Source organism: Rosa chinensis, chromosome 2 (assembly GCF_002994745.2).
Source record: "Rosa chinensis cultivar Old Blush chromosome 2, RchiOBHm-V2, whole genome shotgun sequence".
Classification (NCBI taxonomy): domain Eukaryota; kingdom Viridiplantae; phylum Streptophyta; class Magnoliopsida; order Rosales; family Rosaceae; genus Rosa; species Rosa chinensis.
In genome coordinates this window covers 16,855,442-16,923,119 of record NC_037089.1, presented here as the reverse complement: position 1 = coordinate 16,923,119, position 67,678 = coordinate 16,855,442, and the positions used below count along the sequence as shown (strand labels likewise).

Here is a 67,678-nt window from a genome sequence, read left to right as displayed (position 1 = left end):
GCATTATTGACAAAAACCGTACTAATATCTAAGAATATTCATCACCCCACCTTTGACTTAGTCAATTATTTTCACCAATGTTGCAAAACGTCTTGGTGGCAAGAAATATGATCTTGTAGCTATTGCATCTGACATCTATAGAAATAAAAAAACTTTTGTTTTTCCACCATTTTCGTAAACTGTGCCTTAATTTTCTAAAAGAGAAAACCCAGTCGCTTCTCTCTCTCCCTCACCAAACCTCTGATCTTCTTCATCTTAAAACCCAGATATGCTTTCTAATTTCTTCAATGCAAAAGGGTGGCATCTCAGCATCTTTTATTTATGAAAGTAAAATCTCCTTTTCTTTTAGGTTTTATCCAAGTTTGGATCTTGGATCAAAAATCTTGATTCTTGAATTTCAATTTCTTATGTTTCTAAATCCTCTTATTGGCTTCTTTCTCAATAGTAGCAGCAGAAATGGTGCACTCTTTTCCTGTCTGGTTATAAACTTGTGTATATCTCTGTGTTCTTATTATCTAATTTCCATATCTCTCATGTGCGACGCAAAGAGAAGTGAAGATGAAGATCGTCTGCCTAGGCCACCCAAGGAGACTAATCACCCACCCAGGCCATGAAAACAAGACAGAGTCTAACAGAACTTACATATGAAAATCCAGGAAAAACTGGATAACCTATCTAAGTCACTCTAAACTCATTAAAATCTAAAGGGACGCTCGCTGAACAACAAGCCTAAACTAAGCAAGAGTAGTCTCGCTCTCTAAGGAAGAAATATTTATCTAGTCTAATCTATCAAGCACGCAATTGTGGTACAAATATCAACTAGAAATGTCTTAGAAAAGTCTATAGAAATTACCCCTACTTCAAAAGGCTCGAGTCCAGAATGTCTAAAATCCGAGATAACTTAAGAGTGCGCTAGTCCCTTCCCCTTAGGGTTGGAACCGGCACCATCCTCAGCCTCCTCAGTAGCCAACAACATTGGAAACAGGTTGCTCCTTAGGCTATTCTTAAAGGTCTGCAGCCCTTCTCCGAAGTTGAGCCCGCCACGAACAGTCCCAACCATCATTAACGGCCCATTAAAAGCAGCCCTAAGAACCTCCAACCCAGAAGTCCAAATCAGCCCGGTCAAAGTCAACCCTAGTCCAAAACTAGGGTTTGTCGCCTGGTTTTTCTGATTTTCCTCGCAGCTTGGCTCCGTCACCATAGTCACCATCGTTGCCAGACTAATCCCAGTCAACCTTTGCCCTGACCTGGCCACCGCCGACGTTGTCTTGGCCTTCCTACCGCCATCACAGATCAACCTGCAGCACCACAACCCAACTCGAGTGCGTCCCGGCCCGACTCCACCACCAGCGTCTCCATCTGCCCAGACTTGACCCCCGACGTGGTCAATCAAAGCGACATGATCCGCTAGCCAACGTCGAGAAACACCATCCTCAGTCGTAGTCTTCGAGAACCTTGACGGAGATCCCAGCGCCATTGTAGGAAGCAACCCGTCCGACGACTACGCTGTAGGGACGTGCCGCCGGACGAGTACACGAAACAAACGAGAGAAACCCTAGGCGACTTCAGCCCCGTCTGGTTTGGGGCTGGTTTTTGAAAGTACATCAAAAATGTAGGCAGCTCCCTTACAAAATTTTTAGTTGTTGAATTGATAGAGATAAAAAAAAATAAAAATAAAACTTGAAGATACATATTTAATTATTTAAGGGTATTTTGGTAAAATTAAAAAAAGTGAATTGGAGGTTTATAAAGTAGAAGAGATCAAAATATCAAATTTGGAGGTCAAACTGGAACCACCCTATAACTTATTACGAAAAATAAATATCTTATAAAGAAAAACAATTAAGGGCTAAATACTGGTTATTACCCTGTGATTTAGGTCCAAAATCAATTCAGTCCCTGGATTTCTAATTTCATAAAAAACACAAATGTATTTTCAATTTTGATCTAATAGGTTCAATTCATTAATATTCTGTCACGAGTTCAAGTTATAGTTGGATTATTTGTTGAAAAACTATTCATTTGATAGATTTCTAATAGTGGGACTCACTCCAAAATTGACTATGCAGGCCACCTCAACACCACATCATAAAACATAGGCCATATATGAGCAACGTCAACAAGTTAAATGACTCAATTGTCGGAAGACTAACAAATTGGACCTATTAGATCAAAATTGAAAGTGTAGGAGTGTTCTTGATGAAATTAGATGTTTAGGAACTGAATTGATTTTAGACCCAAATTACAGGGTAGTAGTCAGTATTTAGCCCAACAATTAACCTTCAAGGTACAAATTGACAATTACTCCACCTGCCTAGCTGCCTTGCCATTGTGGTACAAAAGCATTTTATTCCAGAGTTGAATGACCATTTGTCGTCCTGCAACAGAAGGAGGCTTGGCAGAGGACACCATTAGATCCTAAACCTGTTGAGAATATATATCACTACAAGAAAAGTAGTCTACCACAACATCACAATAACGACATGCTTTAAATGCTCGTTGTTACTTACAGTCTTCCACAATGGGTAAAAAATGTGCGTTGTAGAAAATCATTTATCACCATATGCGTCATTTACATGTTGTTATGTGTAAATGATCAATTAAGATATTAACAAGCAGGCATGCACGTCATTAATTTTTTTTTCAGAATTACAACGTGTGAGGAACGCTGTACAAACTATGAGATTTAAAAAAATAAAAAAAACAGCGGACAATTGGTGGGATCTATTTTCCAATTGTGGCGGACCTTGAGAAAAAATAAAGGAGGAAAATCTCTCAGCTCTCAACTGTAGCTCTCTGCATCTTAAGACTAGTGAAGATTTGAACTCCGAAGCTTTCAACTCTCAAAATGAAAATGGAAGCCCTCACCAGCCTAAGCCCTAAACCGCCTGAAACGATGAGCAGCGCCGGCATCGGATACCCCGCCAAAATGTCGCCGCCGTCGAGTCCGCCTCGGCTGTACTCCTCCAATCCCTAGCGTACCTCCCACCGCACTACGGACCTCGGGTTCTAGCTCCGACGATCCGTGCCAACCACCGCCTCGACGAGAAGGAGATGTTCGCCGTCATCAATAGCGTGACCAAAGCCGCAGACCGCGACGACGCCGTTAGTCACCTCAATTCCTCGTCTCCAGGTTGCAGGGGACCAAACGAAAGGTAGCGAATCATTATTCAATGAATTAGAGTGATCTGGAGTATTGAATTGTTGAAATTTGAGATAATTTGCTGATTGAATTGGGAAATGATTGTGATTTGTGTGCTGATTGATGTAATTGCTGAAGCTGGAATAGGGGAGCAAGACTGAGTACTTACAGGCGCAGAGGTGAGTGCTTTGTTCTGTTTCTCATGAAATCTTTCCTGCATTTGAAAACTGGGTGAGGTTTCTGGTGTTAGGAGTACAATTACGGCTTCTACTGTTCTATTGTGTATGGTACTGTTAGGATTACACTATATCAGCAGAACCTTAGATCACAACATTGAAGCTGAGATAGGGTTTATGGGAACAGTAGTGTTAGTGTGCAAACTAGCTTCACCTAATTTAGAATGAGTAGTTATTTAGTTTCTATATTAGCTTGTAAATGGAAAGCTTCAATGGGTTGGTTTTTAATGTTTAGAGTTGAAGATGATCAATTTAGGGAAGGCTGAAGTAAACAAGTCCTGGAAATGAGGATAATGGAAAGTTAGAAAGGTTGTTATTTAGAAACTGTGTAATGCTTCGTTCAATGTTTCTTTATGATTGATGCTTTAGAGTTGCTTACGGATTGAGATAATTTACTGGCATTGTTGAAGATAGTAGCATATTGTTTCGAAGATTGAGAGTTACTGATGAACTTGTTAACTTTTGACTGGTTGCTATTATAAATCTGTTTCTATCCTTCTAGGTGTGTAATTGAACTTCATTTAATTTTTATTTCACAGTCGGTTTTGTTGTTTCCTTATTCAAATATGAGCTTGATTGAATCAACAGTTTTGAATATGGAAGTGAGTGTTTCAGTTCACATAGAACTGGGGATATCTATGTTCTGTACTAATAATTGTTAATTTTTGGGCCATGCAAGTTAAATTGGATAATATGTCTGTGCATCAAATATGAAGGATTTTGTTTCTTCTTCTTTGGTTGTCCTCATTTTATTCAATAGCTTATTTGCTTGGAACATTAACTATACTGAATCCGGGAACTTGTCTTTTTGGTCCACCTGTTGATGACCAACCATCTTAACTTTGTTACTTGCATAATTGATTCATTGATAAAAACTCTCATTCAATTGACTAGTTAAATTAGATAGGTTTTGAATAATGCAGTCATGATTACAATGAAGATCATGATTGCAAGGATTGGTGTATTGGTACTGCAATACTATTTTGAATAACATCTACGTCTATCTACAAAAGCATTTGGCATCATTTTATTACTCCATGATGACCATAATTAAACAATACTAGCTTATGTCTACCAGCTTATGTCTTTGATTGCCACTTTGGTTCTCATTTCAGCATAGCTTATGACTTTGATAGCTATATTGAGCATAGTTTGAACTATTATATGACAGGGTAAGTTCTTTTGAGAATGTGTTTTAGCCTTGCTATCTCAAGAAGTTTAATTGCTAGTTGCGACTTCAATAGTTTAATTCTGATAATCTGTCAATACTCAATATAGGACGACCATTTTATGCTGCACATGTTGACATGACTTTGACATCTTGATTCTCTACTTGTAAATAGTTTCTACTATGCTCTGCATAGTTTCGAGTGTTGGAAGGTTTAATAGCTTAATGCCAACATTCTTATTTTGTTATGAGAAATCATCCAAATTCTATGCACTTGCTGTTTGCTATAGTTGTCAAGTCTAGCTCAGTCTCTTTGGTTATGCTTGCTTTTGGACATGAATGACATGATACCTCAAAATGAACTTTGAGGACCTCAGTATTATAGAGTAGGCTCTAGCAAGAGGTTGTAAAAGGTCTCTTCGTGTGGAAATGCCTGACCTGATTGCTATGTCATCATCATAGGAAACTTCTTTACTAATTTAACTTGGAAAGGCTTAACTGAAGTCTCGCACACTGTTGTATTGAGTTTGACAGGTTAGAATGTCACTCTATAAACTTTGTTATGCCTAGTTCTGTGGTGCATATTGGATATAATCAATATGTCTAACTTTTGAGTTTTTACAACGAAGAAAGAGAAATATTATTTGGTAGGATCATTACATTTGGGCGTATAACCTGTAGACTATTGACATTATTTTTTTTTGTTTATAAGATTCTTATTTGAAATTAGTTACTATTATTTTGCTAAACTTGCTTGTGGTTTGACACTGTTACATTCGACCTTACTGCATAGCTAGTTTGACAGGTTAGGGATTGGCCATTTACTTCTGAATTACCACCATTCATATTGTGTATGGTGTGCACTTACTATTTTCATGCTCTCTGTAAATGCAAACTTTCTGACAATGCATGGTCTTTTGATTGGTGATATTGAAGATGCTGTTTAGATCTTTTGAATTTTAATGTTTTTTTATTTAATGCTTTTGAGATGTAGTCTACAGCATGCTGTTTTGGTTCATTCTGATTCAGCCTCTTAATGATGGAAATGCTCCCGAGCAAACACAAGTGTGTCATTTTGCATAATGCTCCTTTATTTTTCTGCATGTTAGTTATATTGCTATTATTTCTTGACTTTTTGTGTAATTGTACTCTTCATTTCATCTAGTGTATGATATTGAGTGCTTTATTGATTTGCAGGTTCTCCTTGTACGACATAACTTTGACGTAATGCATATTGAGAAGAATATGTGTCATGGTATTCTTGGTACACTTTTGAAATTGAAGGGGAAGTCTAAAGATGGTCTCAAGTCTCGTAAAGATCTGGAAGCTATGCAGATCAGACAAGATTTACACCCAAAGTAAGAGGAAAAAAGTTTCTGCTTTTTTGTAATTGGAAAAAAGCTATACTTGGCATGTTTTGTAAGGAATTATGTATCAAAACTTTAATGAAATGTACAATTTTCTTTTGCATGGTTATAGTGTGTACTAATATTGGCATGTGAATGTGTTTAAGTTATAGTGAATGTTTATAGACCCAGCACATTGGGTGCAATATGCCGAAAGGTTAAAACAACGTATTCAATAATATGACAACATACTATGTATGTTGTTGAAAACTAAAAACAACATACCGAGAGTGTTGTTAAAACTTACAACACGCGCTTGAAACGTTGTCAAAGATTTATTACAACTTGCAAAGCCTATTGTTGAGTAATTACAACAACTTGCTTCGCCTCTTCTCGACAACATGCAAAGCATGTTGTTAAGAACTCTTAAACTTTTGATGACTCTGGCATCTACAACATGCGCGGAATGTTGTTGAAAGTGATTGACAACGTGAATTGCATGTTGTTAAACATGTTTTTTTCTTGTAGTGTATACATCCCAAATGGGAAAAATGGGACCTGGCCTATGAGTTTATAAGGGTTTGGGCCACTCCATCCATTGCCAATTGGTTTTGGATGTGAACCCCATATTACTTTATCATGGTATCAAAGCGGGTTACCCACGTGTTTGGTTTCAGTGATGGCCACACATGCTCACCATCACCCAATATAACTTGTCCGCGTGTATGGCTTAAAAATTCGCCACACGTGCGGGGGCGTGTTGAGAATATATATACATCTCACATGGGAAAAATGAGACATTGCCTATGAGTTTATAAGGGTTTGGGTCACTCTATCCATTGCAATTGATTTTGGATGTGAATCCCAGATTACTTTATCAAAACCAACGATGTATACGCATGAATATAGCATTTTGTTCTTATCATGGTGAATAGATATTTGAATTTAGACATTTCCAGATTCTCTAATGGTGTGGGAAAAGTATACAATATATCCTTTTCCTTTTCTTTTATATCTAGTACCTAGTTCGTTAATTTCACTTTTGTATTTTTTAGTGATTATACAAGTATAGAGCATATATTCAAAGTAGTGCAACTGTATTTTCTTTGTATAAAATTGCTCAAGTTGTTAATAGATAAAACCTAACTGCTAATAAGTAAATGAGTTATATCCCTTAAGAAAGTTGGTGTGATCGAGTTGACATTCGCCTCTTCTTTACTTCTTGGAACCCATGTACGTGTCATGTGCATTGTACTAAAATGTACTTAATGAAAGTCTCAAATGACCGAGGACATCCCAATTGACAATATCATGCACTACTACCCCTCACCCTCAAAACAAAGAACTTATTCCATTAGTAATCTCGTCTACAATGTTGAAATTCTTGTCAAGGGAATAAATAATTAGGTCATATATGTCTTTGGATTTTCATTGCCTCGATCTAGTCCTTCATTGAGATTTTTTTTTTTTTTTAGCTGAAGCAAATAAGGGCCTTTCCCTTACTTGAATTTATTAAAAAAGTAAAAAGAAAAAAAGGAACTTAGGAGGGGGACCAAATCAAACCTCCCTACAAAAGCAACGAAAAAGAAACAAGCTATCGTAACCGAAATTGGGGAATACCCAATTGGTCACTCTGACAATGCGATAAAATAAAAGATGGTGGAGCATCCCACCATAACATATTAGGAGAAGTCGTACCATAATTCGCCAAAGCATCAGCTACCTTATTACATTCACGAAAAATATGTGATACACGAAAAGTCATTTGAGAAATCTTGTACAAGCAATTGAGCCAGCTAATACGAAATTGACAGGGGACCAAAAACGGAGACTTGATAAAATCCAGAATAAGAGAAGAGTCAATTTCTAACCATATGTGCTTCCAATCACGAACTCAGACCAGCTCAATTGCCTTAATCACAACCATCACCTCTGCCACAATGGAACTAGGAATCTCAAGATTAGAAGCAAAAGCTCCAAGAAAACGTCCCATATGATCCCTAAACACAGCTCCATAACCTCCAACCCCCTCATCATGTTTCCAAGCTCCATCAGAATTAATCTTAATCCAACCAATCAATGGGGGATGCCAATTCACCTCTATCACTCTAGGGGCATGACGCAATCTGCATTGGGTCCCAAAGGCTTTCAAAATGCGAAGATCTTGGATAGAATTGTGCATGGCACCTGTTGCCAAACGACTAGTTGCTTGAATATGACAAGATATAAGTCTACAAATAGTAGCACCTGAAAACACCTTGCCTTCATGTCTCATTTTGTTTCTAGCATTCCATACAAACCACAATATTGAAGTGAAACAAATCAACCATAAGTCTTTGAGCTGGGAACTTCTCCCTACAGCCATACCCACTTGTAAACCCTCTAAAATTGAGGGAGGAATTCCACCCAACTCAAAGAGAGAAGTAAAATGACTCCATATTGCAGCCGTAAAAGAGCAATTAAGAAAAATGTGATCAAGAGATTTAGAATTTATACCACAAAGATCACAACGAGAGACCAAAGCTACTCCCCTTCGTTGTAAAAAATCATCAGAAATTACTTTACTTCTTAGAACCTTCCAAGCTAGCAGAGACATTTGAGGCAAGATAAATTTAGACCATAATGATTTACCCCAGGCTACTGAAGGAGAAGGCTGCTGCAAAAATATGTAAGCATGCTTTGCAGTTAGCTCACCAGAAGAGGAAGCGGTCCAAATGAGTTTGTCTTCTGCTAAAGGATCTGCGGTAATTGGAACTTGACTAATCCAACCACACAAGGCTGGAATACATAAGTGTAGAAGTTGAGGCAAATCCCATGAACCATTACTAATAAAACACGAAACCATATCTGGAAGATTGTCTTGTAATGCAACACGAACATCGAAGAAATCACAAATGGGTCTGCCCAAGAAGTTATCTCTCCAAAAAGAAATATTATCTCCTGAACCAATTAACCATCGAGCATTATCTTGAACAACAACCCAAAAATGACGAACACCAGGCCAGATAGAAGAAGAAGCATAAGAACGACGCCGAACAAACCGGTTCCTAATGAATGAACAACCTTTAGATTGAGAAGAAAAAACCTCCCAGCAGCGCTTTAATAATAAGGAACGATCCAAGAGCACAAGTTGCTTAAGCCCTAAACCACCCTTATCAACCGGAGTACAGCACAACCGCCATGCAACTAGAGGAATCCCACGCCGATCAATAGAACCAGACCATAGAAAATTACAACACCATACCTCAACTCGTCTAAGTAAAGACACAGGCCATTCATACACTTGAAAAGTGTAAATAAACATGCTGTAAATGACATATTTAATGAGTTGGAGTCTTCCGGCCATTGACAAAAAAGAACTCATCCAACTTGACAATTGTAACCTTATTTTATCCACAATCAGTTGAAAATATGATACGCGAGGCTTGCCATGAAAAATAGGGGCACCAAGTATATGAAAGGAGCAGAGCCCAAAGGAATACCCAAGAAGCTGGAAATAGAGTGACGGCGTCGCTGCATATGCTTACCAATAAAGAATTGTGACTTCTCTTTGTTGATTATTTGCCCAGAAGCATCACCATATTCCAAAAAAAACTTCATAAGTTTTGCTAAATTTCTCTGATTACCTCGGCAAAAAACAATTACATCTTCAGCAAATAATACATGAAACGGAGCCAAAGTACCTCGAGGAGAACTAATACGCTGTAGCCCACCTGAAGAAATAAGCCTTGAAATACCTTGACTGAGGACCTCTTTTGCCAAGCAAAAAAGCAAGGGAGAAAGAGGGTATCCTTGATGCACCCCTCTTCCACATGAAAAATAATCCACAGGTCTGTTGGGTTTCCAGCCCATGAGTCTTTCCTAAGACAATTGTCTTAGAGTATGAGAATTGTTTACCCAGTAGGTTTTGGATTCCTACTGATGAATGGAGTTCCAATGAGGAAGGAAAATCCTTATTGATGTAGGATTACCTGTAATCCTTGTTGATTACAGAGAAGGAGAAGGCATAATTGCCTACCACCAATAGGAATAGGTTTCCTAGATGGTGAAGAAAGCTGATATCCTTATGGCTATATAAGGAGGGGTTCTGCTCTTGGTTTTTCATTAGAAAGACAGAGAGCAAAGTGTATTCCATTCTCGGAGTTAGAGAGTGAGAGAGGGCAAAGAAGAGAGAGTCCTCGTTTCTTATTCTTTCTGGTTATACCCATTATAAATATAGTGGAAGGTTGTTTTTCTGCCAGGTGGATGTAGGCAAAAGTTTTGCTGAACCACCTTAAATTTGTGTTCTTATGCTCGTATCTTTGTGGTTGTTTCTCTTAGTGTGCTGTGTTTATTTGTGTTTTTCGACTTCACCTATTGACCGATTCTCAACCAGGTATTCCATTGATTAAGAGAGAAAGCTTTGCAGACAACAATAAAGCATGCACCCACTGAACAAAGGTTGGATGAAAACCAAAGGCGTGTAGAACATGCATGCAATAAAAAATCCCAAGACAGTGTATCGAAAGCTTTAGTAATATCAGCCTTAATTGCCACGTTACCTCCATAACATTTCGAGTCCAATAGATTAAAGCACTCGGAAGTCGTCAAAATACAATATGAAATATTCCTTCCAGCAACAAAAGCATGTTGTTGAGGAGAGATTATGCGGGAGGCAATTGAAGACAAGCGAACTGCAAGGATCTTTGGAATAATTTTGAAAACAAAATTAGTGAGAGCAATAGGTCGAAATTGTTTAATTGAGTCCGCATGATCAACTTTTGGAATTAAAATAATAAGCCTTGAGTTGTAGGATGTTGATAACTGACTAGTATTAAAGAAATGTTGCACCGCATTTATCACATCCGCACCAACAATCTCCCAAACAAAGAACTGACCACTAAAGCCATCGGGTCTTGGGGCGCTATTAAAATCCATAGATCTAACCACAGCCCAGATCTCCTCAGATAAAGGAACTGAAGTAAGAGCAAAATTTTCTTCCTCTGTAACCAATGATGGAATCACAGAAGACACCAAACCATTATCCTGATAATCTGCATGCTTAGCAAAGAGATCCATGTAATAGTCCAAAATGTGTGTCTTAATAGAGTGAAGGTCATTCAATACCTGATCACCATTCTTGAGCACAGTAATAGACGAGCGATTCGGTCGTGCCCTACACATAGCATGGAAAAACGAAGAATTGCAGTCTCACTCAGATAACCAATGCAACCTTGATTTTTTTCACGGAAAAAAATCTCTTGTGCCCGGAGTGAATCATTCAAATTAGCTTGTATCTCGTTCTCCTTTGCATACTTATCATCACTTCCACCAGAAGACACAATGACTTTTTGAACATCAGCTAAAGCCTCAAGATCATTTTTAACTCTGCAATGAACATCTCCAAAAACCTCCCAATTCCATTTTCTAAGAACTTTCAGTAGAATGCGTAACTTATGCCGAAGAACAGTTAGAGGGTAGCCAAAAGAGTGAGTTGAAGACCAACAACCCTTAACAAAGTTCATAAAATCATTATGTTCCAAACACATCTTCTGGAATTGAAAAAGACATGAGTGGATTATGATCAGAGTAGATTCATGGCAAAGTGCCACAATCAAATTGATACCAAGCATCCAACTAATCTAGATTAGCCAAACTCCTATCCAAACGTAACTCCACATTTTCCCGAAGACCTCTTCTACGCACCCATGTAAATTCAGCACCTTTAGTATCAACATGAACAAGTTCACACACATCTGACATTGCCTGAAACTCCTCACATGAGCGCATACAGAGATGAGCCCTTCCTTTCTTTTCATGAGCACTAAAAATAGCATTGAAATCACCAAAAACTAAGCACGAACTAGTTACAAAATTTCCCTTCACCATAGTGATATCCTCCCATAATTTGCACTGACCTGCCATTGTAGTACGAGCATAAACGACAGTAATAAAACAATTAACTGCATCAAACATTATTTGCAGAGAAACCTGTTGTTCCGAGACAGATAGCACTTGAACCCAAGGTATAAGAGAGACTCTACAAAAAAACCCATAAATTCGGCCTTAATGAACCTCGATCATTAGTGCAAACAATTGGCAAGCCTAGAGTATTCCAGAAAGACAGAGGAATAGACTCCAAAGAGACAAAAGGCTCCGCTATACATAAAATCTCTGGGCTGTTAGCCCTGACAAACTCTTTTAATGCATCTTGAGTGGGGTTATTAGCAATACCTCATAAATTCCAATACATAATTGTCATTGGGAAGCACCCTTAGAATGACTAATATAAGCCTGCTGGCTCTCTGTGTTTGTTGCCTTCCTCATAGACCTACAACGTGCCTTGGAAATTACCTCAGTAAACTCTTGAATCTCAGATACATGCCTGTTTCATCATACCAATTCTCAAGTGGAACAAAAGACTCAAGACTTGAGCCATTAGATTCAATATCGCTGCCAGAGAGCTCATTCCTATTATTCGAGTCATTATCAATAGCCTGCGCAACAAGAACTTGGTGATCTGAGACATCCTCAGCAACAAGAACGTTTTGAACTCGAGCTTCCTCAATAGCTTGCTCAACAATTGGATTAATAGCGTGCACAACAGCTTGACTAGTAGCTTTCTCAACATCTGGAGCACAAGTGTTTTCAATAATTAGAGCAGTAGGTCCCTCCATTACTACCTTATTTTGCACATCTACCTTGTCATGGACAACAACCTCCTCCACAACATTATTAGCCACACCATTAACAAGTGTTGGAGAAGGAGTTTTACGCACAAAGGAAGGGCCTTCCCTTGCATCTTCCTTGGCTGGAAGAGTATCATCAACAATCACTGCTTTTCCGGCATCCCTTCTAGACCCCTCTCCAATTTTCTTAGGGACATAAACTTGTTTTGTTCGTCATTTGTGTTTGAGAGACCGCTTCCGGGAATGGCCCCTACCTTGAACCTCCTCCGCTTCTGATTGATCATGACCTCAAGTGCGAACGAACCTATAGGAAGTTACCTTATGACCAACGTTACCATAGTGAGAACAAATATCAGGAAGACGCTCATACTCCACAAAAATGACATAGGCTTCACCACAAGCTCGTTTAATCACCAGCTCAGAAGGAGGGTCAGATGAAAGATCAATATCCACCAAAACCCTAGCATAGTGACCAAATCTTTGATGTAGTGTATTCTCATCAATCTTCACTGGAACGCCAATAGCACTGGTAATCTCAAAAAGTGTACCAGGCTCCCAAAATTCCAGACCAAGATCCCAAAACTTCACCAACCCCTGAGCATTGGTATTACGTTGAGTAGCAGGAGAAAAATTAGGTACCCAGCGCATAAGTCTCAACGTTCCAGGTTTCAAAGCAATGGAGCCCTTCGCCTAAATCATCAAAACACAATCATGTGAGGAAAAACTAAATGAATAATACCCTTTGCCCATTGGGATAATTCTCCAGTGACCAATCTCACCCCAAAGAAAACTCAGTTTTGTATGCAAGTCAGATGGAGAATAGGCTTAGGACCCAATTGCAGACAACCCAACAACATATGCTTGCATCTTGCCAAACCGGATTGATACCCATCTTCTGCTACTGTCACAGTGGTTTTACCACCCTCAACCATTGGGGGAGGAACAGAAGCCAGTGGAACAGAGGGTTGCGCAAGAACAGACGCATACGACGTGTGAAACCCAACCCTAGTTGTTTCTCTATTCAGAAAAGCCCAGTTACAGATGGGTTTCAGTCTTGACATATCGCTGATGCAAAAGAATAGTGTAGCCGATCCACGATCGTAGAGATCTAACGTAGAGAGACCCTAGATGAGGGAAACCATATTGATGGCAGACGCCTCCGCTCCTCAGGTGGTGTTGGTCTCTTCAGTGCCAGCCAAGCTGAGATAAAGCCAAGTGGAAATTGAGTTCACAGTTTTTTTTTTTTTTTAAATGAGTTCACAGTTTCTTTGGTTCTGGCAAATTAATCAACAGCGCAGAGATCTTGTCAGCAATTTTCTTCATTGAGATTGCTTCTTTTCTTCTTCATTTCTCTTATTGTTACACACACACACACACACACAGTCGTTCCAAAGAAGACGTCCGCACTTTCGCTAAAGTACGGACGTCGACGCTGCAGTTCGGTTCATGGCATGACGGAGAGGCGGGGCTTGCCTGACGGAGGCCAGGGGTCGGACGGACAGGTCTGCAGTCGATGGAGTCGCAGGCGATGTGGTTGCAGAGTTGCCCAGAAACCTGCAACCTCAACCTCTTCTTACCTCGATCTCTACCTAGAACCTGTCTACGATGCCTACGGCCTCCGTCCGGCCAGATTCGCACTGCTGTCGCGACCTGAAACGCTGCAGAAGATCGACGTCCACACTTTAGCAAAAGAGCGGACGCCCGCTTTGGAACGGGCCTATATATATATATACACATATATATTTATATAGTTTAGGGTCACCTTTTAGTCGCATATCCACATTTCGACCATTCAGTTTTTAGGTACTAATGTATAGATCATCTTTGCAAATTTTAGCCAAATTGATGATCGTTAAGGTATCTAAGTCGCTTAAACCAATGGACAAAATGAATCTGTCCAACCTGAACCATACTAACACTAAGGCAGTTAGCAATACCTTAACAATCATCAATTTGGCTGAAAATTTGCATAAATGATCTATACATTAGTACCTAAAAACCGAACGGTCGAGATGTGGATATGCGACCGAAAAATGACCCTAAACTCTAAATGCACACTTTAATTTCAAAGCGAAGCTTCGCTTTGATATATATATATATATATCACTACTACAAAGATAGCCTTTAATGACAGTTTTTTTATGGCATTTTGACAAAAACGTCATCAAAAAACATTTTAATGACGTTTTCAGGTTGAAACGTCATGAATAGTTTAATAGTAAAAGCTTTGTGACATTTTTGAAACGCCATAAAAAATTTTAAACAACATGACGTTTCAAAAACGCCATAAAAAAAATAAAAGATGGCGTTTGTTAAACGCCATAATCATAGACTAATCCATGACGTTTATAAACGTCATAGTAAGAAATAATAAACGGCGTCCGTTAGACGCCATAATTATAGGCTAATCCATGGCGTTTGTAAACGTCATACTTGAAAAAATTTAATTTTTTTTTAAATTGCCTGCCCACCCAGCCTATTTTCTTCTTTACACATTCCAATCAACTTTAATTAATTTTCTTCTCTGTTCTCTCTCCGTCCCTCCCTCCCTTGACCCTTTCCTTCTCGATCTGGAGCAAGAAGCAGAAACAACTCGAGTTTCATCCTCGGTCTCAATCCATCGTCTCTTGCTTCCTGAAGATGTTACGGCGAGGCCGATCCCCATATCAAGTCACTGTTCTCTTGCATCAAGCAGAAGAAGAAGAGGCTGACTAGCTCTCTGTCAAAATTTCACAGGTTAAATCTGAAATATCTCTTGGGTTTTATTCCTATTGAGTATCTTCTGTGATTGGGTCTATTTGATTGAAGATTTCTCACATTTTCTTCACATTGAAAATCCCTATGTGATTGGGTCTATTTGATATCTCATTTGGTATTTTCGAACTGTGATTCTATTAAGGATTTCGATGGGTTCCAGGTTCAGACAATAGGTTGTAGAGGTTTTGATTGAGTATAATTGGTTTTGGGTATACCATATTTTAAGGTAATTTTGTCCAGTGACTCCATTAGGATGATTAGGACTGGGAAGGATCAAGTTTAGTTACTGCACACCATGTGTTTGAAGTTATGCCTCAAAGACAGCACCCAAGCTGAACCAGTGGGCTATTCCATGATTTTCGAAAACACTATACTTCTTATTTTACTCTCAGTTTTTGATAGCTTAAAATAGACTCTTCAATGATCATTTTGAGCTTGGTTTCATGAAAAACGGAGTTACAATGAAATACTTATGCCATTTTGAAATTACTGCACTGTTTCAGGATTTCTGCAGAAATCAGTATTTTCTGCTACTTTGGATTCTTGTTTGACCACTCATTTGAACTGCGAATGACCTGAAATTTTGCAAAATAGTAGCTTTACATGTCTACTTCAAATCTGGAGAGTTTTGAATGAAATAACTGAAGAGTTCTTCATTGGTGAATTTTTCTTTCTTGCTAACAGTCTTCTGAAATTTTCTCAAATTTGCAGCAACCTTGTTACAAAACAATCTGTTTGACAGGCCTTCACACCTTTGTCAGTCCTTGAATTTTAGTATATTAAAATAGACTGAATATTAACATTTTTATCTGGATTTCTTGTTAACACTTAAGCAGGTTTGTAGAGAAAACAACAACCATGGGTCTAGAAGAATGTTATTCACATCGATATGTAAGTCTAATATCACGAAGATATGGCTTATTCTTTTTTCCCTTGTGGTTCATTTATGCTCTTTATTCTAGTTTTGTTGCTTGCTGCAGTTACTTTAAAGTCAGTGCAAGAGAACGATAACTATGCTGCAATGAGAGAAAAGCCCAAAGATTTTGCAAGTGAAAGCATAGCAAGAGCTTAAGTTGGTTTGGGTCAAACTGAGGTAAAACATCTTTACTGTTGACCACAATGAAGTTAGAATGACAATAACATTGTATACCATATTTCCAAGTTATATATGCAGTCTCGTATTTATTAAAATATTGATTTGCCCTATGTGAATTCAAATGATGTATTGGTTTTTACTAAAATATAACTTTTCAAATGTCAGATTTAAGTTGAAATTTGCTTTGAATGTGGTAGGCACATATGTGCGCCATGATTGAACTATTGTTGCCATTGCTGAAGAAAGCTGCCCCTGATACACCAGAGTAACAAGCCTCCACAAAGAAGGTTGAACATGGTATGTTTTATGAGTAAAGTTACTGTGGAAGTAGGTTGTATGAGTAAAATTACCACAAAGTGAAGACAGTCTTATATGTTCAGTTCTGATTTAAGTTGAAATTTGCTTTGAATGTGGTAGGCACATATGTGCGCCATGATTGAACTATTGTTGCCATTGCTAAAGAAAGCTGCCCCTGATACACCAGAGTAACAAGCCTCCACAAAGAAGGTTGAACATGGTATGTTTATGAGTAAAGTTACTGTGGAAGTAGGTTGTATGAGTAAAATTACCACAAAGTGAAGACAGTCTTATATGTTCAGTTCTGATTACTATTTTTTTTTCTTTCCTATTTCTATCTTAAAGTAGATGCAAAAGTATGGAACAACTGCAAGTTGGAGACCAGTGGAGTGGAGCGGGTCAGCCTAGTTTATCAACTTTTGGTCTTCTTTTTGGGTACTCTTATGATGTAGTGGAACTAAATGATGAAACAAATGTGATGATTTCTTAATGAAACTAGTAGTATTATGTCTCCATTGTGATATGTGTAAATAAAAAGATAATTGATTTCTGAATTTAACCAGAAATCAATTTTTTTTTTTTAAAATATGAAATAAATTTAATGGCGTTTGGAAAACGTCATTAAAGATCTTTCAATGACGTTTCACAAATGCCGTTAATCTTCTTCTATGACATTTCAAAAATGTCATGGAAATCTTTCCATGACGTCTAGAAAACGTCATTGAAACACTTTCTATGGCGTTTTTCAAACGTCATCGAAATGGTTTGGAAAAGATGGCACCAGTAGAGACGACATTCGTTATGGCGTTTGAAAAACGTCATTGAATCTTTTTCATGACGTTTTTCAAACGTCATAAAAAGTATTCTGTGTAGTAGTGTATATATATATATATATATATATATATATATATATATATATATATACAGGCCCATTCTAGGGCGAACATCTGCACTGCCCTAAAAGTGTAGACGTAAATGCTTATGCAGCAATCAGGCGCCGATGGGGGCGTGAATCTTGCCGGACGGAGGCCAAAGGCATCCCAGACCGCCTTTGGGCAGCAATCGAGGTTGAAAGTTTTGTGTAGCGACCTCACCTGAAACTTCAAGGTTCTGGGCAGCGACTACAAACTGGTAGCCGGCGAGTCCACCAACAAGAAGAAGGTCAAGATCGACCATGACCTCCGTTCGGCAAGTCCCGCCGCGCCGTTGCTGCCTGAACGGAGCCCTCCTCTCCTCTGATCCTCTCTCTCTCTCTCTCTATATATATATATATATATATATATATATATATATATAACTTATTTATCAAATTCTTTTACAGAAATTTATCTAATCAAATTGTATATTATTATCGAATTCTAATATATTAATAGAAATCTTTACCAATGGAATAACCTAAAGCACAGATTTAGTAGAGGCATTTCTTCAACTTCTGTGACCATGTAGGTTTAAGATGGTGTGGGTTCTTGTAATTCATCAACTTGTTTCGTGGGAGCTACAAAGATGAATTATGTCTTTTGATAACGTTTAAGATTTGTCCATAAGTTGGACTAAACTCTGTATTCCCAGCTTTGTATATCTGTGACTTATTTTGACATTGTTCCCATTGTGGATAGAGATTGCTTCGAAGCATTAATATAGTAATACGTCCGACTCTAAACTTAATATTTTATTTATTTATTAAAGGTTTCTTCTTTTCATCAAGCTGATGGAACCACATCGAAAGCTTCAAGGGGAGTCCAACAAAAGGACCTAAAGACGCGTTTAACTTTCGTATGTTTTGAAAATTTCATTACAAAGCTTACATTTTACAGCTGTCCCATGGCTCCCTGGATTAATTCAACTACTTAGAAATGGCATTAACCTAAACCTCAAGGCACGTCGGTCCATCCTCCATGACAGTTTCAATGGTCATGGTCTCTTCCCCTCTTCTATTTCATCTGTCTTCCATCTTTATACACCGATACTTTCACCAACAGAAATTAATATGAGATTTAAGTAATAGGAGGAGATCATATCAACTGCCCCTTCAAATGATCTATGTATTGGTTTGACTCTTGTATATGAAATTTCAGTGCCCTAGCTAGCTAGGTATATATGCCTTTCTGGTTTTCAACGGAAACCCTAGGATCGATGAGCCAGTTCGACAAGCGCATGCTTTGCTATAGTCCCTGAAAATGACTTCCATTGTTTAAATTATTGTGGTGCGTACAGTTTTCAACAGTCTTGTGCCCGCGCGAGTGCAAAATGTGTTCCTCAAGTCAAGCTATGAAAATTGTTGGAATATAAGACCAAATAGATGGTTTACGAATCCCTTAATCATAGGTTTCAATCCCATCCCTTAATTGACTGAATCAAAAGGTTTAAAACTAAGCATTCCCGGAAGTAAAATTTGAATGATGGATAACACTCAGAAGCTCGATATACCCGATTATAATTTTAAAAAAAATTGTTATTTATGCTTTACAAGAATACGGAATACTCTTCTACTCAAAAACCAAAAATAAAAAAGAATAAAAGAAACGGAGACTTTTGAGGTATGTGTAGGAAAGAGTTGGTACAAGCTGGTTTTGGATGGATGCCATTTTCGCATTTAAATTTCTATCTATTTTTTTCTTTTTAAAATTGTTTTGCTTCTAGGTTTTTTTATTTATTTATTTTTTTTATTTTTTTTTTAAAGGGGTTTGGAACCCAGCCTAACTGGGAGGCTCAGCTCCACGCCCGGTTCCATTTATTATATTAATATAAATTTAAATTTGTTTTGCTTCTGGGTTTTCTGGATAGTTAGGTTTTATATTGTTGACTCAAATCCAAAACTAGCCATACCAATAATGTGCATGTAAACGCGCCAAAAGCAAAAAATGTTGACAAAAAAAACAAGGTCTGAGCAGTACGCGCACATACACAAATACACAATGTCAATTCAATGGTTTTGACAATCAATTTAATCAGATGCTAACATGTGATCTATCTCTCTCTATAAAATTTCTATAATTAAAATGTCGCATATAATTGGGTTGATTTTAATCAAAATAGAAGATAATTCAGTATTAGTTTCTTACATAAGGTATCTGATTGGGTCCGTAATTTAGTGCAACGTTAATTTAATGTGAGGGGAGTGTTTGTACAGTTCACCCTATATTAGGGGAATCAAATTTGCTCACCACATTACTAAATGTGGCGATGTCATCATCCTATAAACTTGTCATGTCGTATAGGTTTTAACTATTTTTTTATTTATCAAAAGAGGTCAGCCCATTATATAGATTCAGCAAGCAGTAAAAAATGAAACACCCCTATGGGGTCGACAAAAAGAATTGTTTCTCAGAGTACCTTGAGACTCCTATTCTAAAACAAGAACAAGAACCCAATATACCCCCAGTACACCCACCTTTTAGAATGTCCACACACCATTATTTCAAACAAAGATCTAAGAACTCTGAAGCATAATAAAAAAACCCTCAGAGCTCCTGATCTTTGCGACCGAGATCAAAAATTAAAAAACATTTAGAGTAGAGGATGAAGTAACACCATCTACTCCATCTTCTTTCATCAGAGTCGCCCCAATTGAGAAGTTCCAATCAGCCTCAGCCCATGCAGCCCAATAACCAGCCCTCAGGAAGCCCAGTAATCACAATCGACTCCAAAAGCCCCAAGAGTCACATCCACTCCGAATACCACAGGCAAACCAAGCCCTAACAAAAGTTAGGGCCCAGCCCACCCACATACCGTCCAACCAAAACCAAGCCTAGTTGGTCCAACCAGCTAAGAGCACGTCACTGCCCCCACCACAGCCAACCATGTTGCCACCTCCGCCGTAGATTATCGCTGGAGAGACTGCACTGTTACAACCAACTCTATCACAGCCACCGATTTCTACCCTAGCAATCACTTTCGCAATAGACATTCTGCAGCCACTGGTGTCGGAACAAACACCGCGTCCATTGTTGATGCTACCACCTCCGCCGCCGGCCTTGGAGAGAAAATTACATAAGCAAGAACCGACAAATAAGACCAGCCATTCTCTTCTAGTGTAAACCCGATCCTCTACGTTCACCATAGCCTCCACCAATAGGGACTGAACACCACAGTTGTCGGTGAGATCCATCTCACCAGGACCTACGACATCCATCTCAGGAGGATATTCCTAAATCCCAATATAGCCTGTCCCAAAACCCCCGATCCGTCAATGATTTTGAAGCCAGACTCCACCCAGAAGCAGTTAATATACCAAGGCCTTTACGGGCGAAGATGCCGCATCCCAATCCACTGCCTCGGTTGAATAACCCCAGCCAATCCACCCCAACAGACTCAATAATCGCCGCCCACTCCACCGTCAGGCAGACACCGGCCAAAGAAAAAAGGAAGAGGAACGACAGGCCTAGGTCTACAATTTTATCCATGGAAAATGGAGAAGGTATAAGAGCAGTAGCCACCCTAGACGACGGTGCTCAAAACCCTAGCAGAGCTAGGTCAGACAAGATAGAATAATTAAAGATTAAGCTTCATAGTAGTGCGGTACGCGTCGTATATATAGGTTTTAACTATGGTTAACTATAATAAAAAAAACTCATTAATAATTTTATTTATTAATAAAACATAACAATAGACTAGTTGTTGTATATGAGTTGTTTATTTGATCAAATTTTTTTTTATATATATAAGGCTCCTTCACTCCTACGATTCTCTTAATTGTCAGTCACTATCTCTCTCACCCGCCATCACCACCACCACCATAGCCAGTCTCAAAGCCCTGATAATTTAGTGTCAATTACTGCTAATTAATTTTAGTAGAAGTACTTAACCAAGACAATTAATTGATCGATCAAATACTTACTAGAACTTAACCAATAAGTACTTGACAATGACTTGAAATAGGAAATCAAGTTCGAATGTCCTTGTGTCATTTTTGTGCCTCTGTCTTCTCCTTAATTCGGTCACGGGGGCCATTCAAGTTTGAACTTGAAAAGTATCTAGAGAGGGAAGAAAGTCAATGTTAGGATCTGAAGTGATTAAATTCCAAATTAGTTTGTATCTAGCTAGCTAGCTATGAATACGTGAGGCTTTGTTCACTTCACGCTATTGTAGCCTACCAATATCGTTAAAGATAATTTTCAGCTCCTGGAAAACGAAAGCTTGGCAGCTTAATTGTGATTTGAGACAGCTAGGTTTAGAATTTTGTTGTGGTTAGGACTATTACCACCCAGATAGCTGTCATTCCCTTCCACGTTCTTCTCCATCACAAAATTCTAATCGATCAGGTTGTATATGCTTTTCATTCAAGAAAAGTACTCCTCAAATACGAGTTTTGTTGTTCATGATCGGAAATTTGGAATTGTTGGTAATGGACACTTGAATTTCATGTTGAAATTTTCTTCTTAGAAATCAAATATTTCCACCAATTTTGTGGATATGTGCCTTGTCATCATCTGTTTGACCAATTCACTTTCACTTAGATGATCGTATACTTCCATACTCTTATTGGTGAATATAGATATGAATAATGTTAAGTGAACTATTTTTTGGGTACCACTCAAATCCCATCTTATATGGTAGCTGATGTGGCACAGTCACGCCATTTAATAAAATTTTGTGATAGGTTGGACTTTCTGCCATGCACAATTTGCTTATTCATTACAAGAAGACTTCATGTAATTCATTGATAGATGATAGTATGCTTCCATACTCTTAAGAAGATAAATTGCCGAAAATTTGCATTTTTGAAACTTCTCTTTCAATTTTCATATCCTTAAATATCATGAACAAAATGTGTATTTTCTACAATAAAGGCATGTCTATTCTTTTCAAAATTATTCAAATTCAAAGTACGTTACAAAACAAAAGAAGTCATTACGTACTATTGATGTATCAACCATTAATAAAAATATCTAATGACGTTTCTTACTTTCACTTCACAAACATAATCCGTCCTAAGAAGTATCTATGGACGGACCTTTTGAATTATTGTTGTGGTAAAATAAATTCTGACCGCCATATAAAATTTTGCATCACATAAACACATTCTTTTACCCTTTTTAGATCACCATAAAGTTAGATCCATTCAATTAACTTACGAAGGAAGTTTCTTAAGCCACTGATAATGGTTTTTGCACTAATCAGCTCCTAATCTATGCGCTTGAGATAGATAAACTTGCCACTGATCGATAGGTAAGTGTCTAATCATTAATTCCTCTTAATTCCTTAATCATGGTGGCAAATTGTCGGCAATTTATCTTCGTAATGAAGTTATATCTCACCAATATTCCATAATTATTACTAAATTGGATGGTTATCGAGAGTTCAAAGTACTTGGTAACCTTTAATTTTCAAAGTAGGTCCATTGTGCATATATATATATATATATATATATATGTAGTAACTTTCTCCCATTCTTTCTTTGATTTTTGTTAATACTTTTCTATTGCTTTAAGAGGAAAGGCAACCATGTAATCAATGAATCTACCACTTAGATGTCGTTAGGCTGCATGTCTTTATTTAGTAGAAGAATAAATTATACACTATAGACAAAGAATTTCACCGAATTTAGTGGCAATCCAATTCATAAGTGTCCTTTAGTCAATTGTGAACGTACACCCTAACCAATTTAATTAATTTGATGACTTGACAGTAATAAAAATTGTTCTTGTAACCAAAAAAAAATAAAAATTGTTCTTGACTTCTAAAATTCCATTTTACCTGGTTTAATTATTATTGCTTTCCATCAGAGACGAAAGTAAAAGCCTATGTCCTGTTACTTTATATATTTTTTGCTGTTTTTTTTAGAATAAAGTTTATGCCTATTTTAAATACAGACTCATTTTGTCATCGACTTTTCTCCCATTAGAGACGAAGTTTAGTACCTGCGTTTCTGAATATATAGATAGCAAGATTAATTGTCAAGCCATGTTAATTACAATTCAATCCTAATCAATTATAATCTAACATTTTTAATTATGTTTTTTTTTTTACTATTTACTTTTGAGTGATCAAAGAGCTCCGAGTAAAAGAACGACACTGTTGAACGAGAAAGAACACATTAAACAAAGAAAGGCTACGAAGAAATCAAGAAATATCAAAGTCCGAAAGGTAGTTAGGTGAGAAAAGAAAAGAAAAGGCAAATCATCACCACCTTATTGGCCAAATCTTCTTGCAATTGTTCTTCTTGTCCTTTGCTTCCTTCTTCTTCCATCTTCTATATCGATCTTCTACGCTTTAAAGTAAAAAGCAGTGAAAGCCACGCGTAGGTTTATACGAACAGACCACTCTTTCAAGAAACAGTGAAACACATTGGAAGCTTCCCTTCTCCTTCAAAGAGAAAGAACGGATCAAAGATCCCACCAATTCCCATTACAAAATTAAATCCCACCACCCATTAAATTAAGGGAACCCCTCTCTCTCTCTCTCTCATCATTTTCTTCAAGAAAGAAAAAAGCGTGTTGTTTGTCCCTCTCTTCCACCACTCTTATCTCATCTTTGAAAGACGACTAAAGTGGAACTTATTTTATTTTCTCGCCTCCGTTTTTTTTTTCTTCTTCAAATTTCTAGAACCCACATCGCTTTCTTTAATTGGTCTCTTGTGCCTTTATAAAGTCACGTACACGGATGAGCAACAAAGACTCGTATCACTTTATTCTTTTGGGGGAAGGAATTAGGAGTAGTTATGGTCTTGGTTTTGGGTTTGTTTCAGACTGATCCTCAGACTAACCATGGAAGCTGGTAGAGGCAAAGCTCGAACCAATACTGTTCTCTCTCGCTTCTTCCTCGCTGGGTTTTATTGCTGGGGTTGGGAGTTCCTCACTGCCCTTCTTCTCTTCAGTTGCTAGCTCTTCCTTTTCAACACCCCTCCTAATCTAGACTAGCTATATCTAACCGAGTACTATTCTGTTCTCTAAACCCTAAATCCGGGGTTTTAACAATTTTTAGAATCTAGAAGTATATGCAGATGATCAAAATGGCTCAAAGGTCAGTTCCGGCGCCGTTTCTAATGAAGACGTTCCAGTTGGTGGATGATCCGGCCAGCGACGACGTGATATCTTGGAACGAAAGTGGGACGGCGTTTGTGGTTTGGAAGACGGTGGATTTCGCCCGGGATATGTTGCCTAATTATTTCAAGCACAACAACTTCTCAAGCTTCGTTCGCCAGCTTAACACCTATGTGAGTTAACTAGCTAAGCCAACTCTTTCATACTTGCCTTCTCATAAAAAACTCTTTCATACTTGCTGCCTCAATAAATCATGGTTCATAAACCAACGAGGACAAATCGTTGATGTGAATTTCTATGTTTCTATATTATTCAGATTCACAAGATATAAATTTATACGTAGATCTATTGGTATAACGTGTTAAATATATCACGTAAGACTGTTGGCATGAACTATAACTAAATTAGATCGTAGAATATAATGTTTCATAGAATTTTTTGCTTCATGTTCTTCGTGATAATTCCAATTAAAATAGAAGTAGATGCTATATGTGAAATCTAGAGATTCTCTATGTGAAAACAAAGAAAGAAGACAAAAAAAATTAAAAACTCCCTTTAAAAGAAAAGGAGAACGTTGAAAGTGACTCTCAATAGTCAATTCTTTTTCTTAATTCAGGGTTTGGTATTAGTAGCCTTCTATCAATTTTTTCTCTTTTAAACTTCTCCCAAGTCACCTTGTTGAAAGTGTGATTAAAATAAAAAAAAAATCCAAAATAAAATAGTATCGCGAAATTACCAGGAACTGCTGCTGTTCATCTTCGCGTTTTTTGTTATTAAAACAAAATCAACTTGTTTATATAAAATTAAACTGTTTTCAAAGAAGAAAATAAAGTAGAATTTTCTATGTTTGCGGCCACCATCTGGAAGCATCGAGAAATCGCAGCCCAATTTAGATCTCTAAATTGTCCGCGCCGTACCTTTGGGCCCAAGAAGTGCGCATGTGCGCCGTTGTCTGTGGTGCAATCCCAATAATTATATGACGAAATTACCATCGAGCCCACCATGCTTAATTACGAATTGTTAATTTTCTTTTTCAGGGCTTTCGTAAGACCGCGCCGGACAAATGGGAGTTCGCGAACGACAACTTCCGGCGAGGTGAGAAGGAGCTGCTCTCCGAGATCCGCCGCCGAAAATCGGTGTCGTCATCTCCGGCTCAGGCAAACGCAGCGGAAAAATCCGGCGGAGACGCCCCGTCAACCCCGTCCAATTCCGGCGAGGACCTGGCGTCAACTTCCACGTCTTCGCCGGACTCGAAGAATCCGGGATCGGTGGAGACAGCGGCGGCGGTGTGCCAGGCGGTGGACTTATCCGGTGAGAACGAGAAACTGAAGAAAGACAACGAGACGCTGAGCTCGGAGCTTGCACAAACAAAGAAGCAGTGTGATGAGCTGGTGGCGTTTCTGATGGAGTACATGAAGGTCGGGCCCGATCAGATCAATCAGATTATGCGGCAAGGAAGCTTAGGGTCCAGCTGTGATGTTGATGATCATGGTCGTGGTCACAGTGAGAATGATAATGACGAAAAAGTTGTGGCGGGAGGAGAAGAGGGTTTGAAACTGTTTGGGGTTTGGCTGAAGGGGAACGAGAACGAGGAGAAGAAGAAAAGGAGGGAGGAGAAATCGGGTGGTGGTGGTGGTGGGCCGCAAGCGAAGAAGATGAAGATGGCGGAGTTTCACGCGCCGCTGAGGAAGAGCGGGAAGGTGTACAACTAAAAAGCTGGGGTCGGTGCATATGGTAACTTGGTAAGGCCTATGGATCGGCTCGTATAGAAGACGAAACGTTATGGAATTATCAATCCAATAGTTCCATGGAAAGCAATAGAGTTTTACTTTGTTTAGATGGGTGTGTTATGTAATCGTAATAAGGATGATGAATTGGTTTATGAAACTTCTTGTACAATTGAAGATTACAGACCCCTGTTAGGGAGATGGAGATTAAATGGTCTCCGCCCTTTATACTTGTAGAAAAGTAGATTTTGTAATTTTTGAATGTTTGGGGAAATTTGCCTAAATATATATTTCACATTGTTGAGAAATGAATGTTTATGAAAGATTATTTCTCAATCATTATTCGAAGTAAATGGTATATAATTAGGACTAATTGTAAGGGCGCGTGTGGTTTTCAACTAATCTCATCTAGATGTTTTAGTTGTGTTGGCTTGTACATGGACGGTTTGAGCCATACTGGCTAAGATTTTGCTTTGTTTTATGTTTAGGCCGGGCCCTTAGCCTCCTTTTACACCACAAACATTGCAAGACAACTTAGAGCAACTCTAACAGCTTCCCTATATTTTAATTTTTCTCTACTTTAGGGAAAAATTAGTCTCTTTTGCTCCAACAGATTCCCTATAATTATCCCTATTTTAGAGAAAGTGAGGAAAAAGAAAATCAAATTCCATATATTTACAGTAATCTCTAAAATTTAAGGAAGAATATAGAGATTGCTGTAAAATAGAGAATTTGTTGGAGTTGGAGAAGAAAAAGATGCTAAAGTTTTGACTTTTGCTTCCCTATTATACAGAAATTATAGGGAAGCTGTTGGAGTTGCTCTAAGGAAGCCTCATCTTCAAATCAAATGCCGCTATAGTGCCCCTTAAAGAGTTTATGCATGCATTTGACAACCCTCCAATACTTGGGATTTAGGGCAGGACTTGAAGAGTTTAGTAAGATATTTTAGTGGGTTAAAACGATATCATTCTATAGAAGTAGAGTAATACCAAATCTAGTAGCGTAGGCTTATAATTAAGCAAGACCTTAAAGTGATTGATTATTAAAATAAAACTTTTAGCCAAGACATATTACATGTGTATGAATATTGTTGTCGATTTTCATAATTTGCTTTATGTTCCAAAATCTCAAATTAAGTTCGAGCATGAAAAATGCTGGTTATGTGTAAGGTATATATATTTACAATAATGGATCAATAGTGAAGAACAATAATTCTTATAGCCCACAACGTGTTTTTTTGTTTTGTTTTTGTTTTTGAAAAGTTCAATATATTGTTAGCATTGAAGCCACACCCTCAAGTATAAGAGTCAAGTTATAGTGTAGTGAGGTTTTATAGTAAGGGATATCGTACCCAAGGGATTGGTAAATCTCACTCTAGCTAGGCAAGTCCAAAGGTAAACCAGAGAAAATATGCAAACGTACAATCACAAACAAAGACTCACAAGTGAACCAAAGTTTGTGGTGAGTATGTATGTGCAAGATGGTGTATAGAGAATTGATTTTGATGTTGAGAATGGTTTTGATTCAAATTGAAACAACTAAAGCAAGTAATGTAAACTAAGTCGGGCTAAACAAGTTGTTATCAAATGGATGGGAGTTAGGGCATCGGGTTTCACATTTTGCCTCCTTTGTAAGCATTAAAGCGATTGAATATGAATAGTGCAATGCTAGTTGTCCAACTACCCTCTTAGCATCTAGATAGGACTACTAAGGCTTAAATCCCTTTGATTTTATCAACTCTAACTGGATAAGTCTAGAGTACATTAACTACCTAGGGACAAATTCAATTACCGAATATGTCTCAATTCTTTTCCCATAAATGCATAAAGCTTATAGTTTAGGTAACCAAGCAAGCAAACCAATCCTATCTCTAGGTGATTTTAGCTCACTACCCTCACATGCACACATGGTGTGCTTTCATACTTCTCTTTGCCTAAAGGTAATCAATCTCTAAGAAAAATTTCATGTCATGTCAAACACATTGACTCAAATTGATTATGTCTAAATAATGCATTCAACTATTGAATTAAAATGTGAGGATGACAACATGTATTTGCATCAATTTATAAACAAGAGCATCAATACAAGCAAGTTTGGCTAGGACTTTCAACGCCTAGCCCCAACTAGTTCACTACTCACTCATGCCTAGATACACAAACTTCAACATTCTACTAAACATCAAATACATAAAGAGATAGAAAGTAATTAAAGAGTGACTATTGATGATGCTGGAAGAGTTGGTAGAGACGGGTCTCCAAGATCATAATGTGGTGAAATTTAGAGTCTCTAAGATGAGTTGTGGTGTTGAGTAGTAGTGGAAATGGTGGTGTGTTCTCTAGAGAGAAAAGGGGATGTATTGGTCAGATGTAGATGATGAATGAAGTCGAGAATGATGAAGATAAGGTCTTTGACCTCTCTTTGATCAGCTATGTCCCTTTGGTCCCAAGACGTGCAAGCGATGCTTTTACACCATTTTCCCCCAAATGGTCCCAAATTTTCAAGGTGACAAAAGAACAAAATGTAGGGAGATGTTTGAATTTCAAATGGTGGAAGATTCCCACAGCCATGGTCCTTCTTTGCTGGAGAAAGAATCCTCCATGAGTGGTGGTTTGCTGGAAAAGTTCACCGGAAAAGTGGCTGGAAAAGTCGATTTGCAATCTTCTTCCAAGTTCCGTGTCTTCTTCTCATAACTTCAAATCTCCGCATTTCAAGGCCAATTTAATCATTTTCTTCTTAATGCATGGTTTCTTGAAAATAAAAGAAAATAGATTAAAGAGGGTAAAATAACATGGAAGACAAATCAATTTTCATAATTTTAGGACACAAATGCATAAGTAATATGTACATGCTTTGCAGCATGTAGCTAATTAATTGGTTGGATGATCAAAACTCTGCATTGCTATAGTGGAATTAAAAATCATGACATGAATTGACCAGATTGCACGTTTGGATTGGTCAAGCTAGGAAAGTCAAGTTTCCATGTTGGAGTGTCATAAGCCATGAAGATACAAGATTTCAAGGAAAAACTGAAAAAGTTAATAGAAGTAGCAAAACAAACTGAGAAATAAAGTGTTTCATGTTTCTACTGCATGTGTTCATCCATCTTTGTTTCAGTTTTGCTTGCTACAAGTATATATAAAGGCCGCGCCCCTAAAGTTAGTTTGGCGTAACGGCGACTTCTAAAACAAACATCCTTCAGTATGAGTTGCCTTCGGTGCATTCTAGCCATGGCCCTCCTTGTCATCAAGTTTCAAGTACAATTGTACAAAGCATATAGTTTGGTCGGTGACATTTGGGACCCTTGTGTAGCTTTCAAGGACTGCTTTGCTAGAATTTGTATTGGTCTGAAACTCCTTTGCTAGAATGGTGTAGAAGTTTCTCCCGCATACCATGATCACACAGTGACAGGCACAAGACGTCCCAACCTTTAGATTGACATATTAAGCTTATTGTCGACCTTCGACGAGGGAATGGGACCTTGTTCTGTACTTTCCACGTCTGCGCCACATATACTTGGGTTCCCATGTGGTTGGGTGGATGGCAAGGTCATAGTACAATATGATGAGATTCTTCTGGTTCTGACTGTTATCCGAAATGGAGACCAGCTACGAAGCCGCCGTTGTGTTCTTAACTAAATGAAAAGACAGTGGTGCTCCCTCTAAAATCGATTTTTTGTTGACATGTTGCAAGTATTTAATAGAGATCCGATGGATTGCTCGCCCTAAAAGATGAAGATCAATGGACGTATGTGTTGTATATGTCATGTATCAATTTGTCCCTAACTCAACGGGGATGCCAAAGAGACTAGGGATCCAGTGATTTCACTCATGTACTCTAGCCGTCTCTTATGGACTGGAGAAGATATAATCCATGGAATATTTATTAGGTAAACCAAACCAAAATGAGAATAGGTTTTTTAGAATATGGTTACATATTTGCCTTTACTGCTATGCTAATTAATGAATCTTGGCCGGCAATGTGGAGAGCTCTCCCAATCAACCGCTCTTGTCATATCGATCGGACCGAACTAGAGATTCAGTTTGTCTGTATTTATTTAGAGAAGGGTGAGGAAGTTTTCAATGAGAACAAATGAAAGAGTTTCTCTCACATGAAGGAGAAATATCAAAGTATTGGACAACCTCAAAGGGAAACCTCACATATTCATTGTTTCACTAGGAATAGAACCCCATATTGTGAAGCTCAATTTTTTTACTTTTGTGTGTTAAATTTTTGTAATTTATCAGAATTTTAATTTGGAGTCGCTGTATTCAACTTTATATCTTAACTCAAAGTGTCATGATTTTCATATCTTCAAATAACTATAAAAGTATTTAAGTTTCTATTTATCAATTTACCCTCACATTCTCTCTTCTTCTTCTTTTTTTTTTTTTTACTTTATAACAAAAGTTCCCCCTCACATTCTTCTTTTTCCCTTTTCTTTTATAACAGAAGTTTACCATTGGTGACTTGAAGCAGGGGACTCCCTCTCCGAGTAAAGTCAGGAAAAGCAAGGGCTTTGTACTCAACTGCTCCCCCAGTAAAGTGTTCAGGCTTGCTGCAAATTGTGCTAGTTCCCCAAAGGGAACTAAAGTGGTGGGACCTGTTGTACGGGCTTACCACGAACAATGAGTATCTTAAGTTGGAATGTGCGCGGGCTTCGGAACCCGTTCACATTTAATGCCCTAAAAAAGTTATTAAGGGCTCAAGATCTCGACTTTGTTTTCCTGATGGAGACAAAGAAGAAGAAGAAGAGTGCTATGGAGAAATTGGGTTGTTCATTGGGGTTTAGTAATTTCAAGGTAGTAGAGAGGATAGGTAAACGAGGGGGAGGTTTGGCTTTTTGTTGGAAAGATTCAAGGCAAGTTCAGATTATGGATGCCACAATTGGTTTTATTGATGTGTTGGTCATGATTGACAATAAGCAAGTCCGATTAAAAGGATTTTATGGTAATCCAGAAACAAATGAGAGGCACCATTCTTGGGAGGCACTTGGGCGTCTCACAATCTTTTCCTAATATAGCCTGGATTGTCTTTGGGGACTTCAACGAAATTCTAAATGATGGGGAGAAAAGTGAAGGAAGATTGTGTCCTGCTCGTCAGATGGAGAGATTTAGTAGAGCTATTGATGATTGTTCCCTTTAGGGAGTTGCTTTTTCTGGTCCTCTGTTCTCCTGAAGCAATGGAACTGTTCAAGAAAGATTGGACATGGGTTTCCAAAATAATGCAGCAGTAGTGGCTTTCCCAAATTTGCATGAATTCCTCATTGACGTTGGCGCAAGTGATCACCTCCCATTGGTGTTTGATTTGTTGGGGATCGGTCTTCCAAAGAGACAAGTGGGGAAGCGCAGATTTCTTTTTGAAAATTTTTGGGTCAAAGAGTCAAAGTGTGAGGAGATAATTAAGAGGGTGTGGGAAGAAGATGTCAATAGAGTGGATAACCTGTTGTTTAAGTTACAAAATTGTGCCACCTAGTTGTGTCTTTGGAATAAGAATGAAGTGGGACATGTACCCAAAAAGATAGCAGAACTCAAAAATAATCTCCAGCGCTTTCCTATTGACGTCAAATTGGAGGAAGATCGGAAACAGCGTAAGCTAATCAAAGAGGAGCTAGAAAAATATTCTAATTATGAGGAGACTTTGTGGAAACAACGCTCAAGGGTTGATTGGCTTCAAGAAATGGATCGCAATACCAAGTTCTTTCATGCACATGCTAAAGGCAGAGGACACCAAAATCAAGTACTGGGGGTTTTTGATGAGGTTGGCACTTAGTGTGAAAACTTGTCTGATATTCAATCTACTTTCGTATCCTACTTTACAAACCTTTATAGTTCTAAGGGTGTGGCAATATTGATCTCATTATTGACAAGATTCCATGGAAAGTGATAGATGAGGTGAATGCAATGCTTTTGAAAAAGTTTGCGAGATGGGAAGTGGAAAATGCTTTGAAACATATGGCTACTCAGAAATCTCCTGCTTTCGACGGTATGTCTACTTTATTTTTCAAAAGTTATTGGTCAGTGACGGGTGACTCGGTGTGTGCGTTTTGCCATGGAGTACTGAATGAGGGTAAAGAGATTTAGGATTTCAATCATACACTTATATCTCTGATTCCCAAATGCGTAAGTCCTCAGTAGGTGACAAAATTCAGGCCTATCAGTCTCTGTTCCATTGTTTACAAGTTAATTTCAAAGGCTATAGCTAACAAGCTTAAAGCTTTTCTCTCAGACGTAATCTCTTGTACACAGAGTGCTTTTGTACCAGGAAGGAACATTCAAGACAACGTTATTGCAGCGTTTGAAACTATTCATACTATCCGTACACAAAGAAGCACTGCATCTCCTAAAATGGTTCTTAAATTGGATATCAATAAGGCGTATGACAGGGTGGAATGGAATTTCCTGAAGGCAGTGATGATAAAGTTGGGTTTTGTGGAGGATTGGGTAGACTTAATAATGAGGTGTATTAGCTCTATCTCATTTTCAGTTTTATGGAAAGGTCAGCCAATTGGTAATTTCAAGCCAACAAGAGGTATTAGGCAGGGTGACCTGCTATCACCCTACCTGTTCCTATTTGTTTATGAAGGTCTTTTGGCTTTGCTACATCATGCTGATTCTTTTGGGTTAATACAAGGAGTAAAGGTAGTGCCTACAGCTCCTTCCATTTCACACTTGCATTTCGCGGACGACACCCTCTTATTTTGCAATGCTACGGTTCAGAAGAGTGTGTCTTTAAAGCAGTGCTTACTTCTATATGAATCTGCAGCAAGTCAACGGATCAATTTTCAGAAATCAGCTTTGTCATTTGGTCCGAATGCAGATAGTCAAGTGATGAATGAAGTTAAAGATATTCTGAATATGCTGATAATTGAGTTTCATGAAAAGTATCTGGGGCTTCCTACCACTATAGGAAGAAATAAGAAGGAAGTATTCAGGAAGTTAAACAAGCGGCTTGATTTTCATCTCCAAGGATGGCAAGGGAAGTTCCTCTCAAGAGCGGGTAAGCTTGTGTTAATTAAAGCTGTTGCTCAAGCAATTCCCACTTATTCAATGAATGTGTTCCAACTGCCTATTGGAGTTTGGAAGAAATTTCAAACAACAGTGAGCCGGTTTTGGTGGGGAAAAGGAGGTGAAAAGCGAGGAATCCACTGGTGTAGTTGGGACAAGCTCTGCAAAAGGAAGGAGGAGGGAGGTCTTGGCTTTAGAGATTTGAGGGCCGTTAATCAAGCAATGTTAGCAAAGAAGGTCTGGAGGATTTTTGGGTAAACACTCTTTGGTAAGCCAATTACTTCAAGCTAAATACTTTCCAAAATCTTGCTTTTTCGATGCTTCGCTGGGGCTCACACCTTTAGCTATATGGAGGAGTTTGTTATGGGGTAAGCAAGTAATAGATAATGGTACTCGTTGGCGAATTGGAAATGGAACACGAGTAAGTATAGTGAAGGATGGGTGGTTGCCTTGTCTAATTGGCTTTAAGGTGGTGAGTCCAGTTTCAATTCCGATACATCAGAAAGTGGAGACTTTGTTCACGGCCTCTGGAGCATGGAATGTGCCTATTGTACAATCTACTTTCTTACCTCATGAAACTAAGTTGATAGTAAGTATGCCTCTTGGATTGAACCATCATTCTTAGATCTACTACATCATGTACATGCTACTGCTTTGGTTTCTGAGTTGTCTAAATTTTGTTATATCACATGGTGGCTTTGGCGTAACCGAAACTTGCATAGACATGGGGAGAAAAGTCTGGGATCGGATGCATTAATTAAGGCTGTAGATGAATGACAGTTTGAATTTGAAAATGCTACACAAAAGGTTCAACCCATGAAGAAGGTAGCTCCTCCAACTCAAGTCACTTGACAACCTCCTCTTATTGGCTATCTTAAGATGAATTTTGATGGAGCCTGTGATGTGAAGAAGGGCCTTAATGGGCTGGGGGTGGTGTTTAGAGACTGTAATGGTGCGTTGAACGGACCTATGGCAGTACCACAAGTTGAGAATCTCCCTCCAAGATCGTTGGAAGCCTTGGTGTTGCTGCATGGTTTATGGTTTGTGATGCATGTGGGATTCTCTAACCTTGAGGTGGAAGGTGATGCACTCTCAGTTATTCATAGCTTCAGTTATAGTTCTGATGATTTGAGTTTGGAAGGACATATTTTGGATGAAGTTAAGTCTTTAGTTAAGTCTTTTAATTCTTGGAGTGGGCGCTTTGTGAAACAGGAAGGCAATGGTATTGCTCACCGGTTAGCAAAGGAAGCGTTAAAAATTAGTCAGTCTTTCCTTTGTTTGGAGTCAGGGCATGATTGACTCCATTAGTGTGTCAGTATGAACTTTCAGTGTGAAGTCTAGTATGGGAATCTTGTGGGCAATTCACCACTTGGGTGTTTGCTAAAAAGCTTTCCACAACTCGTTGTAATTGATTCGTTTTCAATGAAGTTCTTTTTTGATTAAAAAAAAAAAAAAGTTTACCACCGAAGTGCTAGAAGCTTGTGTCAATCATAATTGAATAGAAAATTAACTACCTTCAAACATTAAACAGATCTATTTGTTAGCTAGTGATTTTTTTTTCTTTTTGAGAAATAAATAATTGCATTACTTAACTATGGCCAGAAGACACGTACATCATATGCTAGCTTACACCAAATAAAATTTAGATGGCCTAAGCTACCAAGCAAATGACATGTAATCCTCATTGTAAACAGAATGAGCTCAATTTTTAGACCTAGCCATATGAAACAAATCCAACACTACCTAAATCCTTACTAGAGCAACTATAATCGCCTAGAGACCTCAATGATGTACAATTAGAGAAGCTTAACTTAAATAGCAAAAGACTAGAATCCAAAAGCTAGGTATCGAGAAACATAAAGCGTAGAGCTTTCCTTTGCCCTTGTCCTTAGGGCTAACCTCCTGAACAGTAGCAGTAGTAGGGTAAGTGAGACGTAATGGAGCCCTACTCACTTTCTTTTGTGGGCCAAAGTTCTTGTTCTTGCTCCCAAGAGGCCTTCCTACCTTCTTCTTCAAAATCCCCTGCTCAATCTCATTGTCAGCTTCAACCAAACCAAGAGCATCTGCTTGAAGAGTAAGAAGCTTACCACCCAGAATTGTTTTAAACTTCTTTGGGAAGGGAGTACAACCTCCCTTCCTACTTCTTTTCTTGTAAACCCTAGTCTCCATCTGCATCGCTTGAGCAGGAGGAGTGGATTCAGAAACACCATCCATTGATGAAGAGACCGAAGCCTCCACACCATGCACAACAAGCAGTAGGCTCTCTTGCCTCCTCCTTATCTATGTCTTGCATGGTAACACCAGATGGGTCTAAGCCTGATGGCGATCTCTCCAACCTTGGAATAACAGGTTTCTTTTTCTTCAGCAAAGCAAAGGAAGACTTAGGTAATTCACGAATATTCTGGGCCAAGAAAGAGAATGATCCTCTAGATGTTGAAAGGCCACCAAAGTGCAAAACCTTAGAAGTAGAGATTGCCGCATTAGGTTCCTCACACTTGGCCCCAAAATGAATAATAATGCCACATTGAGAGCACCTACTCTTGAGATGTTCAAATTGAAACTTCAATATAGTCTCAATCCCTGTAGCTAAGAAAATCTTGCGTTCAAGCAGAATAGGTTTTGAGATATTAAGTGAGAAGAAGATGCGAATAATTCATTTCCGAAACTCTTTCTTATCATAATCAAAAAAACCTCCCAAGAGATTCCCAATGAGAATAAAGTTATCAGGTTCTTCATACATAACATGTTTCATCGGAACCTCAGCAATAGGTAGAACCCCGTCATACTCCTCCAAACAGACCGAAGCACGATCAAAGCACCAAACTCCTCCTCTGAGAACCTTATTCCAGTCCCGGGTTGATTCGAATGAGAACAAGAAAAGGTTGTCATCTCTTTCCTGTACCCTAAAATCCCTTTCCACCATCCATGTTCGGAGGAAGTGAGACTTGAAGGCTACAGAGTCCACAAACCTGCGAGTGAGGCGTTTTTCAAGGAGAAAAGATAATTGGGAGAATTTGTGCACAGGGCCTCCACCAATCTTTGCTAAGTCTAGGGCTTGACCTCGGTTAGCGAGGGCCAAGGAGGAAGCAAAGCAAGCAGTGACAACGTCAATGGATTCCATGGAGGAGGAAGACGTGAGGCTGGTAGGGGAGAACGACAAGGTCGCTGTTTGCTAGGGTTTAGGGGAGAAAAACTAAGGTGAGAGAAAATCTCGTAGTTTATGTTTATCTAGCTAGTGACTTTTATTTGAAATACATGTGACGAGGTTTAGGCTAATTATTTGTTAAATCACATCCTATATCTAATTAATCCCTTAAAACATACAAATCACATTTATCAATTAATTGAAAAGACAGTGTGACCTTTATCTAACTTTTGTTTGTTTATTTTTTTTAACAATTGTGAACTCCTTCAAACATATGTATCATGTGAATCATATGATTAATTGAAAAGGACAAACGTATAAAATTATTAGTAAAGGCCACAGTACGTCAAGCTCTTGTGCTTGAATGAGTTAAACCCTATTTTTTGGCTCCTGTCAACTAATTTAGTCTTTCAACTAATTTAGGGTGCGTTTGGATGAGAAAATTATAAAATCCGTAGGAATTTATAAATGATGGAATCTTTAACTCCATCAATCTAAAATTCCATTAATTGCAATTTCTATTGTTTGGTTGCATCTATTTAGGATTTGAAACGTGTAATAAATTAAGAAAGTTTAAAATAAATAAAAAGATAAAACATAAAAAAGTCCTGTTTTGGAAATTAAAATTGAATACTGCAAAGGAATTCGTAAATAACACCTATTTTGGTGGAAATTGAAGTGAGGAATTTAAATAACGAATTCCTTCGTTTTTTTCTACAGAGAAATTTAAAATTTCCAATCTGATAATGCCAAACGAGAGAATTGGATTTTAGGAATTATGAAATCCTCACTTTCAATTAAATTCCATCATTTTTTCCCTCATCCAAACACACTCTTAAATTCAGTCTTCCGAAAAAGAAAAAAAAAAAAATTAGTTCGGTATTGAATGAAGTATCTAATAATATGCCACGATAAAATTTAATTAAAAAAAATAAAAGAATAAGATTAGTTAAAGATGTAAAACACAAAGAAGGCTAAATTGGTGCCAAGATAGACCCATGATTTAATTCTAAAACAGAATATTGGTTGCATTGAGATAAACGTATGCACATCATCATGCATTTTAAGTGGCCAAATCATTCTTAAACAGATATTAGAATGAAAGAAACACACTCGATCGATCACGAGATAAACTGCAAAAGAAATAACTAACGAGGATGAAATTACCTGCTTATTCATCAATCTCATTCCTGAAGGTAGGGGCACAAACATTTTGATTCTGTTGTGTTAGTAAACAAACAATACACCTGGTCAGTTGCTGACCAAAAAATTTATGCTCAACAACCCTTAGATTTACATCCAATGGTGAAAAACAAAACAAAACACCTCAACTTAATAATAATTCTCTCTGCCATTGGATTTACATCCAAGAATGATTGAGCATTATTTTTTTAGTCAATAACTGACCAGGTGAACATCTTCGATAACTCATAAACCTAAATCAGAATATACGTTTTTCCTTATTTTGATATAGTTATGTTCCAAAAATCCAAATAAACATATCACTGATCCGAACTATGTATAAGACAGTATATGCCCAACTTACTTAAACTGATAGGGGACAGGACTCCACATATTTTCTCACACTGCACTTAGAACAGAGGAAAGAGAAAAATTTGGTGGAAGAGAATAGCCTAATTAGGTGAACTCACTTGTCACTACCGGCCGGACTGCTAGGCAGCTCTGCTTAATACGTGCTCGATCCTTCCTATATATAAGCACAGCCCATCTTCCTTTTCCTGTAACTAGCTAGTTTGGAGAGAAGACCACACCATCATCAGTTAGAGAAAGTGAGGAAGGGAGCAATGAATACTGTTCTTTTATACTGTTTTGTATTTGCTCTACTCTCTTTCATATTACTTGGAAAACAAACGAGAAACAAACCCCGAGCAAAGCTTCCTCCAGGTTCAATGGGATGGCCATATCTTGGAGAAACCCTGCAACTCTACTCTCAAAATCCAAATGTCTTCTTTGGCACTAGGCAGCAAAGGTAATAGATCTATCTTATCAAATCTAAAGACGTGCGTGTCATCTTTTAACCTTACTGTTCTTGACATTCCACACTGTCGTACAATTTTGTCGTCCTTATCTTGGGGTGGTTGTGCACAGGTATGGAGAAATTTTCAAGACCCATATTCTTGGGAGCCCTGGTGTGATGCTGTGTAGCCCAGAGGCTATCCGGTTTGTGTTGGTGACTCGGGCACATTTGTTTAAGCCAACATACCCTAAAAGCAAGGAAAAATTGAGTGGCCCCTCGGCACTTTTCTTCCACCAAGATGACTACCATACTCAAATGAGAAGATTAGTCCAAGAATCACTGTCCTTGGATGCTATCAAGAACTTAGTCCCGGATATTGAAGCCATTGCCATTTCTACCTTGGACTCATGGTCTGGAGGGCAAATTGTCAACACCTTTTATGAATTGAATTAGAAGGTCCAAACTCCAAAGTTCTGTCTTTCCTTTTTTGGCTACTTTCTAGCTAAAGTTAATTGAATGCTTCTTTGCTTATTACAGTATATTACTAGTGTTTGTGTTTAATTACATAGTTTTGTGTCCAATTTCAAAATGTCATTGTTTATGTAAAGACATAAGGACAATATCAACACTTAAAACATACATACAAGACTTGAACTGATGATTAAAAAAAAAAAATGCATGTGAATGTATATATAGATCGACGGGTCTTGCATGCGTATATATTTCAAATTTGGCGTTTTCTTTTTTCTTAGAATTAATTTATAAACCTGTTCAGAAAAATGCCATTAATATTTTTGGTAAACTAAACTTTTACCTAATTATCTTGGAGAACCTCCTATCCTTAAATGCTTCTGTAATTAACATGAAATTGAGTAGGTTCTGATGACTTCATCCTACTTTAACTTATGAATTAATATGATGTGTGTTTGTTTAATTATGACAGTTCACTTTTGATGTTGCTGCATTGTTTATCTTCGGTCGCTCGAACACTCACTACAAAGAACAGCTAAAGAAAAACTATTTCACTCTAGACAAAGGTTACAATTGTTTCCCTATAAACCTACCAGGCTCTTCATACAATAAGTCGGTCTTGGTAAGGCAAATAATCGATCCCATTCACAATTATATAGTGACTATTCTGAATACTTCTACTCTATTAATGTAAATTCATCTTTGAAGGCAAGGAGAAGGCTAAGCTTAATTCTCGGTGAGATAATAAAGGAGAGAAAGGAAAATAAATTGGTCGAGAAAGATCTATTGGGAAGCTTATTGAAGTTCAAGGATGAACAGGGTCAAACCTTAACACACAACCAGATCCTTGATAACATTATTGGGGTATTGTTTGCTGCTCAGGACACCACAGCTACTCTCCTGACTTGGATTCTCAAATACATGCACGATTACTCTGAACTTCTAGAAGCTATTCAGGTCAGAGTTATAATTTTTGCTTCAATCAAAACCAATAAGTACCGATAATTACCTTATGGTAAAGATAAGTTACCAATACTATATACAGGTAGAACAGAGGGCAATTTTTGCAGCAAATGAGGGTGGAAACCAGTCGCTCAGTTGGGCTCAAACTAGAAATATGCCCCCTACCAGTAGGGTATGTTTTGATAAATCTATTCCTTAAAGCTCGTGTACTTTGAACTAACTAAACATGGAGTTGTATCAATTTCAGGCTGTAAAGGAGAGTTTGAGGATGGCAAGCATAATTTCTTTCACCTTCAGAGAAGCCGTTGAAGACGTTGAATATAAAGGTATATATTGCATGTACCAAACAAAAAATATTACACTGGTAATTTTTAGTTTACCATGCACGGAAGCCATTTGAAAGGGGCAGTCGAAGTGATAGATCGATCAGTACTATAGGAGACACATGATAGTACAAATCTGAAACGTTCCCGGCGAGTTGTGGAAAGATCCAGCTCAATTATTGAAGAAAGGACATTACTAGATTATTAGTGACCGATCAATATTTACTAGAACCCCACTCTTTTTATAGCCACACGAATTATGTCCTTTTTCGTACATATTCATGTGAGTATATGTTGGAAATTTCAGTAAACTATTTTACCTAACCTAAGAAATTATGAAAATTGATGGATCAAATGTAACGAATATTGCATTTGCTAAACAGGATACTTGATCCGAAAGGGATGGAAGGTACTGCCTTTGTTCCGGAACATTCATCACAATCCTGATTTTTTCAATGAACCCCATAATTTCAATCCATCAAGATTTGAGGTATATATGGCTCGAACGATCCATGCTATTGCTTGTGCTAGCTTTGAATTATATAGAAGAAAATGAGCTTCTAACTCTTATATTTGAAACTGCATCAAGCTTGGAATAAGACCCAATGCGTTCGTGCCATTTGGCAATGGAGTTCATACTTGTCCTGGAAATGAAGTTGCCAAGACTGAGATACTTATTTTCATCTACCACCTCGTTAACAAGTTCAGGTATTTATGCATGGTTATATATTGTGCCGATCTTATCCACTACTCACTAGGAAGCTTGATACATATTATTACCAAACAATTAGGTATCTATGTAACATTACGAGAAAGAGATCGATCGATGTGAATTTCGGTTTCATGCAACTTGTAATGATCTATCTATCACTTCCCAGCAATTTAACTTGTTCACTTCTTGTTTGTATATGTTGAAGGTGGGAAGCAGCGGCGTCCGATGGTGGGATTCATTATGACCCATTTCCAGTACCTCACCAAGGACTTCCGGCCAAATTTTGGAAAGAGTATTCCGGCAGCCAAGGAGCGCTGTATGATAAAATAGCAAACTAGTGAATGCACAAATTAACCTAGTAGATCCTAAATGGAACTTAATTATCAAGATTTGAGGAATATGGATTACTTAATTGGTTGTTTGTTAAAACCTACTATAGTTGCCATTTTAATTAGGGCTAAATACTGTTTAGTACCCTGTGGTTTTAGTCCAACATCGATTCAGTCCCTCGACTTTCAATTTCATCAAAAACACCCCTGCAGTATCAAATCTCATCTAATAGGTCCTTCCGTCAATAATCCGTTAATTAGAACCGTTAAGTCGCTGACGAGGCATGCCACGTCAGATCGTGTGGGCCCCACCTATCAAGCAAAATTCCAAAATTGCCCCTCCCTCGAGTCTGAGTCTCCCTTCGCTCATGCTTACGATACCTCCGCTGTTACTGCTCCCTCTCCTCATTACTATCTCCGAAGTGTTCTACACATAAGGTGAGGAAGACCACCAAACCAAACAGACCCACTCCGATTAGCTTGCGAGCTTCATCGACCCACAAACTCTGAACCAGCCTATTCCCAAGCTCGAGGACTTTCTCGGCGACTCCATGGTGCGCTACGACAACAGCCAAACAGAGACGCAGGACTCATTGCTGATCCAAATCTACGACCAGGACTCGTCGGCCTACTTTGGTGACCACCACCAAAACCAGGATCTCAAGGCGAATACTGGTTTCTAAGCCTTTTCGGCTAACTCGGGCTCCGAGGTGGAGGACTCGGCATCCATGGCCAGGGATCAGCTCGCTTGCGCCGAGTTTACAGGTCACTCGGTTCAGTCGGATGGGAACGAGTTGGGTTTCTCAAGCTGTGGTGCTACGAACAAAAGCAATACTTTGTCTCTTGGGGTTACTAATGCTAATACTCAGACCTCGAATCGTGAAAAAGGCCATTGTTGCGGTGGGCATTGATAGCATTAAGAAAATCTCTGATACTTTTGGGCAGAGGACTTCAATTTACAGAGAAGTTACTAGGTAATTAAATTTTCTGGGTTTTCTACCTGTTTTAATGTTCATGGTTCATTTGGGTTTTTTCTGTTCTTGGTAAAATAATATGAGAAATGGATGGGGTTTAGTGAAGAACTGGGTCTTGGGCCTTTCAATCCCTTGTTTGACTAAATTTTTTGAGTGTGATTGATTAGTTTAATTCAAGGGTGAAAGATGAATGCATTAGTTTGAAAGGAGGAAGTCATATTTTGTATTGAGTCATGTTCATGCATAGTGCAAGGAGTCTGAGTTTCTGACTCTGAAATATGATTTTTGCATTTGGTTGCTACAGACATCGTTGGACGGGTAGATATGAAGCGCATCTAATCTCAACGGTCAACTTATGGTCCCCGGCGCCACCCTTGTCCTCCTCCTCCTGCCGCACCAGATCCCACCCCTCCGGCCACCGCACCACCAGCTCACCTCATACTTCCTCGTATTTACGGTGGCCACGCCGCCACTTCATCATCTTCGCCACCATTCCAATTCAATTGGATCAAATTAGAAAAACCCAACCCAAATTTGGTCTGGAGATTTGGTTTTGATTTGAGAAGAAGGCTATTATTTTGGGTATTTAGAGAGAGAAGCTGGGAGAGAGGGGGTGGGGGTTATAGAGAGAGGTAGAGGCAATTTTGGAATTTTACCTGATAGGTGGGGCCCACACGATCTGACATGGCATGCCTCGTCAGCGACTTAACGGTTCTAATTAACGGATTATTGACGGAAGGACCTATTAGATGAGATTTGATACTGCAGGGGTGTTTTTGATGAAATTGAAAGTCGAGGGACTGAATCGATGTTGGACTAAAACCACAGGGTACTAAACAGTATTTAGCCCTTTTAATTAATACATGTATTAACACAATTAAGTTATTACGTGGATCAAACGTTTGCTGACATAGAAACTCATGATCACAGTTTTTGGGTGACCACAATTTTGATCTCGTATGAAATCTAGTTGCTTGATGGTTAAGAACACTATCTTGCTTTGATCGAAAGAGATTTAAGAGTAGTTACTGGTATAAGCTCAAGCTTGTATAGTTGTATCGGATATTCGGATTAGATCTGAGAAAAATGATTTGTGACCTCAATGAGGCCTAAGATTTATGGTCTTAATGTTAGGTGTTATGCCAAGTCACCAACACACGTCACTTATTTGTCAGATCATGTTATGTAATTCTTGAGAAAAAGACCATCTTATCCTTCCAAAATCTAATGACCTAAATTAGTTTGGTTTTTTTCTAAAAAAAAATTCACTACAACAAACCTCCCCATTAGCACCCTTTTTTTAGCCACCAAAAAGTCATCAGTCCCAAAATGAATAGTATAACACTGATATAAAACATCAGTGAGTTTTTTTCCCCGCTCACTGATCATCAGTGTCTAATATATACAGTACACACAAGTAAATAATTGTTTAATCCCTATGTCACTGTTAATGGTGTCAAGAAGGAATAGTATTCTTACTTTAAAGCACTGTTCATCTGTGGCTGCACTGAAAGAAAGAAAAAAGTAGGACTTTAGATATTTTTCACACAACTGCATAGCCACTAATACAAATTATAGCCGTCGGATTACTGAAGGAAGAGCTGATCTGACGATGAGAAAACACTTCCTTCAATATACCCCCGTCAGAGTTCAAACCTAATTCTAATACAGCTAAAACACGAAGTCTCCAGTGTTTTCAATAAAACTCCTCTCTTTCTCTCTCCAAGAAATATCCAAAAACATAGGGCTTCACCGTCCGGTTGCCTATAAGATCTACCCAGCCATGGCTGACGAGCCCTCAGTGGCACCACCGCAACCGCCTTCTCCTTCATCCTCCAATTCGCCCCTTAGAAACTCCGTGATCCCCATACTAAACAAGCTCCAGGACATCTTGGCGCAGCTCGGTTCCCAATCCACCATCGAGCTCCCTCAAGTCGCCGTTGTCGGCAGCTAGAGTAGCGGCAAGTCCAGTGTGCTCGAGGCCCTTGTAGGCCGCGACTTCTTGCCCCATGGCTCTGAAATCTGCACGCGCCGCCCCCTAGTTTAGATCTAGATCTAGAGGTTTCTCCCCTCCTCTCTCTCTCTCTCTCTATCTCTCTAAATCCAAACCTAAACGAGATCTAGATTTTTCTCAGCTGTTTTCAATCTCAGCAAAGAACTCGATGCCGCCATTGACATGCTTCCAAGCTCTGCGTCGAGGTCCAAACGATGTTATATTCAAGCCAAGGAGGAGTTCTCGAGAAGAACGACTCTCCATTTGAAGCCTTCAACTTTGTTTCTTAATTTCTCTATGGATCTTACCCCTAGCCGCTTAGTCTTCAGGCCTCAACCAATCGTTAGCTGACGTTAGAAGTTGCTTGGATTTTTGTCAAAAGCTTGAGCCCTTCGATCTCTCTCTTTGTCAAACCCTAAACTTTCATTCCCAGATGCCAAGTTCTCTCCCAATCTAGCTCCTATCGAAACTATGCCTTATCTTCTCCAGGCCTCTAGCAAGGCAGTTCCGATTCCAACGCTTCCTTATTCTCACTGTTGTTGTTTATGAATTTAATCTATTTTGATTTGGGTTTTTTTGGTGCAAAATGGACCCAGATGGCTTTGGAATCCTATACATTTGGACCGTACAAAATTGGCAGCAGGGAGGTGTTTTACAGCACTAATCTATCGTATGCGTTGGTTAATCTGTGCCATGTTGTTCCTGGTACTGTTCTTTCTCTCTTACACTTATTAGAACATAGAGATAGGTATAAAGTTGCAAACTTTTTTTTTTGTTTTTTGTTTGTTTTGACCCATTTCCCTTTTTTCTGTGCACGTCATATCCTTTTGTATGGTGTTTCGAGTTGAATCAAGGCATTGTTTTGCTTATGAAAGTTAGGTAGAATTTTTGTGTTTATCTGCTTGTGAATGTGCATTGAGGGATTTTGTTTTTGATTCAGATTGTGGCGAGGCAATACCGAGCTCTATGGGAAGTAGAACATGTAGATTGCAGGTAATCTCAGTCTGGCGGATTTGGGAGTGTTCACTAATGCCAAATTCTTTCTCAATTTCATGTAAGTTCTCCTAATGGTATTATTACTCTCTTAAATCTAGAACATGCCTTTCATGTCAACAAAAGACCTGAAGCATGAACTAATCATAACTTTGGCATATATTAGATCTTTGTTATACATAACTTAGTTTATTGTATCAAAGGGGAAATGAAAATGAAAAAGATACCTATTAACTCAAATTCCCGGTTTTACAATTGTATTAATTTCTGAACTCTTATTAAGTTTGTTACTTCGTCAGTTTGCTATAGCTGATTCAGATTGCAAGGTGGAATGAAATACCTTTTTGGTTAGATCACCTATTTCAGCCCTACTCTATTCTAAATAACCAATATGTTGGTGCAGGCACAAGTTATTATATATTCTTTTGTTCATTTTTCTCTCTCTTTATGTAGCTAGGGTTTAAACATTGAAATTGAGTTTATAATATTAGATTATATTCTTTATCTATTGACCTAGCGCTCTGCTAAGGGAGAGAGCGGCCGCCCTCATGGTCTACTTCTGAATCTTCCTCCATGAATATGGAGGATTTGGGTGACTCCGATGGCGCGGTGGGGATCTGGCGTAGCAGCGGGGGTTGCTTGCCTTGTTTCTCTTTCTTGCGACGGAGTTACTATTGTGATTCTTGAGGCTAGTGGAGGATTGGATGATGGAATAACTTTTTGATTTTGGTAGTGGACAAGGGTAGTACTATGGACGTGGTGGTGAGCAGGTTGAGCAGTTGTCAGCCAGCAACGGGGGCAGGGAACCTCGTCCCTGGTCTTGGTCGCATACGATAGACCTGGATTTGTGTATGGAAGGTTGATATGGGCAGCGTGCGGCAAGCGACAGATCGCCGGATGCTGAGCCGGTGGTCAGCAGCTTTTCCAGGCTGAAGATGTTGCGCGACGGTGTGGTGCAGACTGGTCCGAAGATCCGGATTTGGGATCCAGGTCTGATCTGAGGATGGATCTAGATCTGGATCAAGGGTCAGGTCTGAATTTGGGCTTGGCACTGGGCTTTGAGGTTGACTTTCATTTGGTTTTCATCTTTTCGGTTCATAGGTCACTTTGGTGGAAGATTGATCTCTGTTTAGCGTATTTTTTACGTGGAAGATGTTTGGATGGTCACATCACCAGTTACATTGTTAGAAGATTACCCTTTCGTGGTTGGTCATACTATAGGTAACATAGGTGGAAGATTGTTCTCTTTTCATCGTAAGATGTACGAGGAATCTGCTTGGTTGGTCATACCACTGGTTACTTTGATAGAAGATTGCCCTTTTATGGTCGGTCATACTATTAGTAACTTTTCACATAACACGGTTTACACCCGATGCGTCCTCAGATGCATTTTTGCATCCAATCGTATCTTTGCTAGGTTTTATGATTGTTTTATTTTCGTATTTTTCATTTATGATGTAGTTTCTACATCTGTTTTTTGTAATCTTTTTTTTTTTTTTTGAAAAAGTAATCTTTCTTATTATTAATGGAGTTGACATTTATTCTCAAAAAAAAAAATTTGAAATTGAGTTTATTATTTTTTGTTTGTTTTTTTCCTAATATTTAGATTGTAGATGATAATTAATGACTGCTACTAACATGGAATTTTTTCTTACCTCTTAATTTAGACATATGTATTTTCCAAATTCAATTTATTAATGCTATTTTTTTTATGAAATTAATCAATATTTGGAAAGAAATTTAATGCCTATTTCTTGACACCTAATTCAATATATTAATGCTATTTGGAAAGAAAAATTATAGGAAATAATTTAATTAAATGAAGAAAAATATTGGTCAAATAATTTATAGACATATCTCTTAAATTAGTACATAATTAATAGCCGATATTTTTTCATTAATGTAATTAATTCACCCCCTAACATCTAAAAAGGGTAAAGTTGGTGTTTGCTGACAAGATATATTATGCAGAATTAGAAAAAAAAATTGTATTTGCTTGCATGACATGACACTTAAGATTTGAGGCCACAAATCTTAGGCCTCATTGAAGCCCTATATCATTGCCCTTTCTTTATTTGTGATGCTCCTCCAGACTCCATAGCCATCTATTCCACACATATCTATTACCACCAACCAACTACTGATCGATTTTGTTGCTTCGAGATCTTGACGAAGATGTTTACCCTCAAATATGAAAGAAAGCTAAGAAGAGGTACAACTTCACGACTGACGTTTGGAAACCTACAAATCTCTGAAGTCCTTTATGCAGTCTCAATGCGTTTGCAAATCGTGGAAGAACATAAAACTAGGCAACTAGCAGCCCACTTTTTAAAAACTTTCGTCACAAAACAAACTTCATGAAAAAAAGTAGTGCGAATTATGAGTATTTACTTATCCGCACTGACCACAGAGAGTGCTTGTCCCTCTTTTGTGCTGAGACATACACCAAGTGCTTGGATTTAGAGTTTCCCGAGCACGAAATGGTTCATGTAATGGAGTGCTTTGCATCTCTAATAAACCATTAACTGTTACTTTAAGTAGTCCTCCCATATATCTATGGAATCCATCCATCAGAAGATTCAAGGAACTACCTAAAGGCCTCCTCCGTGAGTATGACTACGGAGGATTCCCGGAATATAGTACTTTTCTTGGATTTGGATTCCGAACGATTATAAAATTGTGAAAATTCATCAATTCATCAGAGGGGAAATTGTTTTATAATGAAGTTGAGGTTTATAGCCTTAGATTGAATTCGTGGAGAAGAACTAGCGCGGTTCCTCCATAATCAAGAGATATCAGAATGCGGGGTACATCTGTACACTTGAATGGAGTTGTATTTTGGAAAGTATTTGATTATTCTACGTATAGTCATTCCATCCTTTATTTTGACATGAAAAGCGAAGTTTTCAGTAGGATTTTACTTCCTAGACTGCAAACTCCCAATGTGATTTGTTCCTATATTAGTCTTCAAGTGTTCAAGAAATCGCTGGCGGTGTTTCACTTCGATCGGTGCCCTTCCACTATTGACATATGGGTTCTGGAAACGGAGACTTGGAAAATGATTCACACCATTCGTCTGCCTGCTAGAAAGATAAAAGGAGGAATACCACAGCCTTTGTGCTTTGCTAAAAATGGTGGAGTTCATGTAGCTACATCAGCAAAGGGAGGGGAGAGTGGTTATTATTTGGGTGTATATGATCCTAAATCGCCTCGTGCTAAGGATACTAAAATAGGTATCGATTATCAAAGCATGTACATTGATTCCTATAAAGAGAGTCTCCTTTTACTCGATTGAATTCTTAGGTTGCAAAATATTAAGCCACCCTATATTTGAAATTTTGAATGTGCGAAGCATGGGGTAGAGAAGGTTGATCGAAGAACTCCACATTGACAACGCAAAATCAATCACTAGGCTTCGTGTGTTGTGTATTGACTATTGAGTGCGTAATAATTTGAGATAGTTGTTGTAAAACTAATTTGCTTGAGAGCTGAGTATTTGTTCAATTTTGTATTTCCTACAAAGTGATCATTATTTGAATCCGTATACGAGTATTCTCTCAAGCAGAGCCCTAGGGTTTTGAGTCTAGTGCGGCCGCATCTCATTGCTGTCTGTTTATCCCGGGGAGCTCTCATCGTGGGTTGTGGTGGCAAAAGGTTGGACCGATTCTGGCTTGTCTTGGTGGGATCGATGTTCTGCAGCGCGGAGCTAGATCGAGGTTAGGTACGTTAGAGACCGCTGATAGACTCGGGTTGAATCTCTTGCTATTGGAGAGAGCACATTCGTAGTCGGGTTGGATCTCTTGATCCAGCCTCCGGTGTTGGGTGTATCCGTTTTGATCGGTACAGCAGGGGCTTGCGGTGGTCTTGGCATGGGTTGCGGAGCTTGGGATTGGCAAATTGTTGATTGGTTTGCGCTCTCTTCGGCGCCGGAGAGACGTATACCAAGGTTATTATGATTTTGGTGATTATCTTATCGACGAGAGATGGTGTGGTGGAAGAGTCAGCCGCCGAAGATTTTGATGTTAGTGGTAGCGACAGCGATGGCCTGGCAGAGAGATTGAGCTTCTATTTACTTAATTCAGTTTTGGGCTTGGGACTTTGGGCCTGGGCTCAAGTCGACTTAGATTTCATAGATGAGCAAAAAGACCAACCTGATGCCAAGGTTGTTGGCTGCTGAAGAGTTTGAGGCAAGTACTAGTTCTGACCCCAAGGGGAAGGAGAAAGTACTTGCTTGGGGTTGCAAAGATATAGACATTCTGAACTCAAGCCTTTTAAAGTAGGAGTAATTTCTCTAAGCTTATTTAAGACATTTCTAGTTGATATTTGTACCACAAATGCGTGATGGCAGGTTAGACTAGATGAATAATTTTTTTTCCTTACAAAGCGAGATTATTCTTGTTTAACTTAGACTTGCTGTTTAGTGAGCGTCACTTTAGACTTTAATGAGTTTAGTTTGGCTTAGATAAGTTATATGTTTTTTTTTCTTTTGTATTTTTTTATGTAAGTTCTGTTAGACTTTAGCTTGTTTTCATGACTTGATTATTAATAAAATTAATTCCTATATTAAAAAAAAAAAAAGTTGACTGTTAATAATATCCGTAGAAAATGTAATGGGTACAATAGTAGGGTGGAAATTTCTTAGTTCACCCTCCACATGAATTTTTACAAATACATGTCAAGTTTTATCCTTACATAGATGGGGGCTGCGGAGTCGGCAGGAATTATGGATGCACAAGCGTCGACCCAAGTTGGAAGAAAATCAAGAAATGGAGGTGTTGCTCCAACGTCATCTTTGTGGAGTCCTCCTATTGTGGGCTCCTTAAACCTTAATTGTGATGGGGGAGGGGGGAATTGGAGTTGTTTGTAGGGATAGTGGAGGTGCAATGGTAGCAGAGTTGGGTGAGAGGGTCCTTCGTAGACAAACCACGCGCTGCTGAATTGTTGTCTATCATGAGAGGCTTGGAATGGAGTCACGCCCATGGTTGGAGTGGTTTGTTTGTTGAGACTAATTGTTTAGAGGCGGTACACCTTATTAATGGAAGCGTTGAGTGCCTTGCTTAGGAGGGATTGTTGGTCGACAAAATTAAATCAATGATGGATTCTGTTGGTGTTCAAAGCGTTCATTATATTCCTAGAGGGGGCTAATATGGCGGCTCATGTAGTAGCAGGATTCGTAGCTCATTTTTTTTTTTTTTTTTTTTAAAGATGATCAAATTGTTTCACTCCTACCCCCATAGTGACTCGAACTCATGACTTCGTACATAGGTAGTGGGTGCTCTAATCCATGACTTCGTAGCTCGTGACAATGGGCGGTATGTTTGGTTAGAAATTGGGCATTCTTGGGTCATGGATGTTATCCATGGTGACGGACCCATAACTGGTTTGGTTAGTAGGGAGGAGAGTGGGGATTTAGTGTCCACCACTGGTCATTCCCATATTATGCAATTTGCTATTACTTTAAATAAAAGTATTATTCATTCTAACAAAAAAAAAAGACAAAAAATTAGAAAAGAAAAAGAAAACACACACCCAATAGCACTGGCGGATCCAAGTAGTAACTCCAAAAAAATTTTTGGGCCTAAAAAAAAAAAGATGTATACCTTTTTTATTTATTTTTAAATTGGGTATTATCCATCATTCAAGCCCACTAGCCCGCCCGGCGCCCTAAAGTCACTCGCCCACTCCTGACTCCAGTTCACTCGACTTGTCGACCACACCTTTATTCGATCTCCAGTTCGTCTCCAGTCTCTCCTCCAGTCCTCCTCCTCCTCTAAACTCCAGCTCTGCCCTTATTCGATCTCCAGTTCATCTCTCCTCCTCCGCCCGACTCCAGCTCTGCCCTTCTCCAGTTCGTCTCCGGTCTCTCCTCCTCCTCCTCCTCTAAACTCCAGCTCTGCCCTTATTCGATCTCCAGTTCGTCTCTCCTCCTCTTCCCGACTCCAGCTCTTCCCTTCTTCACTTCTCTTACTCTCCCTCTTCAATTTGGGGAAATGAGTTCAATGTAAGTTCAATTTTGTTTAATTGAATCAATCCAATTTGGAGCAATTTATAGGGTTAAGGATTGATGTGAAATTCAATTTCGTAGGTTGTATTGGATTGAAGATTTCGTGGATTGAAGAATGAAACCTTGGTCAAATTCTCTTGCTCTGGAAATCTGGTATGCAGCATGCAGCATTCTCTCTGTCTCCTTGTTCTGCAAATCTGCAATTTATTATTTAATTGATGATTTGATGTGGGTTTAAATGTTTAATTGATGTGGGCTAATCAACTTTGTACTTCAAACAGGAGGCTTCTTTCTGTTTGTTTGTTTAATTGTGAATGGCAGTATGGCACTATGATTCTATGAATTGGAACTACGAACTGGAAGTCTGGAACACAAAGGGATTAACCGATTAAGTGAATGGCAAAAGCTTGAGCCTACTGCTTTATGTGGTTTTTTGTTTTTGTTAAATTAGTTATTATGAAAAGTAGTTAATTCACATTGAGAAGGAATATGCTGAATCTATTGACAATGAATCAGTGATCAAAGAGTTTGAAGCATGTGGAACTCGTAAAGTTAGATTTAGTTATTTTGTTGTTGATTTTGTTTTTTAGTTTTGTATAGATATGCATTTGAGGGGTAAGGCTCATGACGTCCCCTCCCTGACTAGGTGTACTTTCTTTTAAAGTTAATAAAATTCTCTCGCACCGTCGAGATTCTCCATATATATATATATATATAATTTTTTTTTTTTTAAGAAATCCAGCCCGTCCAAGGTTTCAATCCTGGATCCGCCATTGCCCAATAGGTAATTAAGTCCGCCACCAGCGGCATGATTTGGTCGAGCACTTGGCTTTAAACCAGACCCCAATATGTCACTGGAACTAAATTCACATTCAAAGTTGAAAATAATTCTTTCTTTACCAAAGTCAAATTAGAATATGGCATCAAAATTGAAATTTCATTAGTTTGATCCTAATCCTCCTCTTCATAAGTTTAAAATCACAATCCAATTTGATCTTCGTAAGTTTAAAACCACAATTCGCTAGTTTCCCGCTGGTTGCAGACTCGATTTTGATAGCCAGCAGCCACCTGATAATACATTCAACTTCTCCTTCATCAATTTCATCCAGTATCTAGTAGTCCTTGCTATCTACAATGATTTTTGTATCAGGCTAATACCTTACTCAGGGTCTCAGGGAAGAAGCAATGTAAAGATGTTACTTTACACCTTAACGAAAATTCAAAATTACTTGAAAGGGGTTTCATCGTTTGTTCATAATATGTGTGCGTGTGATATTTGTTGGACTGGTTTAGGTATAGAGCATTCAAAAAGTTTCATAGATTATAGGTAATGCTTTTACACAAGTAGTTTGTTATTTGGTATAATTACGCAGTAGTAGCGTCTGAGCACCATCAAGGCTCTTCTTATACACACTAATTGGATAGATGAAGAGGAAATATGCCCAGCCTGTTAGAAACCATATACATGCTCACAACATATGCACACAATCATAAAAGGGATCAAGGCTTACCTTCAGCAATCACTGGCATGGATTCCATCTTATGCAGCTGCAAACACGATCACTGAATATGGTCTTCTGTTACTTACCAACTTGCTTCTCAATGGACAGAACAATATGCAAAACGTCGGTAGTAATCAGGGACCAATTCATCTGTATATATAGGTGACTTAAACCTCAAGAAGCTTCCCATTAAAGCTATCCATAACGGTTTAGGTTTCCTAGTTAGATTCTTAATGTAACACTTCATTGTAGTATTTCTTGCAAACTAAGAATAGGATTACTTACCTTAATGAATAGATACACTGCTTCATTAAGTTACAAGTATTGATTTACAGTTTGTATCCATGTTAAACTAGGATTGATATTAAGCTAATCATCAATTACTTTATGATGATATGTGTTATGTCCATATTTGATCTTACAATCTCCCCCTTGGACTCACACATATCATGCTCGATGATTTGCACCAGAGAACATCAAAACCTACTTAACTTACTGAAGTGCGCGCCAAATAACAAACTCAAATCGAAAATCCATTCCAACATGATCAGATCACAGTTACTTATGCAGAGCAAGAAACAGTATACATTTTAACAAAAATGCAGAGTTTCAAAACCACAAACATAAGCTCCTGCAATCCACATATGTCAAACCAGAAGTGATACAATATATGTTAATGTGTATCAACAAGTAAACATATATTAGGTCCTACTTTATGTTTCTAAAACCAGAAACTCAAGCAAATTTACTGAACACTGATGGCTTAAAATTATTGCTTGAACCTCAACATCATGCTATACATGATTTAAGCCATCTGATAGCAAGTATGATATTCAAAACAAGATGATAATTTCCAAAACAAAACAATAAAGCTGCAGCAAAATCATAACTGGAAATACCTCAAAATTTTATTGATAATAAAAACTGTCATTACAAATAAGTTGTGATAAACAAAAATAAAAGATCACAACTAAAACACAAGAACTCAAAAAAAAACTTTAGAATTTTAAATGCTCCAACTGGACTAACTCTCTACTGAACCTAAGCATCTAAATTAGCTAAAATTCCAATGCTTGCTGTATGCTTCTGGAATGCAGCCACTGACAATGCCTTGGTGAAAGGATCTGCTAGCTGTGAATTTGTGTCAATACTCAAAACAGCTATTTCACCATGCTTTACTCTTTCTCTAACACTGTAATACTTTAGATCAATATGCTTGGAATTATTTGACCTTTTACTGTTCTTGCTAAAGAAAACTGCAGCCTCATTGTCACAATAAATCACAAGTGTGCCAGCCACAATGTGACTCAATACTTTGGTCTGCATGAGAAAATTTCTAATCCAAAGTCCTTCACACACAGTTTCATATACTGCAATAAATTCGGCTTGCATAGTAGAAGTTGAGACAAGTGTTTGTTTCATGGTTTTCCAAGCAATAGCACCTCCTGCAAGCATGAACACATATCCACAAGTGGACTTCTTGGAGTCTGGATAATTCCCTGCAAAATCCGAGTCTGAGAATCCAATGAGTTTCAGATCCTCCACTTGCCTATAAACTAGCATGTGGCTTTTAGTTCTCTGCAGGTATCTCAACACTTTCTTCCCAGCTACCCAATGTTCATGACCTGGATTAGATTGGAATCTTGACAAAATCCCTACTGCAAAAGACAAGTCTAGCCTAGTGCAGACTTGTGCATACATGAGACTTCCTACAAGTCTGGCATAAGGCTTTGATTCCATATTTTCCTTTTCAACATCACTATTGGGACTTTGCTTCTTGGTTAACTTATCTCCTTTGGACATGGGAACTTCTCCAGCTGCACACTTCTCCATGCCAAATCTCTTTAAAATTTTGGTAACATAATTCTGTTGAGACAAACCAAGTAGTCTCTATGCTCTATCTCTTTTAATTTCAATGCCTAGTACATAGGATGCTTCTCCTAAGTCTTTCATGTCAAAATTCCTTGACAGAAAACTCTTGGTATCTTTAAGCAATTTAATGTTACTGCTAGCCAAAAGTATATCATCCACATAGAGTACCAGAAAAATAAAATTGTTCCCAACTGTCTTCAAATAAACACACTCATCAACAAGATTTTCTGTAAATCCAAAAGTAGAAATCACAGAATCAAATTTCTTGTACCACTGTCTAGAAGCTTGTTTTAGGCCATAAATTGATTTTCTTAATTTGCACACTAAGTTTTCACTTCCAGCTCGCACAAAACCTTCTGGTTGCCTCATATAAATCACTTCATCTAGTTCACCATTCAAGAAAGTTGTTTTAACATCCATCTGGTGCAGCTCCATATCAAAATGAGCCACTAAAGCCATGATTATCCTAAACGAGTCTTTTGTAGAAACTGGAGAAAAAGTGTCAGTAAAATCAATGCCCTCCTTCTCTGTAAAACCCTTGGCAACTAACCTTGCTTTATGTCTCTCTACATTGCCATTTGCATCTCTTTTGGTTTTGAAAACCCATTTACAACCTATAGGCTTCTGGTTGGGGTCAGGTTCAACTAATTCCCAAACTGCATTTTGACTCATGGAATTAATTTCTGCTTCCATTGCTAGCTGCCATTGATGAGATTCACTACTTTCAATGGCCTGATTAAATGTAGTTGGATCATTGTCCTCTGCACAGTCCATTTCAATTTCTGCTTCTTGCAGATAAACAATGTAGTCACTCTCTTCCCCCCCATAAGTTGGTTTTCTTGCTCTCTGTGATCTTCTAGGCAGAGCCACTGGAGGATTTTGAGGTTCAGTTACATGGCCAGTTACTTGACCAGGTACAGTTACATGGTCAGTGACATGGGCAGTAACTTGACCAGGCACAGTTACTTGGTCAGTGACATGGGCAGTGACTTGACCAGGCACAGTTACTTGGTCAGTTACATGGTCAGTGACTTGGTCAGTGACATGGTCAGTTACTTGGCCAGTTACTCGACCAGGTACAGTTACTTGGTCAGTGACATGGTCAGTTACGTGACCAGTGACATGATCAGTTACATATTGTTCTAAAGGCAATGCTACACTTATATTCTCATCTGACATAATTTCCTCAAAATCTGAGGTTAAATCCTCAAGGTTTGTATTGTGAACTTTTTCACTTAGAAACTTTACTTGATGTGTTTCAAAAATTCTAGGTGAATGATGAGCATAATATAATTTATAGCCTTTAGATTTATCTGGATAACCTATAAAATAGCAACTAACAGTTTTGGGGTCAAGTTTATTCAAGCTTGGATTATAAATCCTAGCTTCTGCATGACATCCCCAAACATGACAGTGATGAAGACTAGGTTTCCTGCCACACCAAAGCTCAAAAGCAGTATTTTCTATGGCTTTGCTAGGTGCCCTATTGCAAATATAATTTGCAGTTTTTAAAGCCTCACCCCACAGAAATTTAGGCAAACCAGTTGTACACATCATACATCTAACCATGTTCAAAAGAGTCCTATTCTTTCTCTCTGCAACACCATTCTGTTGTGGATTATAGGGTGTTGTGTATTGAGCTTTAATTCCATTGTCTTGCAAAAACAAGGCAAATGGACCCTTTTGTTGGCCGGATTCAGTGTACTTTCCATAGAACTCTCCCCCTCTATCTGACCTCACTGTTTTGATTTTCTTTTCCAGTTGATTTTCTACCTCAGACTTAAAGATTTGAAAGGCTTTCAATGCTTGTGCCTTTTCTGAAAGTAGATAAATATAACTGTATCTACAAAAGTCATCAATGAATGTGATAAAATACACATTCCCACAGATAGTTTGATGCCTAAATGGTCCACATATATCAGTGTGTATGAGTTCTAATAAATTTTGGCTTCTATATGCAGTCTTCTTTCTAGTATTAGTTATTTTTCCCTTAAAGCATTCAACACAGTCTGTTAGATCAGAAAAATCAAGTTCATTTAGGATGTTGTTTTTCACCAAAATCTTCAGTCTCTCTTTTGAAACATGGCCGAGTCTTCGATGCCATAAAAATGCAGACTTTTCATTTAGTTTGGTTCTTTTAACACCTGTTAAAGTGTTAGTACTGTTTGTGTTATTTTCAACAAGTAAAATTTCTTGTTGAGCCATTGAACAATTTAACTGTAAATAATCATTCATAATAACACCAGAACCAATTTGAACAGAATTTTTAGAAATAAGAATTCCATTACTATCCATAACAAGTCTACAACCAGATTTTACTAAAAGAGAAACCGAACCAAATTCCTTCTCATGGAAGGTACATAAAAACATTGTCCAAAACTAACAATTTTCCTAATCCTAAATCGAGCTTTAAGGTTCCAATAGCCTTGACTGCCACTCTCATGCCATTGCCTACACACAGGTTCACTTCATCACTTTTTGGGATTCTCCTCCTTATGAATCCCTGCAAAGAATTAGTAATATGAATAGGTGAGCCTGAATCTATCCACCAAGACTGTGGTTCAACATTTATAAGATTAATTTCTAAAGAAAAAACTGTATTAGAAAAATCTTACCCTTTTTGGCTAACCAATTTTTATAGCCAGTGCAGTCCTTTTTCATGTGTCCTACTCTTTTGCAAAAATAGCACTTGAACCTAAATGGCCTATTTTCCTTGGCCACTGCAGCTGTTGAACTCTTAGTTATGGCTTTGATAGGCTTGAGCTTATTTTGGGGCTTTTTCCTTTTAGGCTTCTCAATGAGGTTAATGGTTGTAGCAGGTTCCTTTTCTTCCTTGATCCTAGATTCTTCATCCACACAGATGGATATAAGTTCATCTTGAGTCCAGTTTCCATTTTGAGAGTTGTAACTGGTCCTAAGATGACTAAAACTGTTAGTCAAGGAATGTAGTGCATAATGCACTACCTGCTCATCCCTAACCCCCATCAAGAGCTCCCTGAGTCTGCCATTTATATTGATCATCTTCATAATATGCTCTCTAACTCCCCCTGAACCCATGTACTTCAAATCATGAAACTCCTTGGTTAGCCTAGCAGCTTCTGCCTTTTCACTTTCTTTAAACTTAGCACCTATGAGTTCCAAAAAATCTGATGCTAGCTCAGGTTCTTCTATACTTCCTCTGACAGTCTTGGACATAGAGGTACGAATGAGGTTCTTAGCCATTCTATTGGATCTATGCCACTTCTTGTAAAGATCAGTTTCCTTCTTAGTGCTCTTTTCAGTTAACTCTTCAGGTTTGTCCTCAGTGAAGCAATAGTCTATGTTCTCATGCATTCCCATATAGTTCTCTACAGAATCTAGCCAAGCTCTGTAGTTGGTTCCAGTTAGCATCAAGACACTGTTCAAGTTCATGTAAGAGTTACCTAAGGAGCAAAACAAAAATTCGTGTGAGTTCTCAATTTGTAAAGAAAATAACTTTAAGTTTTCTATGTTTTATTTAGCTTTAAGCAACCAAAACAAGAACATACAGAAAACCTAAACAATCCATACTTGCATTCATATCAGTCCATAACCAAAAATAATGTTAAGCAACACTTTTGAGCAGAAGCATAACATCCTGGAGTTCTTTATCAATATACCATGTTCAATGAAAACAAGTTATCCAAAGAAATTTATCCACATCTTTAGACAGAAGAAAAATTTCTAAGTATCCGTATTTATTTTCATCAAGCACGCATATTGCTGTTTTGTATTCTAAAACCATACTTGACCACTTCTTTGGAAGATAAAACTGAAGCATAGTTTTAAAACACAAAACACAATTTCAGTTTTGTTACTCGATCAGTTACATGGTCAGTGACCTGACCAGTTACGTGGTCAGTGACCTGACCAGTTACGTGGTCAGTGACATGACCAGTTACATGGTCAGTGACCTGACCAGTTACATGGTCAGTGACCTGATCATTGTTTTCTGCCAACATCAATGAAGAATGCTTTGTGCATCATAATCACTTATGCCAACAGAAAACCACAAAACTCATGAGCTTTTAACTTTATATTCTACCCAGATTCATCCTTGTAAGAAAATTAAGCTCTCGTATCTGTCAATTTTAATTGTGTAAACAAATTCTGGGAGATTTTTGTTCTTCATGCAATTTTACACAATCACAGATACAATACCATATCATCAATCAATTCATCATGCATATTCAAGCACAATCAAAATTGTTTCGATTCTAAGAAACCACAGAACAATCAAGAAATTGTAAATTTCATCCGGTCACCATCTACTCTAACCTAACGCACGCCGGGAATGCAACTAGTGTTCTTGAGCACAATCAAAATTCAATTATCATGCTATGAATCGAAATCAATTTCCATAGAAAAACCTGTTTTTGCTTTTTCCCCAATTTGCTGCTAAAAATCACAGCGGAAGCGTGAATTTGATAATTAGCCAGATGCAGCAATCGACTTAAGTAACTTACTTTGATCAGTTACATGACCAGTTACATGGTCAGTGACTTGACCCGTAAAGCAAAAACCTTTTTTTTTTTCTTTTTTTTTTTTTGTATTTGTTTTGCAAAACCCTAAAACGATTTTGATATATGTGAGCCTATGCTCTGATACCAATTGTTAGAAACCATATACATGCTCACAACATATGCACACAATCATAAAAGGGATCAAGGCTTACCTTCAGCAATCACTGGCATGGATTCCATCTTATGCAGCTGCAAACACGATCACTGAATATGGTCTTCTGTTACTTACCAACTTGCTTCTCAATGGACAGAACAATATGCAAAACGTCGGTAGTAATCAGGGACCAATTCATCTGTATATATAGGTGACTTAAACCTCAAGAAGCTTCCCATTAAAGCTATCCATAACGGTTTAGGTTTCCTAGTTAGATTCTTAATGTAACACTTCATTGTAGTATTTCTTGCAAACTAAGAATAGGATTACTTACCTTAATGAATAGATACACTGCTTCATTAAGTTACAAGTATTGATTTACAGTTTGTATCCATGTTAAACTAGGATTGATATTAAGCTAATCATCAATTACTTTATGATGATATGTGTTATGTCCATATTTGATCTTACACAGCCTAGTACGTACGACAGATTTTGGATTCTTTCTCGTGATCCTCATTTTCCATTGAGAATTGGTTTTCTTTTGGGTTTGTAATTTGACCTGGATTATGTCAAATTATATTGTTATAGTGTGAAAAACACACTTTAATTCTTCCTTCGAAACCTTATCCATGGCTAAGCATAATTTTTTAGAACCAAAATGAGGGTTCCTGTAATAATTTTCTCTGTGTCTGAGATCGTTTATTTAGTAACTTTGGTTCCATACATTTATGTAGATAAATGTTGGTAGAGGTTACTTGTGGTAAAGAAAGAAAGAAAAAAAGTAACAAAAATAATACCTCAGCATAAGTATTCGATCCGGCCCATGCATATTTTCGGGCCGGGCCCGAGTCGGTTGATTATTAAAATCTCCAAAACAGGTCCTTTCCCAAACATAGATCTTAAAACGAAGTTTCTGAGCTTCTTGGGGAAGGGAGATCAGGGTCATCAACAATACACAAGTTTCTTCCACTTTCCTATTCAACGCGTCGCGCGAAATGGTTAGCTTCCCAATGTTCCGATCTTTTCAACTTTCTTCCCAGCAATTTTTGTTGTTTAATCTCAACGTTAGAATTGCATACTTAACGATTCGAATATGTTGAGCAATTGCTTTGAAATCAAAGAATGGATCTGGGTTTTTGAAGCTAACGAGTTTTGGGTGATGGGTTTGGTTTCTGACTTGGTTTGTTGGCTTTGGTATTGGGTGAACAGGCAAGCCTCTATGGAGGGCCTTCTAGGAAAGAGAAACCTAGAGCGAGACATCATGGGTTAAATCAGCAAAAGAGGCAAGAGATTAAGGAAGCCTTCGAGTTGTTCGACACTGATGGCTCAGGTAACTAAAGTTTTAGTTTTTTTTTCTTGTTGGGTTGTCTTGTTTGTATAAGAATGCTTTGATTGATCAAGGTTTCTGATTATGATCGTGTTGTGTTGTCTAGGCACTATTGATGCCAAAGAGTTGAATGTTGCCATGAGGTATGGTTTCTTATCTTGAACTCTTGAGGTCTGGTTTCGACATGTTTTGTTAACTACTGATACATTTTGTCATGACAGGGCTCTTGGATTCGAGATGACAGAAGAGGTAAAGTAACTTCTCTGCCGGTGTAGACTCATTTGTTAAGCTTGTATTTGTGTGCATCTTTTAGTTTGGGAGTAGAACCGAGCCCATAGCATACTTGTTTGTGTAGTTGTCAAAATTATATTAGGTATCTTTTATCTGGTTGATAGGGCTTTTGGTTTTGAGATGACAGAAGACATATCTTATCCGATTTGAGGGAAATGGCCATAACCCATGTGTGAATTTACCCAAAAATTGTATCTTTAAGTTCGCTCTTGTTGGGACTACAGAATTTCTGGCTCAATTATCTTCATCGAGGGGAAAAACTTTTGTTTGCTTGAGCTAAATCCTTATTTCATTTTTTTCAGATTATTTGTTGATCAACACTATATTCTTCTTCTGTCTCATTTTTATTAATGCCCCTCTGGTGCGACCTCAGCTTTTCTGTGTGATGCTAGGTTCTTAAGTAACCAACCATTTCAGCATTTGAATTTCTTGAGAGTATTGTTGTTTCCACTTGAAAGTCTATGGATATTGACTCGATGGCTGACATATTGTCTGTTGTTTCTTTCCAGCAAATTAACCAAATGATTGCAGATGTTGACAAGGACGGAAGTGGTGCCATTGATTTTGATGAGTTTGCTCACATGATGACAGCCAAAATCGGGGAACGGGACACAAAGGAGGAACTCATGAAAGCATTCCATATCCTTGACCAAGATAACAATGTATTGCTCTTTTATCAGTTATTAAATCTAAATTAGGCAGGAGTTTTATTTTTCCAACATCTGATTTGTTTCAATCTGCAACCTCTTAATTCTTTCCGAATTTAGGGCAAGATATCTACTTTAGACATTAAGAAGATTGCAAAAGAGCTGGGTGAGAATTTCACTGATAGAGATATTCAAGAGATGGTCGAGGAAGCAGACCGAGACCGTGAGTACTTCAACTTCTGAGTCATCATTTTTTTGGGACCTTGAATTTTTCTTCTATGTTCTGTATAATCATCCATTCATTTTGCTAATCTTAGAGCTTATTATTAAAATATGCAGGTGATGGAGAAGTCAGTGCTGAGGAGTTCATCAGGATGATGAAGAGAACAACATATGGCTATTAGAAGAGTCTAAGTAGCTTTCACCCTTCTGCTTGGTGTTGAGAGCCTGATCCCATCCATATATATGTGTTGTATTTATAGCAAAAAATGACCGATAGTCTCAGACACATGCTGTTTCAGACATTTTATCTGTACAATTATGATCTCAGACATGATGCTTTAGAGCTCGTTTTCCCCAACGCTGTAGGATATTTGGAATATAGCTCCCATCTTTGATACATTACTATTGTAGCCTCAAATTCCATCATCCCATCTCAATCTCAAATTTAAAAATCTGAACAATATTATGTAATTTAATTAGAACTTTGAAAATGAGAGGTGAAACTAGAAATTGCTGAATGTATTAATAAGAAGCAACATAACATTGGAGCAGTGCCATGTTTTAGATTTCCCAGTTAGCCATTATAATACCTTTAAATCCAAGTGAATAAAAGAGAACCAAATGTCTGGCCATTAACGACAGGCTTTGTTTTTAAATCTTACATGCTCTGTTTCTCTAAACCCAAGACCTCTAATGGGATAATGGGATTGTTTTTCCGACTCCGGAACACTCTTTCTTCTCCTCCGGCGATAACCTCCTTTGTCAGACACAAACACCATTCAATCAATCCCAAAGCCTCACACTTCCTTGGTCTGCTCAATCTCTGCCGAACCGGCGAGGACTTGAAACCCCTCAAGTCCTTTCTCTTTGCTCATGGACTCATCAACCATGTCTCTTTGTTAGAACAATTTTTCAGGTCCTGTTTTCATCTGGGTGCTTCACATTTAGCTCTCTCTACATTCCAACAAATCAAAAGGCCGAGTCTTGGCTTGCAGAACCTGTTGATCAGGTGTCTTTGCAATCATGGCTTATACCAAGACCTTTTCTATGTGTATATGAAATCTCGGCTTTCGGGTTGCCCTTCTGATGATTTCACATTTCCGTTTGTGATCAAGGCCTGTGCGGCTTTGGGAGCTGTTAAGATTGGTAGAGAGGTTCATGGTGTTGTGTTCAGAACTGGGTTTGAGCAGAACCTTGTTATACAGACTAGTTTGGTTGACTTCTATGCAAGAACTGGGTGTGTGGAAACTGCACGCCAAGTGATCGATAGAATTCCCCAACCGGACTTGGTTCCTTGGAATGCATTGATAGCTGGTTATTCCTTCAATGGATTCGATTGGGAAGCGTTAGAGGTTTTCAGGAAGATTGTTTTCAGTGATCTGAGGCCGAATTTGAGTACTCTGGCTAGCATTGTTCCTGTTTGCACTCGTTTGGGGTGTGTTCGTGCTGGTGAGTCTCTTCATTGCTTTGCTGTCAAGTCTGGATACTTTTTGAATGATTTTCTGGTTCCTGCTTTGATTTCAATGTACGCCGGGGATGGGGATATATGTGGTGCTAGAAAGTTGTTTGATTCTGTAGTGGAAAAGAATGTTGCTGTTTGGAATGCCATGATTTCTGCATATACACAAAGGCAAGAGCCTGTGTTAGCTTTTGAGTTGTTCCGGTGGATGCTGCTAGTTGACATAAGGCCTAATTTGGTCACTTTCGTGTCGATTATTCCCTCATTTGAGAATTTCATTAGCCTTTCTTTTGGCGAGTCTCTTCATGCTTGTGTAGTTAAACATGGATCAGAAAATCAGCTTCCGGTATTAACTGCCCTGGTATCAATGTATGCCAAACTTGGCAGTATTGATGAATCCAGGTATCTTTTTGACCAGATGCACAGTAAAAACCTTCTTCTGTGGAATTCAATGATTTCTGGGTACGTGTACAATGGGTTATGGGATTTAAGTCTGGGTTTGTTTCGTGAAATGCAAGTTTCAAGATTTGATGCGGATGCAGTCTCTGTTATTAGTATAATTTCTGCTTGCTCTAAACTTGAGGCTGATTTGTTGGGTAGGTCTGCCCATGCATTTAGTATAAGAAAGGGTTTCCACTCAAACATCAATCTGTCAAATGCATTGTTGGCATTTTACTCTGATTGTCATCTTCTCTCTTATTCTATTACTTTGTTTCACAAAATGCCTCTAAGAAATGGCATAACGTGGAATACATTAATTTCCAGTTGTGTGCACCATGGAGAAACGGACGGAGCAGTTGCTCTATACTACCAGATGCAGAAAGAGGGTTTCAAGTTGGACTTGGTCACCTTGACCAGTATACTCCCTAGTTGGAGTGACGAGGAAAACTTAGGGCAAGGAATGGCTTTTCATGGTTATGCTATAAAACATGGGTTTGCTTCTGACATTTCTCTGCTTAACTCACTTATTTGTATGTACTTTAACAGTGGAGACCTTGATGCTGGGAGGTTGGTTTTCGAAACCATGCCCAAAAGAACTGTGGTGTCTTGGAATGCTCTGATGACTGGCTTCAAGAATCATAATTTACAGAATGAGGTTATGGCCGTCTTTGGTCAAATGATAAAGGATGATCAGAGACCAAATTATGTAACTTTGCTAAATTTATTGCCTGCATGCTACTCCCAGTTACAGGGTAAGTCTATTCATGCTCTGGCAGTTAGAACAAGTATTCTCCATGAAACCCCTCTTCTTTCATCACTCATGTTTATGTATGCCAGATTTGACAACCATGATTCATGCATCTTACTGTTTAAAACGAGAAAAATGGAGGATATTTCTTTGTGGAATGCCATTATGTCGGTGCAAATACAAGCAAAAAGTAGCGAGAATGCAGTGGGATTTTTCAATAGCTTGCTCCAGATGAAATTGGAACCAGACAATTTGACCCTTCTGAATTTGGTCTCTTCATGTGCTCAGCTGAATAGCCTCACTCTTGCTAATTCTGTAATGGGTTACATCATTCGCAAGGGCTTTGACAAAGATCTAGTTATTAGTAATGCACTAATAGATTTGCATTCAAGATGTGGAAACATATGCATTGCGAGAAAGCTGTTTGATGGGTTGGTCAAGAGAGATGCTGTGTCTTGGAGTGTGATGATTAATGGGTATGGCTTGAATGGGAATGGTGAAGCTGCCCTAGATCTTTTCTTGCAGATGAAGCTATCAGGGATAGCACCTAATGGGGTTACTTATTTAAGTGTTTTATCAGCCTGCAGCCATTCTGGATTGGTTGAGCAAGGCCGCGCCGTATTCAAATCTATGGCAGAACATGGGATAACACGCCAAATGAAGCACTATGCTTGCATGGTGGACCTTCTAGGAAGAACGGGTAATTTGACTGAGGCTTATGACATTGTTCGGGAACTACCCTGTAAACCTTCAACAAGCCTACTTGAGTCTCTGCTGGGTGCTTGTAGAATTCATGGGAACGTTGAACTTGGACAGAAAATTGGTGGGTTGCTCTCGGAATTGGACCCTGAAAATTCAAGACCACATGTAATGCTTCATAATATTTATGCCGCAGCTGGGAGATGGACTGATGCTGGTAGAGTAAGGTCTAGGATTGAAGAGAGAAGTTTGAGAAAAGTTCCTGGTTTCAGTCTTCTAATGGGACATTAAGGCATTGCTTTTTTTTTTTTTTTTAGAAAATATATAACTTCATTCATTTATCCATGGCCAGAAGGCACGTACATCAAATGCTGTTTTACACCAAAATCATAAATGATATAAGCTACCAGACAAAGGACAAGTGACTCTCACTGTTAAGACATTCGCTCACTTATTGACCCTCACTGTTAACACATTGCCTTGAAAAGTCTCAAATTATAAATATACTGTTCATTTGTGGGCGAAAAGACACCCTCATTTGAAATTTTTTACAGCTCTGCCACTACATGTAGAAACTAATGAACTTCTCATCAACACAGATGAAGCGTTAAATAGTCAACATATGATCTAACTGAAGAAACATTTGAAGAATTTATGTAGATTCATTGGTTCGAAGTATGAATGTAAAATATTTTGATGACAACCAACAATTTTTAGGGGCCGTGACCACTTACCCAATTTCAGTCTAAAAATTGCACACTTACTCCACTAAGAGTTTTTTGCTTCCATTTACCCAATCTAACATCTATTGACAGTTTTACCCTCATTTTAATCAACAACTACACTCCTCTCATACTCTCTCTCTCTCTCTCTCTCTCAAACGGTCATACCTCTCCGATCTGAAACTCTCTCTCTTCTTTCTATCTCTCTGGCCCTTCCCTCCCTCCTCATCAGAGTTGGACAACCGACGTCGCTCGGTTGGATCTCCGTGCTCAACAATGGCCTCCCGAAGACGACGACGGTTGGCGCAAAGGACAACTCCGATCTAGGACTCGGAACATGGAATTCGATTGGTACTCCGTCACCTGTGAAATTTTCCGAACACCACCATCGGTTTCCGGTCGCCGTTTCATGAAGATTAATTTCCATTGGGTTTCGATGCCTTTAACCGGATTCCGACCGCTCTGGGTTTCTGGATTTATGTGATGAGGGTTGCGAGCAGGAGATGCTGATGGAAAGGGTGGAGTCTAGAAGGGACTTGAGCGCCATGATTTTTGAGAGGTTGAGGGAGGATAATTTTCTAGAGAAGGTCGACCCAACCCAGGCTCAGGCTACAAGTGCTCTGGAATCTGGATGTTACAATTATGTTGGCAGAAAGTAATTCTAATCATTCTTTGGAATCTAGATGTTACAATTATGTTGGCGGAAAGTAAGTCTAATCATGCATGTGTGCCAGTTTGTGGTTAATTGGTTAAAGTAATTCCAAATATGCAAATAGCTTGGGTAACAAAACTTCTATGATCATCACCCACTAGTTTGGGAGTTTATGCAATTCACTTGAGGGCAATAGTATAATTATTAGAGGGTAATAATATAATTATTGGGAGGCAATAATATGATTACATGGTATTATTAGGGGGCAATAAAATCAAACGCCGGAATCCGGTCACCAATCCGGTAGCCAGATTCTGGATTCTGGTGATCGGTCGCCAGTACTCCAGGTCTCCGATGACTTCTCTCTCTAAGAGACAAAGAAGGAGAGGGCAAAATTGTCCCAAAAATAAATAAAAAGGGTTAAAAAAAATACTTAATTGGGTATTAGGGAAATGATCTCTTAGAGTGTTTGGGTAAGTGGGCAATCTCTTAAAGTGTTTGGGTAAGTGGGGTTAATTAACCCTAAAATTGGGTAAATGATCATTTCCTAGTTGTACATAAAGAACAAGTTTGGTTAGAATGACCATCTCTTGAAAAAAAAGTAGATATACGAGCTTGGTTAAAATACCAACTTTTGCTAAAAAATTCCATTATTGAAGATATACAAGTCTGATTCAAACACCATTTGTAATATGTAAAGATATATCACTTTCAATTAACGTTTATTCGCTTAACATTTTCTATCTTATGATTGTAACTACATTACTGACAAAATTTGAGGGAAAAAAAAAAAAAAAAACCGCAGCATCGCGCGGGTTGTAGTACCTAGTATAGATTACTCAAATGGAAGAGATATACAATCAACTGTCTATCTTACTATCTATCTCGTCACATTAACATACGGTAACCTTGTAGTTTCTATTGCAACTCCGACTACTAGCATTATTGTTAGGTAATAACACCATCTTCCTTTTGAGCCCAAGTGAAATTTTGACCCTTGAAACCAAAATCACTGAGATTATATAGAATCCAAAAAAGTTCTCAAATACTTGCTTCTATTTGGATTCCACGACTGGCACCTCTCCACTTCATGAGACCAAAGAAGTTCATTAAAATCCAATATAAAGCCATGGTAGATAGTTCTTCCTAT

General features: G+C 38.3%; 4 protein-coding genes, 1 long non-coding RNA gene and 1 pseudogene across 14 annotated transcripts; all 6 read left to right on the top strand.

Moving 5' to 3' along the window:
* The first annotated feature begins 2,720 nt into the window (after positions 1 to 2,720).
* On the top strand, positions 2,721 to 6,022 carry LOC112185464. 3 transcript variants are annotated; one of them, XM_040513748.1, is made up of 4 exons: positions 2,721 to 3,155; positions 3,290 to 3,321; positions 5,541 to 5,611; positions 5,744 to 6,022. In XM_040513748.1, exons 1-4 carry the CDS (start codon positions 3,055 to 3,057, stop codon positions 5,906 to 5,908), a joined length of 369 nt encoding a protein of 122 aa, XP_040369682.1. In that variant the 5' UTR covers positions 2,721 to 3,054; the 3' UTR covers positions 5,909 to 6,022. The 3 variants fall into 3 exon arrangements, 2 of the variants coding, with proteins under 2 accessions (XP_040369682.1, XP_024179484.1); XR_005805650.1 differs by having other exon boundaries at positions 2,722 to 3,155; positions 3,281 to 3,321; positions 5,541 to 5,650; XM_024323716.2 differs by having other exon boundaries at positions 2,722 to 3,155; positions 3,281 to 3,321.
* Positions 6,023 to 15,060: 9,038 nt separating this feature from the next.
* On the top strand, positions 15,061 to 17,264 carry LOC112189641. Of its 8 annotated transcripts, XR_002932004.2 has the most exons (6): positions 15,061 to 15,296; positions 16,154 to 16,208; positions 16,298 to 16,410; positions 16,611 to 16,710; positions 16,831 to 16,930; positions 17,056 to 17,264. It is a non-coding gene; the product is annotated as an uncharacterized LOC112189641 (long non-coding RNA). The 8 variants fall into 8 exon arrangements; XR_005805906.1 differs by having other exon boundaries at positions 16,029 to 16,410; XR_005805904.1 differs by having other exon boundaries at positions 15,061 to 16,208.
* A 6,876-nt stretch (positions 17,265 to 24,140) lies between these two features.
* On the top strand, positions 24,141 to 26,727 carry LOC112187155 (heat shock factor protein HSF24). Its single transcript, XM_024325820.2, has 2 exons — positions 24,141 to 24,865; positions 25,730 to 26,727. The coding sequence occupies exons 1-2, from the start codon at positions 24,647 to 24,649 to the stop codon at positions 26,402 to 26,404; spliced, it is 894 nt and encodes a 297-aa protein (XP_024181588.1). The 5' UTR covers positions 24,141 to 24,646; the 3' UTR covers positions 26,405 to 26,727.
* Positions 26,728 to 38,181: 11,454 nt separating this feature from the next.
* On the top strand, positions 38,182 to 42,949 carry LOC112183809 (annotated as a pseudogene).
* A 17,230-nt stretch (positions 42,950 to 60,179) lies between these two features.
* On the top strand, positions 60,180 to 62,204 carry LOC112189852 (caltractin). Its single transcript, XM_024329227.2, has 7 exons — positions 60,180 to 60,318; positions 60,530 to 60,650; positions 60,754 to 60,790; positions 60,869 to 60,896; positions 61,448 to 61,600; positions 61,706 to 61,808; positions 61,925 to 62,204. The coding sequence occupies exons 1-7, from the start codon at positions 60,316 to 60,318 to the stop codon at positions 61,987 to 61,989; spliced, it is 510 nt and encodes a 169-aa protein (XP_024184995.1). The 5' UTR covers positions 60,180 to 60,315; the 3' UTR covers positions 61,990 to 62,204.
* Positions 62,205 to 62,862: 658 nt separating this feature from the next.
* On the top strand, positions 62,863 to 65,445 carry LOC112183808 (pentatricopeptide repeat-containing protein At1g06140, mitochondrial). Its single transcript, XM_024322141.1, has one exon. It carries the CDS (start codon positions 62,863 to 62,865, stop codon positions 65,443 to 65,445), a length of 2,583 nt encoding a protein of 860 aa, XP_024177909.1.
* The last annotated feature ends 2,233 nt before the right edge of the window (positions 65,446 to 67,678 follow it).

Bases quoted from the DNA above. Each gene is read 5' to 3' on its own strand.
- LOC112189852 (XM_024329227.2), top strand. The intron at 60,897-61,447 runs GTAAAGTAACTT...GTTTCTTTCCAG, and splicing joins GATTCGAGATGACAGAAGAG to CAAATTAACCAAATGATTGC. The intron at 61,601-61,705 runs GTATTGCTCTTT...TTCCGAATTTAG, and splicing joins TCCTTGACCAAGATAACAAT to GGCAAGATATCTACTTTAGA.
- LOC112183808 (XM_024322141.1), top strand. From the start codon at position 62,863: ATGAAATCTCGGCTTTCGGGTTGCCCTTCTGATGATTTCACATTTCCG.
- LOC112187155 (XM_024325820.2), top strand. From the start codon at position 24,647: ATGCAGATGATCAAAATGGCTCAAAGGTCAGTTCCGGCGCCGTTTCTA. The intron at 24,866-25,729 runs GTGAGTTAACTA...TTTCTTTTTCAG, and splicing joins TTCGCCAGCTTAACACCTAT to GGCTTTCGTAAGACCGCGCC.
- LOC112185464 (XM_024323716.2), top strand. From the start codon at position 3,055: ATGTTCGCCGTCATCAATAGCGTGACCAAAGCCGCAGACCGCGACGAC. The intron at 3,156-3,280 runs GTAGCGAATCAT...TAATTGCTGAAG, and splicing joins TGCAGGGGACCAAACGAAAG to CTGGAATAGGGGAGCAAGAC. The intron at 3,322-5,540 runs GTGAGTGCTTTG...TTTGAGATGTAG, and splicing joins GAGTACTTACAGGCGCAGAG to TCTACAGCATGCTGTTTTGG.